Source organism: Leopardus geoffroyi, chromosome B4 (genome assembly GCF_018350155.1).
Source record: "Leopardus geoffroyi isolate Oge1 chromosome B4, O.geoffroyi_Oge1_pat1.0, whole genome shotgun sequence".
NCBI classification, from domain to species: Eukaryota; Metazoa; Chordata; class Mammalia; order Carnivora; family Felidae; genus Leopardus; species Leopardus geoffroyi.
The window spans coordinates 84,698,334-84,770,253 of record NC_059341.1 but is presented as its reverse complement, the minus strand read 5'-3'; the positions used below and the strand labels follow the sequence as shown (position 1 = coordinate 84,770,253).

Here is a 71,920-nt window from a genome sequence, read left to right as displayed (position 1 = left end):
AGAGACAAAAATTTTTAGAAGTTACACTGGGCTCTCATAATGGATAGTTAAGATCGGATCATGCAGATGTTGGAAAGAACTAATCAGAAGCATCTAAATTGAAGGTGCATATTTTTCTTCTGAAAGTAGTGTTTGCGACTGCCAAGATAGTGAATAGAAAAACAGTTTGAAGCCAAAACCTTGAGAATCACCCAAATGTAAAGAAGGTAAGGAAGAAGAACCAACAGAGTAAACACGGAAGAAGTCATCAGAAAACTAAGAGAGGCATCAGGAGAATGAGTTACATAGGAACCAAAAATCCACATTTCAAGCAAGACAGGTCCATCAGTATTTGTCAAATACTATAGAAACAGCAAGCCATGGAGGAGGATCGAAGGCCATTGGATGTAGTGATTAAGGAAATCATCAATGACTTCCAACTAAACAGTGTCTTTATAGTTGACCAATGATTAGAAGGGAGAGGAGCATGAAAGACCATAGAATTCAGAGGCTTTTGATTTGCTTAGGGAGGGAGGGAATGGAGTTACTCAACAGGGGGAAAATCTAGAAAAGAAGAGGACTGAGTTGCAAAAAAAAAAAAAAGGATAAATTCATGAACCAAGACTTTGGAGGATCTAAACAGTAATGAGATCAAGAAAAGAGAGAAGAGTCATTGTCAAGAATCAGCATTATAATTCTAACAAATATTGATAACAGAGATAATATTTTCCTTAATCTCTCAACATATTTTCCTAAGTAGTTACTTGGTTTCTTTTTACCCTTATGGCCCCAAAGTAACTTTTGATATGCTGAAAATAGTCTTAAAACTTTAACTTTGTAACATTTCTCTTTTTTTAATTTTTAAAGTTTATTTATTTAGAGAGAGGGGGTTGGGGGAGAGGCAGAGAGAGAGAGAGAGACCCAAGCAGTCTCTGCACTGTCAGTGACCAGCCAGACGCAGGGCTTGAACTCACGAACCATGAGATCATGACCTGAGTGGAAACCAAGAGTCAGATGCTTAACCAACTGAGCCACCCAATCGCACCTCAACTTTGTACTATTTTTTAATGCTTCCTTAAAATCCTCTTTTTATAAGTAAGTAGGTATTATAGTACATTATTCCTGCTTTTTTTTTTTTTTTTTTTTTTTTTTTTTTTTTGTTATTCCACATCCCTTCAAGAAACCACTTCTCCCCAGCTGTAGCTTGTGTAGTTCAAGTGGAACTGATTCCCAACTCCCCACCCTGCCCCTCCTCCTATACTTGATCCAGATCTGGCCAATGACAACCATCACTGATACTTTCACTAACCCTATAAGGAAAAAGACTCTCTTCATCTGATATTGGAGGTGCTGAAGACCATATAAGCATGGAGTAGACAGGCCACCTTTGCTACTAAATGGAAGCTTATTTAAAATTGAAGCTTAAAAAGCCAACCTGGAAGATAGAAACCAAATCCTGATGACATTATTTGAGCCCAGGGATCCAAACATGCCCAAAGACTATTTTGCCACTGGGCTTTTCAGTTAAATGAGCCAATAAACTCTCTTTTTAAAAAAAAAAAATTTTTTTTAATGTTTTTATTTTTGAGACAGAGAGAGACAGAGCAGGAACAGGGGAGGGGCAGAGAGAGAGGGAAACACAGAATCTGAAACAGGCTCCAGACTCTGCGCTGTCAGCACAGAGCCCGATGCGGGGCTCGAACTCACGGACCGTGAGATCATGACCTGAGCCGAAGTCTGACGCTTAACTGACTGAGCCACCCAGGCGCCCCCAATAAACTCTCTTTTATGCTTAAACTTGGGTTTTATCTGGACTTTTGTCATTTACTACTGAAAACATCCTAATACAGGTATATTTCATTAAGTCAACATTATTTCTGTTTCTTCTATGCCTTATTTTAAATTTGTTACTCTATAATGTACTTTGTAATAATACTCCACAGCTCTCACTAAGTTAATAAATTTAGTACAATCCCAATCTTAATCCCAATAGTATTTCAAGAGCTTTTTGTTGTTGTTGTTTGCCTGTTGTTGTTCTGCCTAGGCAGAATTACTCCAAAGTTCAGTGAGAGAAAAAACACTAAAATACCAAAAAAATAGGGGGATATAATCAGATACTGAAACATAAAGCAATAATAATAAACATAGGGTGGTAATAGAGTATGAGCAAACAGCCGTGTAACAGAATCCAAAGGCTGAGTATAATAGGAGTATTTGCCATGTTTAATATATGGTAAATCAAGTAAAGGTTAATTTGATAAAGTGTTTAATATTTAAGGACAATGAGCTAGATTTGGGGGAGAAAAATAACTAGATCTTTACCTTATTCATCATTCCGGAATAAATTCCAAATAGATTTATGACTTAAATGTGAAAATTGAAGCCAGATTCTCAATATATATTGGTTGACATATTACTGGCACAATCTTTAGCATTATCTGCTAAATTTTTAAATATTAATACCTTTTGACACAACTTTTCAATTCTAGAAATTTATCCGGTAGAAACAAAATGTATATATATACATAAGTATGGATAATAGAGCACTGGAATATCAAAAATATTACCCACATGTGGAATAATTAAGTTATGGAGTATCTATATCATGCAATCTCAGAGGGGCAATATCACAACCAAGGAGATGAAAATTGGTTCTTGGCAGGAGGTGGGGGACAAAAAAAAACCTATTTTTTATGCATAAAGCACAAATATGCCTGACATATATAGATATACAGTATATATGTGGTATTGAAATTTCATGGAGGGAATGATTAAGAAAAAAATGTATAAACAGGCTTCTTGGGAAAATAATGGGGGGGGGGGAAGACTGAAAAAAAACTCATTTATATAATTCATTACTATGCAACTGTAAAAAAGAATGAGGTAGATATATATTGACAAAAGAGGATGCCCAAGATGCATGAGGTTTTAAAAAAACAAAAACTGTAGATAGTCTTGTGGTCAGAAAGGGCTTCTTAAACATGACTCCAAAGCCCAATACTATTAAACTTTAGGTTAAACTACACAAAATTAAAAATTATTGCATGGTAAAAACCCTGCCCACCCACCCCGCTACACACACACACACACACACACACACACACACACACCTACACGCACATTTATAGTTAAAGTTGAAACAACAACCCAAGAGAAAATATTTGCAAAATACATGACACAAGCGTATGTTATTAATATACAAAGATCTCTTACATGTCAGTAAAAAGCTTTAACACCCTAACCACACCTGGTACAGAACATGAACAAGCAAATCACACACACACACAAACACACACACCAAATAAGCATAGAAAAATATTTTTATTCTTGCTAGTTAAGAAATATAAATAATCCCAACAATGAGATAACATGTTTTCATTGGATTAGCCAAGTTTACAAAAGGTGCTATTAGCAGAGATAGGAGATAGGGCTCTGTCAGAGTATAAAGAGGGTCAGCCCTTCTGAATTACAGTTTGGCAACCTGTATCAAAATGTTAAATATGCATACCTTTGAATCAGCAATGATACTTCTAAGAATATATCCAAAGGTGGTAATCAAACCAGAAAAGATACATGTGCAAGAATGTTTATTACAACATTGGTTAAAAATTGAGACCAACTTAAAGTTTTATAAATAAGAGTCTAAATGTACTTTTGAGTGAAAGGACCTTGTTACAAAGCATCATGTTCATTTTTTTATGTTTGTTTATTTTTGAGAGAGAGAGAAAGAGTAGCCAGAACATGGTCTGGAAAGGGAGGCATCAACTCTGGGTGGAGTGTGTCCCCTGGGAAGTCCATGGACTTCTCACCATCTAGAGGGGTACAGCTAGAGGAGGGTCAGAGCAGGGGCCCCTTGCCTGGGTCCGAGGACAATACTGCAGTAGAATTTCCCATAGTCTTGGATTTGCTGATCACATCCCCAAGATATTATTAAACACATTTCTTTGGGAGTGCCTGGGTGGCTCAGTCGTTAAGCTTCCAACTTCAGCTCAGGTCATGATCTCACGGTAATTGAGTTCGAGCCCAACGTCAGTCTCTGTGCTGACAGCTCAGAGCCTGGAGTCTCCTTCAGATTCTGTGTCTCCCTCTCTCTCTGCCCCTCCCCTGCTGGTACCCTGTCTCTCTCTCTCTCAAAAATAAATAAACATTAAACACACACACACACACACACACACACACATTTCTTTGTTCCCTCTATTTCCTGTGAATTGATACTTAAATCTAGGAGCACAATCAGATTCAGGTCCAATGTCTTTGGCAAGAATATTTTATAGGTGAGTGGTGTGTACATACATCAGGAGATCATGACCTGAGCAGAAATCGAGAGTCGACACTTAACCAACTGAGCCACCCAGGTGCCCCTCATCTTTGACACAATGCTCTAAGTTTTTGCTAACTTCCTTGCTTTCTAAATGACAAGTTGCTCCAGACTCATCTTCAACATTTCCTGCAGCAGACCTGGAATCAGCCACTTCTCCAAGGAACACTGGTTCTTTTCAATGGGAAATGGTATTTTAGAGGCCACAATCTGGTAAGGGTGTTTATTGCTACTGGGTGGTTGGTTTATGGTTTCTAGACCTTTCTAGTGGGTGGAGCTAAGAAATGTGGTGTTCTAAAGATATAACACATATGTCCAATTCAAAATCAGAACTACCTTCATCAGTCTCACATCTGTATCTCCTTTTCCCCATGCCTAAAATCCACATAATTACTCATTTGCTTTATCCCACCATATAAAAACAACTCTCAGAATACAGTCTTGGCACTACAACCACAATATGATTAACTGAAAGCAGTTTGGGGTTTTTGTTGTTGTTTTGGGGGTATGGGAGCCTTTTGGTAAGTCTTTTTGGCATTAGGGTATATTTCAATAAGGATGTGTAGTATATTACTGTGTTTTAAAGTCACTTAGAGAGGGTCCACATGTGTGGTTATGCCACCAACTCAATACAGTTAGGTTAATTTGTTTAATCTTGATTTTAGTTTTTAGAGATTGCATTTTTAATGTAGCTTTGTTTTACAACTCATATAAAATATTTACGTGGTTCTAAAGTCAAGTCTATAAAACAAGAACTATCAGAGAAAAATCTAGCTTCTACCCCATCCTTCCTGTCTTATCCTTCCCTCACTATGTAAATAACCATTTATTTTTATTATTTATCCTTCCATGTTTTTAGATACATAAGCAATTAAAATCTCCTTTTAAAAATAAATTATAGCATACTGTGCACTCAATTCACGCATTGACAGTGTACAATTTAATGATTTTTAGTATATTCACAAAGTTATACAACATCGCCACAAGTTTGGAACATTTTCATAACCCCAAGACACCCTTTATGCCTAGTCACCCCTTATCAATCCCCCAATCCTCCCTAGCCTTAGGCAACCACTAATCTGCTCTCTGTCTCTATAGACTTGCCTATTCTGAATATTTCATATAAATGGAATGCTATGATACGTGGTCTTTGTGTCTGGCTTTTTTTATTTACAAAATGTTTTCAAGACTCATTCATGTTGTATATGTAGCAGTACTTCATTGCTTTCTATTGCCAAATATATTCCATTATATGGGTGTAACACATATTATTTATCCATTCATCAGTTGGTAGACATTTGGGTTGTTTCCTTTTTTTGGCTATTGTGAATAATGCTGCTATGAACATTTGTGTACCAGTTATTGTGTAGGGTAGACTTACATTTTCATTTCTCTTGAGTGGTAGCTGGGTCATATAGTATCTCCATGTTTAACTTTTTTAAAAAAATTTTTTCATGTTTATTTGTTTTTGAGAGAGAGATACACACAGTGTGGGTGGGGGAGGGGGAGAGAGAGAGGGAGACACAGAATCCGAAGCAGGCTCCAGGCTCTGAACTGTCAGCACAGAGCCCCACACAGGGCTCAAACCCATGAACCGCGAGATCGTGACCTGAGCTGAAGTCCAACGCTTAACTGACTGAGCCACTCAGGTGCCCCATCCACGTTTAACATTTTGAAGAGCTGTCAAACCGTTTTTCAAAGCAGCTGCACCATTTTACATCCACCCCCAGCAATGTGACTTCCAATTTCTCCACATTCTTGCCACCACTTGTTACTGTCCATTCTTTTTTATGATAGCCATCTTAGTGGGAGTGAGGTGATATCTCATTGTGGGTTTGATTTGCATTTCCCTAATACTAATGATGTAGAGCATCTTTTCATGTGCTTATTTGCCATTTGTATATCTTCTTAGAGAAATAATCTGTTAAAATCCTTCACCCATGTATCAATTGGGTTGTCTTTCAGCTGTTATTTTTTTTAATGTTTATTTATTATTTTTGAGAGAGAGACAGAGTGTGAGCAGGGGACGGGCAGAGAGAGAGGGAGACACAGAGTCCGAAGCAGACTCCAGGCTCTGAGCTGTCAGCGCAGAGCCCGATGCAGGGCTCGAATCCACAAATGAGATCATGACCTGAGCCAAAGTTGGACGTTTAACCAACTGAGCCACCCAGGCGCCCCAGTTCTTTTTTATTCTATATGATTATCCATTTGATGTACAGTTCAGTTCCTTTATTTCTGTTTGTATTCAGTTTTAGGATTTCTCCCCAAACTTGTTGATTTTACTTTATTTTATAAATGTTAGATATTTACATGGTTCCAAAAGTCAAAGCTATATACAAATGCTTATCCAGAGAAGTGTCATTCTCTCCTGTAGGCAAATGTCATTAGTTTCCAGTTTGTTCTTCCAATGTATATTTTAGTAAAAATGAACAGATATATGTATATTATTTCCCCTTATTTCTTACCCAGAAAGTAGCGTATGATATATATTCTCTTTTGCTCTTTACTTTTCTCACTGAGCAGTAAATCCTGAAAATCACTCCATAAAAGCTGCCTAGTACTTTATTATGTGTACATGACTTTATTGTGTATTCAGTCTCCTATGTATACAGATTTAGATAATCTCCAACACTTTTCAGTTACAAATACATTGCCCTGTATAATCCACATGTGTAATTTGGTACTATTTGGAGATCTTTCTTCAGGATAAATTCCTGCAGAATTTGGTAAAAGGGTAAATTCACAGATATTGCCAAATTCTCTTCTGTAGGGATTATATCATTTGGCAATCATTCCAGCAATAGATGAGAATTCCTGTTTTTCCACAACCTAACCAAGAGAGTTCACAGCTTTTTTAAACCACTGATAATACTCATTAAAAAAAAAATAGTCATAACCATCATTCATGCCTATCTATATTTCCTGAAATTGGTGCTTTTCCCAAAATAATTTTAGGTGGAAGTCCATAGAACTATAAGCACCCTTCACGTTTATGGTTTTCATTATGTGGATTTTCTATTTGGACTTTGCTGCCCTCCCCCCTTTTTTGGCAGCTATGCTTTGGAACAATGTGTTTGGGAACTTGAAAAAAGCACGGTGCATCCCTAAAACCTGTAGCTGGTCTGTCACCCAGGAGCAGGCTGCAGCAGAAATATTATGCCCTGGGGATAACCAAATTTATATCCATGCACCTCTGTCATTATCATTGTCTTAAAGACTGGTGTTGTGTTTATCTTCCCCCCAGAGTGTATCTTTGTTTCATTCACATATTTTCATCCCACAAGAAAAAAATTTTCTGCCTTTGTTAACTTTAGCACAAAGAAACAAGGAAAAGCTAAACCTCTGGGTGTGAAACTGAACATCACGAAGAGATGTATGCAAGGAGAAGACAGCAGATACCAGAGGCTCAACGATGTCGTGTGAATAGAGGGCATATGCCTTTAACCCTCACTTTGTTCTCACCATCGTCAGAATCCCAGGCAGGAAAGAGCACATGGGCCAAGATTGTGTAACCAGCCCTATGGCACAGCTTCCCTTTAAAGGAATCAAGCAACTCACCAATGTGTTCCTCTTCCACCTCCTCAAAGCCCACTTGCCTGGCTGGCTGTCAAGGTTGGGCCTCCAAGCCATCAACCCATGGAGGGTGGAAAAAACCACCCTACTAACTCTAACACTTCATCCAACCACATTTCCCCACTTATACTACAAGTCTACTCTTTCCTTTGCTCATTCTCTTACCCTTCACCCCTCCTTCCCGTGGCCACTTCACTGATCATCCACGAGTACTTCAACAAGTCCTTCGTAGTCCTCTCCTTCCCCAGCCTGACAGAGGCTGCATGGCATATTAGAAACAGCACGGGCGTTGGACTATAAAAGGGTAGGTTTGACTCTTGGCTCTGTATTAATGAGCTTTATGACCTTGAACACATTATTATGAGACTTCTAGGCCTTAGATTCCTTGTTTTCTATCCATCTTCTAATCTGTGCTTCCTCACTTTTAAAAATAAATGATTTTAGGGGCGCCTGGGTGGCTCAGTTGGCTAAGCGTCCAACTTCAGCTCAGGTCATGATCTTGTGGTTCATGAGTTTGAGCCCTGTGTCAGGCTTTGTGCTGACAGCTCAGAGCCTGGAGCCTGCTTCAGATTCTGTGTCTCCCTCTCTCTCTGCCCCTCCCCTACTCAGGCTCTGTCTCTCTTTCTCTCAAAAATAAATAAACATGAAAAAAATTTTAATTAAAATTAAAAAAATAAAAGATGAAATAAAGGATTGTAAAAGTCTTTTCCAATACTAAAATTCTGTTTTTAATAGGAAAAAATAAACAGATGTATATTAAAGGCCTATTATGTACAGAAAAGGTCACATATTTCTTTAGGTCAACCAGATTAAATTAAAACCTACTGAAAAAATAATCTTTAGGTATTCTTTTTCTTCCTTCGCACATTATTGCCAATGGTGTCACTGTATATATGATCAAAGGGAGTAGTGAGTGACAATCATTCCTGTACATAACAGCCTTGGAGGCTTTTTTCATATATGTGTATATATGTGTAATTAAATAATATTTATGCCTCAAAAATTCTATTTCAATGCTTCCTTATTCTCTAAAACTGTACTAATATGGTGTGGCCATGTGTGGCCACTAAGAACTTGAAATGTGGCTAGTCTGAATTAAGAATGTGCTCTAAGTATAATCTCCACTCTAGATTTCTGTGACTTAATTTGACAAAAAAAAAAATGTCATTGACATTTTTATATCGATTACATGTTGAAATAATGATATTTTTGATATATTAGATTATATAAAATATATCATTAAAATTAATTTTACCTTTTCCTTTTACCTTTTTTGATACGGTTATTGGAATTTCCTAAATGGCTCACATTATATTCCCATTGAACAAGACTGCTCTAAACAAATGAGATGCCTACATAACATTAATCATCTCTAAGACAAGATTATCACTAACTTGTAGTAAATTTAATTTACTAAGGAATATGGGAGCTTTTTCCTGTGCATAGTCTCTGGGGAGTAAAATCAATACCCGCTCCTAGTGACTTGTGCATTTTAATTTTTGGAGTGATCCTGAGATCACTAGATACCAGCCGCTATCTGGTAAAGACTGACTGTCATACTCAACAGTGTGGCCTCATCCCAAGGAGTCAGTAAAAGATCGGGCTGGGGTGATCACAGCTAGATCAGCTTCGCTGTCTAGGAAATTCGTATCATTACAACTGAATTAGTTCAGTGCAACCCAGCCAAGTGCTTTCCTGGCTACCGTGACAGCCTTGGTGGGAGATGACCAAGCTATCACTAGGAAGCCTCCTTTTACCCTGCTCATCTCCTCTGAACATTACCACCTGCAAAGGTTCTGAACCTGGGCCCATAAGATGTGCTTTGGTGCCTTCATGAACTGCTCGAAATTGTATTCAGTTGCATGTGTATTTGAATTCTTTTAGATAGATCTGTAGCCTTCATCAGGTTCTCAAAGGGCGAGTTGTATGTTCAAAAAATGAAGGACCACTGACATAAGAAATTAAGTAGCGCCCTACCTGTTGTATTCGTTTCCCAATGCTGCAGTAACAAATTACCATCAACTTAGTGACTTAAAACGAATCTATGATCTTCTAGCTCTGTAGATCAGAAGTCTGACACGGTCTCACCAGGCTAAAATCAAGACAGGGCTTCATTCCTTTCTGGAGGCTCTAGGGGCAACTCGTTTCCTTGTTCATTCAGGCTGTTGGAAGAATTCAGTTTCTTGCAGTTGTAGCAGTAAGGTCCTCATTTCCTTGCTGGCCGTCATCTGAGTGCTGTTCCTCACTCTAGAGGCTGCCCACATTCCTTGGCTCATGGCCTCCTTCTTCTGTCTTCAAAGCCAAGTTTGAGGCCTTCTCAAGCTTCAAGTCTCCCCTGTCTCTTCTTCAGCCACATCTCTCTGACTCATTTTCCTGCCTTTCTCTTCCACTTTTAAAGGCTCATGCGATTATGATGTGATCACATTAGGCCCATCTGGATAATCCAGGACAATCTCCCTATTTTAAAGTTCATAATCTTAATTCCCTCTGCAAAGTCTTTTTTACTATATACTTTAACATATTCACAGATGCCAGGGATCAGGGGGCCACTATTCTACCCACCACACCTTTCCACCTGCATTTCTGCTACTTGCTCCATTCTGAGCACAGCCCCTACGCAAGGTGTCCCTCAGCAAAAAGTGTGTGAGGCTGTATTTGTCCTCAACAGCTTCCTCGGTCTTCCTTCAGTTACTCATTAGTAAAGTGCCACCCAGTACCCCCACTTAAAGACTCAACATACTTGGGCCCCAACAGCACCCCACTTCTCCTGCTCCTCAGGCCAGACTCTACCTCCATCTCTCTACCTTTACTCCTTTTTAGAAAAAATTAAGTTCCACAGTTACCATCTGGAAGGGATCTAATAAAATAAGTCACTCTAAATTGTTAAAGACTGATAAGTAATAACCCTTCTCTAATAACATTAGAGTAAAACATTTATATATAAATATATATATTTGAAAATTTTATTAAAACTTATGGAAAATTTGTTACTAAATTTCTGGGAATTGCAAGTCAGCTATACCCAAGGCTTATTACATCTACTCACATAGGTCTTCTGTTTTCCTATTGTCATCAATCAACTCCATTCACTAGGTTGTATCATGGGGACTATCATCCACCCCTCTCCCTTCTAAGAGATTCATCCTTTGTGCCAGACCTTCCACACCAGCTAGCTCACAGGTCTTTGAGAGAATATCAGTCTGCCTATCATTAAACTTACAGACAACCACGGAGGGAGGGTGCACTAAACAGGGAAAGGTCCAGCTTTCTTGGCCTAGACCACCTTCAACTGTCTCCTTTGTTAAGGAAATCTGCCCTAGATATTTCCTCATAGCATCCTTGGCCTTTAGAGAAATAACCAAATGTAAAACGGTATTAGGAATAATTGCCCTCATCAATATCAATGATTTTTTCATATTTAGTTTAAGACAAGATTTAGCAGCCAATCTAAAAAGTCATAGAAAAATAAAAATTATTCAGATAGTGAAGCATGGGTTTCTTCCATTACAAGCTCCTTCTTTCTCCCTCTCTCTCCCTCTCCTCTGCCTCTCTTTCTCACGAGCACACAACCATTTCTTCAATGGGTGGTTGCAATAAAGAAAATTCAAAGAGTAAAACTGTTGCTGATAGACTGTTTCATTTTCAAAACTCAGAGTTGCCAGGTATCCCTTTCCTTAAACCATGTCCTTGACTCTGGAGACAAGATGTTGAGGGCTTTTCAAGCACAACACCTACTCATCAGCTACAGTCCACCATGGTGGAAAGGGGGACACCACATTTTAACATGGTGGTTTTGATGTGGGGCATTTTTTCAATAAGACCTGAAAAATAACACATCATTTCTCCCCACACTCTGTCTCTACTCCCTTCATTTTTTTTCATCAGGTAGTGTGTAGAATCCATATCCTTCTTTTGATCCTTCTATCTCAACTCTGATCTCCACCCCATCCCTCAACCCACGCTGTAGTCACCTCCAAAGGTGATTCATGGGGAGACTAACAAAGCTGCAGCCGCAGGACCCATCACTTTCAGGGCTCTGGGAGTTACTGGGAGTTGTAGAGGGATCTTGGTGGGAGGTGAAGCCAGGTGGCAATCGGGAAGGATTTCTGTGTAAAATTCTGGAAAATTGCCTAAAAATATATCAGAAGAAAGTATCTGAATCTCCAAAGCATCAATAGTTCATTGCAATTCGTTTTGTCACCCTAAATAAGTATCTAAATGGGCAACTTTGTACATAATTTTGCATGCTTTTCTCTTAAAGGGCCCCCCCAAATTGTAAACACATCAGCCCCACAAAACCTGGTTCTGTGTCTGTTCACCTCATCACAGGTCCTCATAGCATCCCAGGTCTCAACCCACTCTTCATTCCCAACCCCCACCAATCCTCCCTCAACCGAGGGACCTGCAAGGTTGAGAAGCCAATTTAAATACTATTTCTACCACTTAGTACCTTTGTGGCCCTGAGTGAGGCATTTAAGCTCAATGAACTTCATATTCCTCACCTGTAAAAGGTGGATAATAATAATACCTATCTTGAAGGGTTATTTTTGAGGATCAGAAATAATGAGTGAAAAGTGCCTATCGTCTTGCTCCACAGTGGACACTGAATTTACAGCACCTAAGACTTTCAAATGCTGTAGCTTATGAAGATGAGGAACACAAACTGTACTCAAGTCAGGCAAATCCCATGAAGACTAGTCCTTACACATACTTGGCATGACGTATACATCATCAAGCTCTTAGCACAATGTTGCTTTAGGTTTGACCTCCAGGCGGGTCCAATCCCGGTTCTCATCCTCTGATAGTCCCCAGATATACCTCTTTGTTCTTTTCTGCAGGCACCCAAACTGCATCAGAGGACTGCTCCTCCCAGCGTCTCTCCAATCCTTTACGTCTAGCTTGGAAAAAACATACTCATTTTGCTGCTGCCCCCATGTCTTAGTATGTTGGGCTGCTATAACAAAATACCATAGACTGAGTAGCTCATCAACAATAGAAACTTATTGTTCACCGTTCCGGAAGCTGGGAAGTATAAGAACAAGGCACCAGCATGGTAGGGCAAGGGCCCTCTTCCTGATTCACAGCCAACACTTTCCATGGTGCCCCCACATGGTGGAAGGGGCTAGGGATCTTTCTGGAGCCCCTTTCATAAGGTACTAATCTCGTTCATGAGGGCTCCATTCTCATGGCTTAAGCACCTCCCAAAGACTCAACTTACTATTACATCAAGCATTAAGATTTTGACATATGAGCTTCGAGGTACACAGATATTCAGACCATAATACCCCCACTTAAGCCACTTCCTAAGGGTTTTTGTATACTCAACTATTCCTCAATATTCATGCAGCATCTGTATATATACAGGACATTTTATGGCGCTCTGGGGAGAAAACAAGGAAAATAAGACCTTTCTACCTTAACAGGCCTAGAAGAAATAAAACTGATTCAAAATCACTGCAAAAGAACAGAGAATATATTAGCGGCTATAGAAGTTCAGAAAAGTAAAGCAATTTTTCTGGCCTTGAAGAATTAGGGAAAGTTGAATGAAGGACAGTTCAGTCTTGACCCTAAAGGATGGAAAGAATTCTGGTGGCAATATGGAGGGACTGGAAATGTGTTTCAATGTATCTGAGTCTGGCTTAGTGGAAATGTAGGCAAGTTCTGACAAATAAAGCTGAAAGAGGAGTTGGGATCAGATTTCAGGGCCCTGAATGCCAGGCTAGCAAATTATTATGTAGGCAGTGGGGAGCCCGAGGAGGAGGGGATGAAGAAAGGGACAACAAACGATTGTGATGAGAAAAAGCCATCAGAGCGGTGCATTAACCAAGGCAGTGAGATCACAGTCGTGAGCCAGGTTGGAAGCGAGAGCCTGGCAGCGGGGGCCCATTTCCACTACAACCGCAGCCAGCCTCTGTTTACGGAACGAGACTCTAGGGATTTAGCTCTTGCAAGAAAAAACTTCACTAAACACTAAGAAGAGCATTGAATAAATAAACACTCAGCAAGAAAACACAAGAGTCGTTAAAAAAAAAAAAAAAATCCAGGCAGCCTAGGTTTCTGATGCTGTTAGAGGAGACTCTAGCCCATACTTTGCTGTCCCCTTCCCTATCCTCTATGCCATGTCCCCCTGTTAGTTTCCCTTCCACTTCTTGCCTAGCTTCTCTTCTCCCCCTTCCCAGCACCCCACTGCTCACCAGAGTCCTTCGTTCTCTCAATCACACACTCTTCCAAGGACTCTCTGGGTTACTTTCATTCAGTCTTGTGATCCTAAACCCAAACTCATGTATCCATATGCCTGCTTGACATCCACCTGGAAGTCCCACAGACTCCACTATGTCCTTTACCCTTCCCTCACAATCTGCTTCACCCAGACTCCAAGCCAAAACCCTGGGTTGCCATCCTAGATTCTTCCCTTTCTCTCACTTCCTCTACCAATTCTATATCCTAAATAACAAACGCTCGTAAGAGACTACTATGAACAATTATATGCTAACAAATTGGACAACCTATAAGAAATGGATGGATTACTAAAAAAAAAAAAAAAAAAAAAACAAATTTCCAAGACTAAATCATAAAGAAACAGAAAACCTAAACAGACCAATTGCTAGTAGGAAGATTGAGTCAGTAATCAAAAACCTTGCAACAAACAGGGGCACCTGGTGGCTCAGTCAGTTAAGCTCTGACTTCGGCTCAGGTCACCATCTCGCAGTCCATGAGTTCGAGCCCCGTGTCAGGCTCTGTGCTGACAGCTCAGAGCCTGGAGCCTGTTTCAGATTCTGTGTCTCCCTGTCTCTCTGACCCTCCCCCATCCATGCTCTGTCTCTCTCTGTCTCAAAAATAAATAAACGTTAAGGGGGAGAAAAAAAAACCTTACAACAAACAAAAATCAAAGGCCAGGGTCACCTGGGTGGCCCTGGGTCGGTTAAGTGTCTAACTCTTGGTTTGGCTCAGGTCATGATCTCACGGTTCATGAGATCAAGCCCTGCACTGACAGCAGTTTGGGATTCTCTCCCACCCCACCCCCTGCCCCTCCCCTGCTTGTGCTCTCGCTCTCTCTCAAAATAAATAAACAAAAAAAAAAGTTAAAAAAAAAAAGTCCAAGACTGGATAAGTTCACTGGTGAATTCTACCAAAGAATTCACACCAATCCTTCTCAAACTCTTCCAAAAAATAGAAGACAAGGGAACACTTCTAAACTCATTTTATGAGGCCAGCATTACCTTGATACCAAAAACAATAAAGGCACTACAAGAAAAGAAAATTATAGGTCAATACTCCTTATGAATATAGATGCGAATATCCTCAACAAAATATTAGCAAACCAAATTCACACATTAAAAGGATCACATAATCATGATCAAGTGGGAGGCAAGAATGGTTCAACATCTGTTAATCAATTGATGTGATATACCACAGTAACAAAATGAAGGATAAAAACCATACGATCATCTCAATAGATCCAGAAAAGGCATTTGACAAAATTCAAATAAAAGTTTTATTCATGATAAAAACTCATAACCAAGTGGGTATAGAGGCAATGAACTTCAACATAATAAAGACTATCTATGACAAGCCCACAGCTAACATTATGCTCAATGGTGAAAAGCTGAAACCTTTTCCTCTAAGATCAGGAACAAGACAAAGATGTCCCTCTTGCCACTTTTATTCAGCATAGTACTGGAAGTCCTAGCCAGAGCAATTAAGCAAGAAAAAGAAATAAAAGGCCTCCAAATCAGAAAGGAAGAAGTAAAACTGTATTTGAAGTTGGCATGATATTCTATATAGAAAACCCTAAAGACTCGACCAAAAAAAAACAAAAAACAAAAAACAAAACAAAACTCTTAGAACTAATAAATTCAATAAAGTGGCAGAATGCAAAATCAATATACAAAAATCAGTTGTGTTTCTATACACTAATAACAAACCATAAGAAAAGAAAGTTAAGAAAAAATCCCATTTGCAATTGAATCAAAAAGAACAAAATACTTATACATAAATGTAATCAAAAAGAAAAAGATCTGTATGTTGAAAGATATAAGACACCAATGAAAGAAATTGAAGAAGACACAAATAAATGGAAAGGTATTCTGTGTTATGGAATGGAAGAATATCATTAAAATGTCCATACTACCCAAAGCAATCTACAGATTCAATGCAATCCCTATCAAAATTCCAACGGCATTTTTCACAAATAGAAAAAAAATCCTAAAATTTGTATGGACCCACAAAAGACCCTGAATAGCCAAAGCAATCCTGAAAAGGAAGAACAAAGCTGAAGCACCATGCTTCCTGGTTTCAAGACATAGTATAAAGTACATAGTGATCCAAACAGTATAGTATTGGCATAAGATCAGACACATAGATCAATGCAACAGAATAGAGAATCCAGAAATAAACTCATGCATGCATGGTCAAGTAATTTATGATAAAAGAACCAAGACTATACAATGGGGAAAGGACAGTCTCTTTAATAAATGGTGTTGAGGGGCACCTGGACAGCTCAGTCCGTTAACCATCCCACTCTTGATTTCTGCTCAGGCCATCATGTCACGCTTTGTGAATTCAAGCCCCGTGACGGGCTCTGTGCTGACAGCGCAGAGCCAGCTTGGGATTCTCTCTCCCTGTCTCTCTGCCTCTCTCTCTCTCTCTCTCTCTCAGATAAATAAACTTTAAAAAATTAATGGTGTTGAGAAAACCAGACAGCCACATGCCAAAGAATGAAACTGGACCCCTATTTTATACCATACACAAAAAATCAATTCATAATGGATTAAAAACTTGTATGTAAAACCCGAAACTACAAAAATCCTAAAAGAAAGCATAGAGGGTAAACTTCTTGACATTAGTTTTGGCAATGATTTCTTTGGATTTGACAACAAAAGCAACGACATAAAAAGCAAAAATAATCCAAATGGGACTACATCAAACTAAAAAACTTCTACAAAGAAAACCATCAATGACATAAAAAAAAAAAAAGCATCCTATGGAATGAGAGAAAATATCTGCAAACCATATATCTCATAAGGGATTGATATCCAAAATATATAAAGAGTTCATATACCTGAGTAACAAAAAGAATTTTTTTTTTTTTTTGTATTAAAGGTCAGAGAAACTGAATAGACATTTTTCCAGGGAAGATATATGCATGGCCAACAGGTACAGGAAAAGATGCTCAACATCACTAATCAGGAAAATGCCAATCAAAACCACAATGAGGTATCACCTCACACTTGTTAGAATGGCTATCACCAAAAAGACAAGCACTAACAAGTGCTGGTGTGGATGTGGAGTAAAGGGAACACGTGTGCACTGCTGGTGAGAACACAAAGTGGTGCAGCCACTATGGAAAACAGGGTAGAGGTTCCTCAAAAAATTAAAAATAGAACTACCATGTGATCCAGCAATTGCACTTCTGGGTATATATCTGAAGGAAACGAAATCATGATCTCAAAGAAATCTCTGCACCCCCATGATCATTGCAACATGATTCACAATAGCCAAGGCATGGAAACAGCCTAAGTGAATGGATGAATGGATAAAGACATTGTCACACACACACACACACACACACACACACACACACACACACACATTGTGGAATATCATGTAGCCATAAAAAGAAGAAAATCCTGTTATTTGCAACCACATGGATGGACCTTGAGGGCATTATATACTAAGACAAAGACAAATATCATGTAATCACACTTATATGTAGAATCTAAAGAAAACCAAACTCCTAAAAACAAAGATTAGATTGGTGGTTGCCAGAGGTGGAAAGATGAGGGGTGGGGGATTAGGTAAAAGTGATCAAAAGGTACAAATTTCCAGTTATAAGATAAGTGAGTTCTGGGGGTATAATGTACAGCATGATTGTAGTTAACAACACTGTATTGTATATTTGAAAGTGGCTAAAAGGGTAGATCTTAAAAGTTATTATCACAAGAAGAAAATTTTGAAACTACGGGAGGTGATGGATGTTAACTAGACTTCTTGTGGTAACGATTTCACAGCATATACATATACCAAATCATCATGTTGTACACTTTCATACAAAGGTTTGTGTCAATTATATTGCAATAAAACTGGAATAAATAAAAATATAAATAATAACTAGTGCTCAAGTCCATTCCTTTCTCGCTGTTCCCATCTCCACGGTCTTAGGCATTCATCATTGTTCACTGAATTACTCTAGTAGCCTAATTAGTTCTCTGCCTCCTTCTCACTGCTGCTCAAGTTATTTTAAAAACATAAATCTGATCCTATAACCCTGCTGCTTCCAGTGGCCCTCCACCTTACCCTCCTTCATCTCTTACAGCGTAACATTCACATTCCTTAGTGTTAATGTCTGCCCACCACATAACCTCTTCACCTTCGTCTCTCACCACTCCCCACCACCATCATTCATTCATTCAGTCAGTCAGTCATTCATTCAAGGATTTATGGAGCAACTACGGTGCCCCTCACACCACATGCTACAAGCATATTTGCAGTAGCTGGACACCCAGTACAATCCCACCTTCCTGCATGGGCTTTCCAACTGCCTGGGCCTCCCTTTTCTATCTCCACCGTCACCCAGCCTACCCGAAAAACTCCCTATTCTGCAAGATCGGCTGCTACTTCCTGTCTTTCAAGCCCTCACTGACCTCCAAGTAGAGGTGACCGTTTTGCATCTCTGTCCTCAGAGCACACATGCTCTTCCACTGTTATTGCACACTGGATGGCATTTGCTTGTTTATTTACTGCCTTTACCATTACACTTGTAACCCTTAAGGACAAGGCTTATACATCTTCAGTCCCTAACAGCACTAGTATAGAGGCTGATGGTAAAAATTAAATAAAAATTTGTTGGCTGATGTATAAAATATTTTCCAGCTTTAAAATTCTGTGATTCAGGCACAGGCTAAAGATCAAAAATTTAATAACTGAGAAGATGTCATATATTCACACCCCATTTCACACAGAATTGTAAATTTGGATTTTCTGCTGGCAACAAGCGGCAACCACAGATCCCATGCCAGTGCTGGTACTACTACTAGTTCACCTCTGAGCCCCATCTGCCTCCTGGGTGTTAAGTAAACTGTTAACTTCCTTCCTTCCTGATCTGTATCTTTATTTCTGTAATCCTAAACAAGGCAGGGGAAGGATTCCTAGGGTGTCACACCACCTCTGGCCACGAGAGGGCAACAGAAGACCCAGTTTGTGTTAAAACCTTTTGGCCACCAGAGGGACCCCAAACACCAGTTTAATGGAAGCAAAGATTTCATTTAGATCAGGTGCACTTTGATTTAGATCAGTTTTCTTTTATTCCCTCTTCTTGAAAAGTAAAATCACACCCACAGGTGACTAGCCAAAACCCTGGAAATTGTCTAGAGCTATTTGTAACTTTGCTTCTAAGGAGGTAATACAGAAAAAAGAGGAGCACCGCTAAGAATTTTTTTTTAACGGTTAGAAAGAGAGGTCCACTTCAAGCCCAAGAAAAGAACCAGTGATCTGGTTCAAGCCCAGTGATTTGGCTGTGGATTGAGGATTTAGGTGGATCCAAAGAATTATCATTAATTTTTTTAGGTGTGTTAATGGGGTTTTGGTTAAGAAAATAAAAAATATAATTGAAAGCAAAAGAAGAAGAAGAAGAAGAAAAGAGAAGAGAAGAGAAAAGAAAAGAAAAGAAAACAAAACAAAACTAACTAAGTTGGGTTAGTTGGGTGGATCCTAACCATGATCATCGGATCATATTCTTGAAAGCCTGGTATTGTCATCATGGTGCAAACAACCAAAACGAGAGTGTCTGTGGATGAAGACAGTCCTTGCAGGAGACAGTTTTGCTGGGCCAAGAAAACACTGAACCCAGGTCCTGCTACCTGGCCCCTGGCAGACCAGCATGCAGAAAGCAAATGCCCCAAACCTGCTCAGGGGAAGTTGCTTTATCTTGAAGGGCAGCAAACTGAGGAGAGGGATTCTTCGTGTTGGTTTTGGACAGACCTCTGGGATTTATGTTCTCCACAAATGCTTTCAGGCCCTCCCGTGAAAGACGGGTGGTAGTTATTTACTGCAGGTAAGAAATTTCCAGTAAAAATCCTGATTCACACCCAGACGGTACGAAAAGACTGCATTAGGGGTACGTGGTGCTTTCACTCAGGAGAGCTGAGCCGGAGAGACTGTCCAGGGAGCTTCACCTTTATTTTAATTTTGTAGCCCCCGGAAGGAACAATTCCATGCCCTGCTTTTCTTCTTCACCGACTGTTGCTGTTTCTCCTGTGCTAAAAGAAAACTGCTTATAGGGAGGCTGATTATAGAAGGTGTTTTTAACCAAAAAATAAATGTTAGAGCCCAATCATCCACAAAATGTATGTGACATTCCCTGACTCCCCGTCTTAAGTCAGCCCCCATATTACTCGGTCACAGTGTCCTTCACAACACTTGGGACAGTTAGTATGTCATTTGGTTTTTTACTAGACCTTAGGCTCCATGAGGGCAGGACCTGGGTCTATCCTGTTCACTCTCAGCTCTTCGCAAAATGGCACAAAGTAGGCATTTAGTAAATAGTTGTTGAATGAATGAATGAGTGAAGAGAAAGTTTAGCATCATTTAAATTGCACCAAATACAAGGTGGGGGGGTGTGGGTAACAGAATCCTGGCTGGTTTCTATGTTGAACATCTTTTAGGAGTGAACAGGACTATTAAGACTATTGCTCTTTTTCAACAGAATCCAATTATAATTACTGTTCATTTACCTGTGTTCTCCTGGAAAGACTACTTAAGCCAATTACTAACGTTAAAACATAGAAATGTGACATTTCAGTGTTGAGATGGCAATCTATTTAAAATATGTCCCAATTTTACTCTCTTGTTAGAAGGTTCTGACAAATGTCCTGATAAAAAACCAAGTCCTCCCCTAATTGAGCCTAATCATGGAAAAACCATTCGTATCTGCAGAGCTGAGCCAGTGCCAAACTGAGTTCCAACTTGGCCACTTACAGCCGTGTGACCTGGAGCAAGGTAGCCTTCTGGAGCTTCCTCTTCCCCACCTAATAATGTTTCCCCCGGGACTGTGCCTGGCATATGCTGGACCCTCAGAACTATTCAATTTCCCTACTTTCCCCAAGTAGGAGGAGCCAAGAGGAGCCACACTACCCAAGACACCTCAGACTTACTCAGCCAGGCATTACTAACATTCAGCTTAAGAAACGAGACTACAGGGGATCCTGGGTGGCTCAGTCGGTTAAGCATCCGACTCTTGACTTCAGCTCAGGTCCTGATCTCACAGGCCCAGGATTGAGCCCGAGTTGGGCTCTGCACTGGGCTAGGACCCTGCTTGGGATTCTCTCTCCCGCTCTCTCTGCCCCTCCCCCACTTGTGCTTACTCGTTCTCTCTCACACAAGAAAGAAAGAAAGAAAGAAAGAAAGAAAGAAAGAAGGAAAGAAAGGAACAAGACTACAGGCCACACCACAATTGCCCTGACTTCCTCTGCAGTCTCCTTTTTTCTTTTATTTTGTTTTTAATGTTTATTTATTTTTGAGACAGAGAGAGACAGAGTGCGAGCGGGAGAGGGGCAGAGAGAGGGGAAGACACAGAATCTGAAGCAGTCTTCAGGCTCTCAGCTGTCAGCACAGAGCCCGACGCAGGACTCGAACCCACGAACCGTGAGATCATGAACCTGAGCTGAAGTCGGTCGCCTAACCAACTGAGCCACCTGGGCGCCCCTCCAGTCTCCATTTTTATTATACTTCAACATCAGATGGACGCCCACAGTGCACAAACACACTCTCTACCCCAGTACTCCCTACCTAACAGAACTGTGCTGACTCCCCTCAACCCCCACAAAGTCTCCAATAACAGCTTTTTACTTCATTGCTCAATATGGCCAAGGGTTCAAGGGCCAAAGAGGATAAATGTGTTATGCAGGCCCAAGGTTTCCCTAATCCTGTCTTCAATGGGCTGCAGTTAAGGGATAAACATATGGCATATAGTCACACACTTGGCAGAACAGAGGCAAATTTCTTTAACATTCAGAAACTCCTAGAAATTGATTTGGAAAGTCAATGAAGAAAAAGCAAACTACCCAATAGGAAAATGAAGAATAAAACCAGAAAAAGAATGCAAAAGGCCAGTAACCCTGTAACAATAGACTTACCCGTAATTAAGACATCAAAACAGTGAGGCACCAAAGAAAAATGAAAAAGAGAGAGAGAGAGAGATTGAGAGAGAGAGAGAGAGAGAGAGAGAGAATGAACCAAAACAAACAAAAAAGATACACCATTTTCACCTATCAGATTAACAAAAAGTTAAACCGGTAATATCCAGTGTCAGCAGAAGCATGCTCATACGCACTATTGACAGAAGTAGAAATTGGGCAATTAACAATATTGAAAATTTAGGGGCACCTGGGTGGCTCAGTCGGTTAAGCATCCGACTGAGGTGTGAGATCAGACCATGATCTCACGGTTCCTGAGCTCAAGCCCCACATCGGGCTCCACGCACTGACAGTGCTGAGCCTGCTTGGGATTCTCTCCCTCTCTCTCTGCCCCTCCCAGCTCACACGCTCTCTCTTTCTCAAAATAAATAAATAAACATTTAAAAAAAACAATATTGAAAATTTAAATGCAAAATTCACTCACATTAAGTCAACTTCTGTTAATCAAAAGGCACCCTTTTAAAAGGTGAAAAGACAATCAGGACAATACCAAGCGTTGGTGAGCATGTGGAGTAACTTAAGGCAGGTTAAGAGTGTAAAAACAGGGGCGCCTCGGTGGCGCAGTCGGTTAAGCGTCCGACTTCAGCCAGGTCACGATCTCGCGCTCTGTGAGTTCGAGCCCCGCGTCGGGCTCTGGGCTGATGGCTCGGAGCCTGGAGCCTGTTTCCGATTCTGTGTCTCCCTCTTTCTCTGCCCCTCCCCCGTTCATGCTCTGTCTCTCTCTGTCCTTAAATAAATAAAAAACGTTGAAAAAAAAATTAAAAAAAAAAAAAAGAGTGTAAAAACACATTGAAGAACAACTTCTTTTAAAATCATCGAAGATACTCTCTCTGCCCCTATTCCTATCCCAAGAATCAGTCATTCCCTCTTAGGCAAATAAATACCCTAGAGAAATCCCCACATGCTTACAACAGAGAGATATACACAAGAATGTTCATAGCAAGGGCACCTGGCTGGCTCAGGCAGAAAAGCATGCAACCCTTGATCTCCGGGTTGTGAGTTCGAGCCCCCTGTTGGGTGTAGAGATTACTTAAAAATAAACTCTTTCAAAAAAAAAATTCATAGTAACATTGTAATAGAAAAAAAAGAAAACTCATACAACCTTAATGTCCATTAGCCCTAAAATGGATACCTAAATTGTGTTAAATTCATATAATTTGAAGTTATTCAGTACTGAAAAGAAATTAACTCAGAAATGGTATCTACACGAAAGAATGTCAGAAATATAATACTGAGAAGAAAATGCAAGTCTCAGAAGAATACATTCAGCAAAGTACCATTTATGTAAAATGCAAAAACATTCTAATCATCACATGAGAATGATAAATATCAAATTCAGGATCCTGGCATCCTTCAGGTGGAATGGGGGCCCGTGTTGTACAAAGGAGTATTTACCTGTGTTGATAATACTGTTTTTTAAGCTGTTTTTATTCCTTATGTCTTTTTCTTTGTGTGTGCTTTAAGTAGTGCAGAATAAAAATTTTAAAAATATAATATCTAGGGAGCCTGGGTGGCTCAGTCTGTTAAGCATCTGACTTCAGCTCAGGTCATGATCTCAAGGTTCATGAGTTTGAGCCCCACATCGGGCTCTCTGCTGTCAGCACAGAGCCTGCTTCAGATCCAACCCCCCCCGCCCCTCCCCCACTGGTTCTCTGCCTCTGTCTCTGTCTCTCCCAAAATAAATAAATAAACTTAAAAAAAATTTTTTAAGTTAACGTCTATATACTTTCACCTAATTCCACTGCTAGGAGTTTACCTTACATGTATATTAGCATATGCACAAGTGTGCAACAATATATACAAAGATGCTTTTGGGGCAGCTTATAAGGGGAAAAAATAGAAGCAATATAATATGGGAATAAGGAAACACCAGAGCTAGACAATGATTAAAAAGAATGAGACAGGCCTATATGTCAAGATACATATTCAAGTGGGAAAAAACGTAGGACTAGACCATTTGTGGAAAAAGATTAGATGCACACACACGTACATATATGTATAACAAAAAATTGGGGGGTCACGAGAAACCATTAACTTCAATCATCTAAGGGGAATAAGAACGGGTAATGAGAAGAGACTTCTACTTTTCATTTTATACCCTTCAGGGTGATTTGCATTTCTGTTCTCACCATTAGTGTGTATTATCTTTATAACGTGAATAAATAAGTAAATCAGTGGAAAAAATAAATAACAGCATAAGATTAGGATGCTGGTTTACCAAGATTGTAAAGGCAAAAATCCAATGAAATTCTTTTAATCATTTTTTTTTTAATGCTTTTCTCTTGGGGACTTGATATCATGCAAAGAAATGAGTCCTAAAGACGGCTGTTTTGCACAGGACAATAACCAGTGCTGTCCTACTCACCTCCCCCTTACACACCTTCTCCACCTTCTTCTCCCTGCCTCCCCGGCTCAAAATCACCAATGCACGTAGAGTAAACCCTGCGGCCCTTTCACAGTTCTACATAACTGACTGCAGAGCATGTTGCCAATATTTGCTTTATTTCGAATCAACATTCTAAAAAGCATAAACTGGCTTTTGTTTTACCTCAAACAGTTTGCTTTCCAAGAAACACATCCAAAAAGAGAAAATAGAACCCAAAGCACATTAGCAGAGCAGGCCAGCATACCCCAGCCGAGGTGGTTCCCAAGCCCTGGTGACATCGGGTGCTCCTGTTGGTGTCAGACCAGAGACGGCACACCTGGCCCTCTGCCTTGGAGCAGCGGCACCGGTCCTGCCTAGCTGTTCACACCCCCCTCCCTAGGCCAAAACATGGGCAGAGCGGGCTGCTGGCCTCACCACCAGCACGCCCAGGGGTCCCCGAAACCTTCTAGGGCTCGGGCCTGGCCTCTGAAGTCAGGACGCTAAAAAGGAAAAGAAAGAAGCTGAGTGTGGAGACAGCGGCTCTGGGTGCTTCTGGGTTCCCCAAGAAGCAAAGTCCTATTTCCTAGGCTGGCCTAGGGGCCAGGAGTGGGAGCAGAGCCAAGCACCTGAGACTCAGAACCTCCCTGCTCCACTGAATGCAGAACTCTGTTTTGTGCATCTATTTGACCACCAGGTAAAATTTACTTCCAAAAAGAAGAGTGCTAAAAATAAAAGTTTGGAAGTCTTTGACATAGACTGATACACAGGTGGTTCTCCAACATAACAAAACTTGCTACAACCATTCTTCTTCTGTAGGTGGGGGGAGGGGCTGATAATACCTGTCCTCCAGAACCTTGCAGGGTCCCTGGAAAGATCAAATGAGGTAATAGCCATCTTCAGCTAAAAGGCCCTTAGGAAACAAATTTATTATTTCCTTCCTTTATTAATGGAGCGTATATCCGGTTCAAATAATTAGTCACGCAAGCAAGGCTGTGTTTCTTCTAGAAGGAAAAGGAGAAGCAGCAGCAGCAGAAGGAGAAGGACAAGGTGGGAAAGGAGGAGGAGCTGAAGGGGAGTTAAAAGAAGAAAAACAACAGCAGCAACAACAGCTCAGATATAATTTTTAAAGGGAGAATTATACTATGTTCAAAGTGCCTGCCACTTCAAGGAAATGAGGGAGGGGGTGAGGAGGGAAGCAAGTGTGGAGAGAAAGGGCACTTGCATTGAATGTGCCCAGTACTGTGCAATGTGTGAGATGCTTCCTGTATTTCGTTTAATCCAAACAAAATATGATGCAAGTGTTGTTATCCCCATTTTACAGATCAGAAAACTAAGGTTCAGAGAGCATAAAAACCAACTTAACCAAGTCCACACAGAGCAGAACGACTACTCAGGCAGGTTAGCCTGCTTCCACAGCGCACGTTCCCTCCACAGCCTTACCACGGGCTCCTCCTTCCAAACGTGGGTGTTCCCTGGCCCTGTTTCTCTTTCTCCCTTTCTGTTAGCTTCCTTTCAGATCTGTAGTATCTCTTTCATCTTTTGGGTTATTTCCTCTGTGCTGATCCTCTGTCCTGATTTCCAGCCCCCTGGACAGTTCCCAGTTAAGATCCCACTGTCCTTACAAACTCTCTGAAAGGAGCTCCTCACCTCCCGCTTACACACCCTCTCCACCTTCTTCTCCCTGCCTCCCCAGCTCAAAATCGCCATCACCTTTGATCACTTCTCTCCTCCCCAAATACACAATCACTCAATTACCTCCATTCCTTCTTCCAAACATCTCCTACCTCTCGCTTTTCATTTCTACTTTTCCCCTTAACATCCTAGCACTGTGAACCTTGTGTCTGCCTCCTTTCTACAGAAGCCTCCAGCCGGTGCCGTCAGTGCTCCCAGTTTATGCTGTGCACTGCTGCCAGAAGCATCGAACCACCTACCTGCCCTGCACTGTCGCCAGATCCCACACTGCCTTCGTCAAATCAAATCTACACAGCCCTGCACTCCAGACTGCCTGCATCTGGCCCCTGGGGCTTTCCGGCCTCATGCCCCGCTCCCCCACTCCCCATTTCCTCGGTTTAGCAAAAGGATTGCTCACTGCACAACAGCCCCCCCCCCAACACCATGCTCCTTTCCTTCCTGCCCCACCTGAGGCCTCCAGGTCCCCCAAAGGCTGCCCCCCTTCTCCCTCCTGCCCTCTCCCGCCCTCCCTGGAAGCCTGCAGGACTCATTATCTGTACTGTGCAAGGGTAGTAATTATGTACCGCCTGGAACTCTTCTATTTAGCCTGGAACAGGCATTGAAATGGTCCAGTGCTATTTAATCTCCCCCAAGTCTGTATCTCATCACCCAAACTGTACAAGCCACTTGAAGGTGAAGACTAATAGGTCTTGGTTTCTCCCTACATGGGTAATACTTAGTAGGTGCCGAATACCTGTGTTTTTTCTTCCCACATATGCTGGCCTCAAACACACAGCCAGGGCTGGTGAGAATAAGCGTCAGCCTTGGAAGCCTGATTTTGGCCACCACAGATCTCCCACAAGCCAATTTCACCTTAACCCCTCGGCTCGGGATCCCTCACAGGCACCCAGGGCATCAGCCACTCTCAGGACCCTCTGGGCTCCAAAGAGGTGCCTGACCGACATCGCCAACCCGGCTCTGCCTGCTCCTTCGGTGATCGAATTTCCAGGTCCTTCCTTGGTTTCCAGCTAAAAGGACACATCCCCGGGTGGTGATGGGGGAGGGGAGCCCTAAACCCTGAGCCCTGGCACCCTCGTGGGTGAAACCACCTCCAGCGGCAGCTCGGAGGCCGGCAGAAGCCCCCCGGGGCACCAGCCCCGGGGAGAGAAAGAAGACACTGCACCTTTAAGTCTGCAGCCGGCGGAGAAAAACAAGCTGTGATTTATATAAGCGGGAAAATCATGTGATTTGCGGGAACGCTCCCTCCTCCACCGGCCCCCTCCCCGCGTCGCCTCCAGCCCATCCCAGAGGGGCCCGGCCGCGGGGCTCGGCGGGAGGGAGCGGGCCCCGGCGCCCGAGGCTTCCCTCCCCGGCGCCCCCTTCCCTTCCCGCGGCGCTGCGCTGCGCTGCGCGGGGGCCCCAGACGCCCGGGCCGGGCGGCGTTCGGCCTGGCGCGGCCGGTCACGTTCGGCAGGGCGGGCGGGAGGCGCCCCGGCCCGGCCCCCCGCCGCCGCCCGAGCGTACCCTCCCCCGGGCCGCCTGGGCCTGCCGCCCGCAGGCCAGAGTGTGCCTGGAGAAACTGAGGCTTCTCCCCCAACTTCTCGCGGAGGGAGAAAAGCCGCGGCCCCCATAGACGCGCTCCTGTGCGCCCCCCCCCCCCCCCCGGAACACCCAGCAGGGGGGAGAGCCATTTAAGAAATAATCTGGTTAGGGAAGGCAGGATGAAAATCAGCCATTTCTGGAACTGAGAGGCGGTTGCGTTTAGCCCAGAGGACCTGGCTTTCGGGGGCGGGGGTGGGGGGGGTGGGAAACCCGATGTGGCCATTTCAGACGGAGCCAAGGAAAATAAATACTAGATTTGGAGCCCCGAAGAACCAGCACAGATCTTTTAAATATTGGAGGGTGGTGTCGCTACAAGGAGCCCACGCCCACGCCGAGTTAACTCTGACAATTTCTGAACGAAAGGAAACGTTTAGATCCTCCTGAGGATGCAGAAACGGTTGGGTGGGCAAGTCTTGAAGAGGTCATCTCAGCCATCCCCCTGTCTCTGGAAGACCGCACCAAGCCCTTCCAGGAAGTGCTTACAGTGGGAGAGGGTTCACTATCACTTCCAAAAACAAGCCCAAGAGAAGCTGGGGGGCTTTTGGAGGGAGACAACTGGGAGGAGAGGTAAGATCTCTCTCAGTGCCAGAACCAGGAGGATGGGCTCTGAAATCGCCCAAGGAAGGCAACCCATAGCCTCTCGGAATAACCAATTCCAGGGATTAATCTTTGTCAGAGATAAGGGGGTTGCTAATGCATCATCTTGCTGTGACCTCGGCCATGGCCAGCAGAGCTTGGAGAATTTCATCCACCCTCTGCATCCCAGAGCCAGGTGGGCCCTGAGAGATCATCCTGGCCTTCCTCCAGTCCCCCCACCCCCACCCCACCATCCTGCCGAAGTGGAGAGTCTTTATGCTGAGACCGTTTCCAGAACAGTGCCTCAATGCCCTGTCACACCAGCCCTAAGAAGATCCTTCCTGAAAGGGAAGGCACAAGTTAGGCCAATATTCTCCGTTAGTCTTTAAATCCCGAAGAAGAAAAATATAAGGTGACTTGAGGGTTCAAGAGAATAGCAGTCGGTGAGTTCATCCTTTCAGTTATTCAGTGCATGCCTTCTGTGCTCCTGGCCCTGAGCTGGGCACCGGGGATATAGTGGGAACAAGACAGACACCACGGCTGCCCTGAGCCCTGCCTCTCTGCTCTCCCACTCTGCCTCCCAGGAAGAGCTTCCTCTCCTCCACCAGCATATGTACGTCCCCTCCCCAGCCCACACCCAGCATGTGTTGCCCCCAATTCCAGCTGCATATGTCTCCCGCGTCTGCCAAGAGCCTCTTCTATCAGAAGGCGCTAACTCTCTGGTGATTGGGTGGTGGGCGTAAGAAGTAACCCAAAGGCCTCTCCAGAAAATGAGATCGAAGTTGGCGGCCTCCTGGGCCCCTCCCAAAATTTATAATTCAGTTCAGGCCCCACCTCACTCAGTGCCACTTGCTTTCTCTCTCTCTTTGCTCTTTTTCTAATATGCTGGCTGCCCCCATCCAGGGCCTCTCTTCCCTAAGCTTCCGTTGCCCGGGGCCTGTGCATCTCAGAGCCTGCCCTGACCAGCCCAGGTGCCATCTTCCTAGGGGGCAGCTCACCACAGAGGGCCTGAGCCCTCCAGCCCTGCACGGACACCTATCCAAGTAAGGCTCCGTGAGCAGGGTGCTCAGAGGGTCACCCTTAACCACAGGCCTCTCGACCTTGCCCTTATGACCCTCCCAGACCACACCAGCCCCTGCCTTAGTCCAGTCTTTTCCTGAGTTTTCCTGTTTCTGGCTTCCCTCAGCCATTCACAAGCACAGCCTGATAACGTGCAAAGGGAAACCTGGCAATAAGCCTGTGGTGAATGAACATTTTAGATGAACAAACAGAAATCATGGCTCCAAACTGAAAACACCCTGGAAGCCGCAAACTCTGTTACTTTCAAAGAAGCCAAATCAGACCTCCGAATTTTCTTTAAAAGGCACCAAGGAGTGCAACGAGTAAATAGGTGGAATCCGCTCATCTCGAACACTCTTTCAGGAAACGGGGCCTCAGAAGAGAAAAGGCATCCCAGCCCCTGCTAAATTCCATTCTGTTTCAAATTAGCCTTCCAGCAAAATGAGGGGGCTATCCTAGCCAGTCCCTAAGATCCTCCTAGCACCGAAGCTCTGAGGCTCTACCGTTGCCCTAAACAACTTTTTCGAACACTCCACGTTCTCCTGAGTAGAAAATGCATGTGTGCTCCAGGCCTGGGTCCACAGCTGAAGCTCAGAATTAAGCTTTCACTGCAGCTTTTTCAGGCCGGTTTCCTCTTTCTTCTTTCCCTGAAAAGGCCTCTGGTCTTTCCCAAGCCGCCAGAGGAGAAGGGAGCACACAGCTCCCCCAGAGCAGAGGGGCCCGCCAGAGGGAAAGCTGGCCCGGCCCCAGCACAGGCTTGCCTCTGACTCTGCAGGGACATTCCTCCCTCCCAACGGGCAAGGAACTTCTGGAACTTCTAAAGAGTGTAGCCTCTGGCCAGCCCAGGCCCTATGGCATCCCGCACCCTAGTTTACGAGCTTTTAGTGGCAACTAACACATTTGGCAAACATTCCTCCAGTGTGAGCCAAGCCGGGCCCTTTTCCCCAGGACCCACTGATGAAGGGTTACTGGGCTGGGTTAAAAATGAGGTCCGGCCAGACAAGCCCTGAGCCTTGGTTCTCTGGGCCAAGACTGGAGAGGACCAGAGGGAGATGTCCTCGGTCGGCCTCGCCGCCACCACACAGGCTGGTCCCAAGATCTCAGGGCGCATCACTAATTCCAGGCAGGGCTCCACCCCAGCCCACACTCAGCCCAGGACCTGGTCAGGAAAACTCCTAGCGTTCCCGGCAACCTGCTTGCCATGCCAGGCTCCTCTGGGGTCTCTGGGTGGGAGCAGACGGGCCCTCTCACCGGGCTCCTGGTATGTCTAGGAGGTCCAGAAGGCACCCACCTCCGTCAGAGCAGGTCGGAGCCCCAGCTCTCTGCCCTCGGACGATTTTCAAGAGAATGGTGTTCTGAAAGCTCAAGCCATGTTGTGGGCTTGGCTTCGGTTCTAGCTCCGTCTCCATCTCTCAAGAAGCAGTACCCTTCCCCCATGAATATGGAAATCCTGGAGGCAGTGAGTGAACTGAGGGACCTCAGAGAGCCTCGGCCTCCCAAGTGACCCAGCTATGCCCCGGCTAGATCTTGCAGCTCCGTCCCCGAGAGAAGACCCACATCCACCCTTCCTTCAGGCTGTCTACCTCGCATGCCTGCACGTAATATTCAGGAAAATGACTTGAGCCCCGTCCCACCAACTGTGGGGACCCCATCATTGTGTCCCCCCAACCTCACAGCCTCTCTCGCCTCTGGCGCCTACCACCATCTCTGTGCCCACGGTTCGCAGCGGGCTTATGCTTCCTCTGGTGCCCTCTGGCTCTGGTTCCCTGCCTTTCCCTCTCCCCTCCATCTACATCTCACCTCCTGCAGCCGCTGTCCCTCCCTCTCAGCTCTGTCCCTTGCTCCTATTCCCCCAGCTGCCCCTGGGCCCACAAAAGGCTAATGGGCACAGAAGCAGACATTCACTTAAAGTTTGGGGTAATGGACCCCTCCATTACCATTAGAATCCAGGAATAGGCAGTACTCTCTTTTTTTTTTTTTTTTCCTTAGAGAGAGAATGTATGTGAGCAGGGGAGGGCAGAGAGAAATGGGAGAGAAAATCTTGAACAGGCTCCATTTAAGCCACCCAGGTGCCCCTAGACATTACTCCCCTAAAACTTCATCAAGCCTTCTCCCGCCTCAAGACAGTTCCCTTTATCCCATGTCCCAACTTTTAGCCCGTCTCCTCCAGCCTTTCTCTTCTCCTCCAGACGCTTCCCAAATTCCAAGTTCCTGTGGTTCTCTTGCAGAACCATTTGTCTTGCCCTCAGCATGGTCAGAAGGCCACGCTGCTCTCACGGGAGCGGCTTCCCCATCAGGGTCCATCATGCCATAAGCCTCAAAACAGAGGCATCTACCTCCAGGGGGAACACCACCCCTTCCCTGGAGTGACAAAGCACAGCACTCTGTCTTCTATGTAACACTTTCTTCCTATCCACCCGCCACCACCGCCCCCTTGCATCTGGTACCCCTGACAGTCAAGAAATCCACCCCAAACCACTCCCGTTCTCTCTCCCTGTTTTGTTTTCTTGTTTTTGTTTTTTTCAGTCCTCGATGGGCACAGAGCGCTGCTAACCAGCGCCTCTGTTACCATTGAAAGTGATGATCGAATTAAAAATAAGCAGGATGGACGCAAAAGGGCAAACACTATATGAGATGTGCCTTGAGTAGTCAAATTCCTAAAGACAGAAAGTAGAATAGCGGTTGCCAGGGGCTGGGGAGAGGGGAGAACGGGCGTTAGCGTTTGGTGGGTATGGATGGAGCTTCGGGGGTTTTTTTTGTTTTTTTTTTTTTTTAAGTTTTATTTATTTATTTTGAGAGAGACAGAGACAGCACGAGTAGGGGAGGGGCAGAGAGAGAGGATCCCAGGCAGGCTCCGCCCCATCAGTGCAGATCCCGATGCTGGGCTTGAACTCACCAAACCGAGAGATTATGATCTGAGCAGAAACCAAGAGGCAGACGCTTAACCTACTGAGCCACCCAGGCACCCCTGGAGCTTCAGTTCGAGAAGATGAAAAAGGTTTTGAAGATGGATGGTGGCAGTGGCTGCATAACAATGTGGATGTACTTAATACACAACCAAACCACACACAAAATGGTAAATTTTATGTTAAGTATGTTTTACCACAATAAAAAAGTAACGTCAACAACATTCACTCTGACATCACCCAAAAGAGATTTGCAGTTAATTCAACAAATGGGGGCTTTTCCCTCCACCTCCCTGGGACCACAGCAGCTCTGGGAACCCCTGTCCCAGCACTCCAAAGCTAAGGGAGCACCCTCGCCTACTCTCAGACTCCGTGGTCAGTCACCTCTGCTGACCCTGACCACCTTACTGTATGCATATGCTCCCTTTTCAACGTGGGGGGGAAATAGAACCACAAAGGGGTCGCCAATGGAACAGGAGCCTTTGGACCTTGGTTCTAAAGCTAGTTCAGTCATTCATGAGCTGTGCACCCTTGGGCAAGGTATTTAACCTATGTCAATATCCTTTTAAAGAAAACGGAGAAGACAATAGGCAGCCCCGGGTGAGGTCATGGACGTGAACACACTTCGAGAAGTGTGTGCAAGCTGGTTTCATCCTCTCTTACTTCACTTTGTCAGACTAAAAACATCTCAAAGAAGGAAGGTGCTACCTAAAAGTGAGGAGGTAGACACAAATAACCCACAAAATACAACCTAAAATAATGCTTTGATCTTCAGTCAACGTCCCCAAATCATCCTCCTCATCCAACATGTAGTAAAGCAAATCCTTCAGAGGCTGTCCTCTGCCACAAAAACCCACTTTTGTTGAGATACTTATTTTCCCCAGGATTAGCTTTGATTCAGAGCCAGCCTCCAGCCTTGCCCACAGGATGCGCACAGCTTTGCCTTGATGAAGCATGAAGCGGGGTTCCAGGCAGGAGCACAGCTGAGGCAGGGGGTATGAGAGAAGCCGGGGAGAAGAGGTGTACCCCATGAGCACACAATCAAAAATGGCACCTTCTAATAGTGTTTGGAACACGCTACTACATTGGCATGACCATCAGAAGGCTGGTGGAACGGTGGCCAAAGAAGGTGGTCCAAAGGTGGCCTCAGCTGGCCAAGTTGGCCATCTGTCAGTCTGACCACCAGCTGGTTTCCCTGCTGCTAGAGCCCCACCAGCCCTGACTCTGCTGGCACAGCATGTAAGAGGTAGAACTTCCTTCTTTCCTCCTTCCTTCCTTCCTTCCTTCCTTCCTTTCTTTCTTTCTTAAAGATTTTATTTTTTTAAGTAATCTCTACATCCAACATGGGGGCTTGAACCCACAACTCTGAGATCAAGAGTCACATGCTCCACCTACTAAGCCAGCCAGGAGCTCCAAGCGCTTCTTTCTAATATCTCCCTCCCTCCCTCCCTTAGGTCTAGGGAGGAAGTTCAGGTCACCCATGGCCCAGGTAAGTCCACATCCGGCCCTTCCCTTTCTACCCCTTTGCCACACCCTACCACATCACAGACCTCTCTGGCCCTTCTCTCAGCCTCCCCTTCCCTTTGGGAGACATGACTGGCCCCTTCCCACCTCCCACGGAACATTCCAAAGGGAGAGGTCCCAGGACTCCCAGTGTTTGGCCCCGGCAATGCCTCGGGACCATCTCGTGTGCTTCTCGGGGACCCAGCTCAGCCCAGATGGAAGTCATCTGGTTAAGGCTTCATACTGATTTCACCAATAATTACGTTATGCTTATCCACACCCATTCCCACATCACCTCCTCCCGAGTCCCCTTCCCACTCACTCAGGCGGTGCCAAGAAGTGAAAATGGAAGCAGGCCTGAAGGAACCCCGGGCAGGCAATCTGGGGACACAACCAGGGCCCAAGGCTCAGACCACATACAACTTCGGGCTGCCGACCTCGTCCAGCCCAGCCTCCCGCACAGCCGCTGCGGAATCTGTGATATAACATCGAGAAGCTAGCTCTTCCCTTCACACCCAGGAAGGGAGATGCGGAGATTTCCAGGGACGCCCACTCCCTCCAGCGTGACCTGTTTGCCTTCCCTCCCCTGGGCCTTATGGGTGCTCTGCCCCGGGGAGCCTGTCCTTGCTGCTGCCCCAGAGCCCTCATCCCACAGCCAGCCAGAGGCACCTGCGGGTCACCCCACCAGAGATCCGAGGACCCCGAGGGGAGGAGAACGGTTGTGAGGTTCTCGGAATGTCACTATGAATTCCAAAATGTTCTTCTTTCCTATTTTCGGGCTTTTCAGTTTTCTTACTACCCAGACAGAGCCGACCAAGGGGACTTTGATCCCACTTTGATCCCAGGGCACCTGGTAGAATAAACTGTTACTGCAAATAAGGCCTCCTCTCGGCCTCCTCTCCACCCTTCCTCTCAAAGGTGGCCTGTCCAAGGGCAAGCCGCCCTACAAGAACCTGACCACACCTTCCTGGGAGCTCAGAGCAGCCGGGTGGGGAGGGGGAGAGGGGAGCTGAGCAGTCACTAGGCCGGGAGCTCTCTGGAAGGGGGGGGGGGGGACTCAAGAACCCCCCCACCTCCCTGCAAAAGCTAGAGTGGTTCCTCGCAAGAAACCGTAAAGTGCCAACAACGTGACATGTCTGAGCCGCCAGCCTCCTCTCAACTCCTCACTGGAGGCTGCGGGTGGCAGGAGGGGGGCGCCGCTCTGCCCCCAAGAGGCGGGCCCTGGCGCACCCTGGCCTTCTCACAGGGGGCTCCGAGGAACCGCAGCTCCGGCTGCCCCAGCCTTTGCGCCCCACAAAAGCACCCTCTGTCACTGCCTCCCCGAGAACAGGCCTCCTCCTCCTGCTCCCCACTCTCTCCCACTCCCCCCACTGCGCACACGCACTTCCTACAGGAGCAGATTCCAAGCTGAGTTAATGTCGGATACTGTCTCCCGACAACATGCTGGAACAAAGGCTGCACATGACTAACCGCGTTGGGGTGCTTGTCAGGCTTAGGCGCGCGTAATTATAGGGAGGGCAGATCCACTCTGCGCAGCCACACCTGGCCGTACAGTAAACAGCACTTCTTCCTGTCGAGCTGGGGGGAGCTGAGAGACAGGGAGGCGACAAACCACAATTTGAATCATTTGGAGAGAGGCTATAAATATAATAATGAGTCATTTGTAAAATATAATTTCATCCAAAAGCCTGGAAAAAAAAAAAATGGGAAAGAAGTTCTTCTGCTATTTCAGGCTAAATTGTTCGAGGGTGTTCTGCCAGAACCTGGGGAGGGGACCCAGCTGCCCACCAAGAGCTAGGCTGGGCTTCGGATCCGGGCCTTCCCGAGCCCTCTCCCCGGCAGACACCCCCTTCCCCAGTTCCCTCATAATATTCTGGGATTGGAATGCTCACCATTCAAAGCTCGCTCTCTCTCTCTCTCTCTGTCTCTCAGAGAGCTGATAAGAATCATGGACTAGCATACTAGCATCCAGGCTGTGCAGCTGAGAACAGTTTGGGGCAGGCTCGCTATTGTTTTTGGCAAACTCTTCCCCAGCCTTGGGCCCTAACAGCCTTTCGTGCACAGGGTGGCTTTTCCAGTGTGGCTCCAAGGTCTCTTCCAGAATACCGGGAAGCCTCAGTTCCAGCCCTAAGCCCCCGCTGCTGTGGGAGGAAAGGAAGAGCCTGTACAAAGCTTGGTCCTGGGTTAGCAGGCTGAAATCACTCATCTGGACCCAGGTCACCACTGCTGTTCGGGGGACTTTTGAGGACAGTGAGGTCCGGAGCTAGACTTTCTTAAGTTCAGTTATAACTGGGCCACAAACTACCTGTGTGACCTTAAGTAATTTACTTATCCTCTCTGGGCTGTTACCTCATCTATTAGATGGGGGTTTTTTTAATTATTTTTTTGAAGATTTATTTGATTTTCAGAGACAGTGTATGAGCAGGGAAGAGGGGCAGAGGAAAAGAGAAGAGAGAGAGAGAGAGAGAGAGAGAGAGAGAGAGAATCTTAAGCAGGCTCCACACTCAGTGCAGAGCCTGACACGGGGCTAAATCCCACAACTGACCGTGAGATCGTAACCTGAGCCAAACTCAAGAGTCAGACGCTCATCTGACTGAGCCACTCAGGCGCCCCAAGATGGGTTTAATAACAGTACCTTCCTCAAAGGATTGTTGAGGAGATGAAATGAATGAATACGTAAAACACTTAGAAGAGGGCCTGGCCTAGTAAGCACTCAGTAACGTTAGCTGATAAGATTCTTGTCGTTTCTCCTTGAGCACTTGGTGCAACAATGACCCACAGGACAGAGGCACTGTGGCGTACACGGTAGATCCAAGTGACCATGGATAAACCAGGGTTAGGTCCCCTGGCTTGTCCATCAGCCATTTTGTCACCTCAGCTTGCTTGTTGACCTGAGCAGACTCCTTAATTTCTGCAGCCCGAACCTCCCCTTAGCCCTCCTTTCTCGAAGTTTTGCCTCAGAACTGAACTGCGGCCAGCACCAAAGGGAGGAGGGTAGCATTCTACCCAACGTTTAGAGCCTGGGGTCAACCAGCACTTTGAAGCCCCTGAGTGCACACTGAGCTCTAATGCCTGCCTCTCTTCTCTTCCCTGTCTCTCCTTCCCTCTTTTCTTTCCTCTTCTTCTCACTAGGTCTCCGCTTCTTGGTCTTCTACCCCCAGGCAGAGCTGGGCAGGTGGGGGGGGGGGTGGTGCGGATGAGGTTAAGGTGCTCAGAGCCTCTGTCTCACCCCACACTGCCAGGTCCTTGCCCCTCGTTGCTGACAGTGGCCTTGACAACCCTCAGGACTTCCTCCTCCCACCCCCCAGGTGGTCCCTACACCCAGAGAAGCCAGAAGAGGCCTCCAGAAATAGTCTCCATGTCAATATTCTGCCTTCTCCTGCTTCAGAAACCGGGGCACCACAGCCAGCCCTAGCCCGCAGATAAGAGAGGATACTTATGCAGCAGGAAACTGCCGGATGACTCCCCCTCACTAAGAGGGCATGCCTTTACCCTTGCTGTCCCCACCCTCTGGAGCATCCCCACCCTGCCTCCTCTCTTGGCCTGGGTAATGTTTTTTTTCCTCCAATAATTCCTTCATACATCTGTCAGTGTTCACATTCCCCTGAATGCCTTATAATTTTCCCTTCTTTGTCAGAATTAGGGATCTCAACAAGAGCCACGCGCTGTGACTAACTGATAGGTCTCCAGTCCCTAGCAGTCCATACTCCCCCATCATGTAAATGCCAGTCTTTCTCATTCATTCTGTCTGTCTTTGCAAGTTTGTTTGTTGGTTGGTTTTTGAGGGAAAAAATCTGATGATTTATCCTATAGAATTTCCCAAGTCTGAATTTTTTTTTTTTTTTTACTAAAACAAAGTGGTCACTTCAATTTTTTTCTGTCCCTTCTATATCCTGTAAATTGGTAGTTAGATCTCAAGGCCAGATTCAGCTTTGACTATTATGACTTCTTTTTGGTTTTTGTTTTGGTTTTTTGTCAAGGTTACTTCACATAGGTGAAGCATGTCTCTATCGATGTTTATGATATCTGGTTGTCTCTCTTTTTGTCGTCTTGTCAGCCATTGTTCATGATTGTCTAGATCCATTACTCAGTAGGGGTTTCAAAATTGTGGTATTCTAATTATATTATTCCTTTTTCATTTATTAGATGAAACACCTCATTTCTAGTGCTGTTCATTGTCTTGCGTAGATCCAGACTTCTTTCTAGCATAATTTTCCTTCTGTTTGAAGGATTTTGTCAACATGTTGCATGGTGCAAGTCTGCTGATGATTAACTCTTTCTCATTTTGCCTGAAAAAGCTTTCATTTCGCTTTGAGTTTTGAAAGATATTTTTGTTGGGTATAGAATTCTAGGGTGACATTTTTTTCTTTCAGTACTTTTTTCAGTACTTTAAAGATGTTGCTCCATTGACACTTGTTGCCTTTTATTGTTTTTAAAAGAAGTGTGCTGTCATTTTTACCTTTGTCCCTTTATATGTAGTGTCTTATCTTTTTTTCCTCTGGAAAAAATATCTTGTAAGATATTCTATTTAGCATTGCTTTTAAGCAGTTTGGCTATGATGTGCCTTTGTATAATTCAGTTTCTTATGTGAGGCATTCATTGACCTTCTTGGGTCTGTGGGGTTATACTTTTCATCAAATTTGGAATATAGGGATGCGTGAGTGACTCAGTCAGTTAAGTGTCTGACTCTTGATTCCAGTTCAGATCATGAGCTCACAGTTCATGGGATGAGCCCCACATTGGGCTCTTCATTGGCAGCGTAGAGGCTGCTTAGGATTCTCTCTCCCTCTCTCTCTCTCTCTCTCTCTGACCCTCCCCCACTCTCATGCACACACACACACACACACACACACACACACTCCCTCTCTCTCAAAATAAATAAACTTTTTAAAAAACTGGAATATATTTGGCCATTATTTTTTTTTAAATATTTTCTGCCCTCCTTCTTTTTCTGGGACTCCAATTACACATATGTTAAGTCCCAGAAGTTTTCTCGCAGATCACTGATGTTCTGTTCTTTTTTTTCCCTCAGTCTTTTGGATAGTCTTTACAACTATATCTTCAGGGTCACTAATGTTTTCTTCTTCGGTGTCTAATTGATGTTAATCCCATCCAAGGTATTTTTGCACTTCATATTATGTTTTTCATCTCTAGAAGCTTGATTTGGATCTTTTTTATATCTTCCATGCTTTTACTTAACATGCTTAATCTTCCTTTTACTTTCTTGAACATTATATGTCTTTGTCTACTAATGTCCTTATTCTAACACCTGTGTCAATCTGACTCTGCTTCCATTGATTGATTTCTTTTCTTTGTTATAGGTCATATTATCCTAATCATTTGCATACCTGGTGATTTTGGACTGAATGACAGTCACCATGAATTTTACCTTGTTAGGTCCTGGACATTTTTGTATTCCTATAAATATTCCTGAGCTTTGTTCTGGGACACAGTTAAGTTACCTGAAAACAGTTTGATACTTTTGAGGTTTGTTTTTAAGTTTTCTTAGTTGGGACCAGAACATTTATTAGTCTAGAGCTAATTCTGGCTAACTACTAGGTAATCCCTTTCTGAGTACTCTGTCTGATGTTTTGTGATGTATGAGGTTTGCCGTTCTGGCTAGTGGAAACATAAACTATTCTTTGCCTTGTGTGAGCTCCAAAGAGTATTTCCTCTGCTCCTTTTTCATGGTTGTTTCCCTAGACTTGGGTGGTTTCCTCACACACATATTCTGATCAGTACTCAAGGGAACCCTCTGCAAATTTCTGGATATCTGTTTCTGTCTCTTTCTCTATTTCTGTCTCCTCTCCTCTCCTCTCCTTCTTCCCCTCTCCACATCTCACTCTTCTATGGTACTCTGCCCTGAAAGCGCTAGCTTCCTTGGCCTCCCTAGACCGCCTGGTCCATCTCCTCAACTCATAGAGACTTTGAACTCCACCTGGGTTCCTCCTCTTTGTGCTGCAGGCTGGGAACTCTCTCAAGGCAATAGGTTGAAGCAACCACAGGGCTCACCTTAGTTGTCTTCCCTCTCTTGAGGATCATTGTCCTGCACTCTCTGATGTCCAAAACCTTTGCTTCATATAGTTTGTACAATTGTTCATTGCTTCAGGTGGTAGGGTAAATTCTATCCCTGTTATTCCATCTTGGCCCAAAACTGAAGTTGGCCTGGTTAACTTCTACTTAAGTTGACATACTTAGCCCAGGACCTTACTACCAGAAGATTTCCCTATACCCCACCATCATCTCCACCACTCCAAGCTGTGTGTCCTTCCTTAGTGAGCTACACATCTTTGTATCCTCCCTGGAGCTGAATTAAATATTTAGGAGGATGAATAAAGAGAACTCTATGGTCACTTGGCAATCACCAGCTAGAACTAAACAACAATATGACCATACTCATAACTTCTGTCTGCTGTTAGACTTGCCATAAACAGTGGGCATTAACCCTGACAGCTGTCCTCTGGGCACTTCTCTCTTTCTGAGCTGAACTGGCAGCGTCCAGAACACTCCCAAGAATGCGGTTTTAAATATCCTGACCTTGACAATCCCAAGGCCTTTGATGGTGTGTGGAATTGAGACACATGAGTCACCCAGGGTGCCAGAAAAGTATAATTGCTTCACTGAGGCTCTCAGAACCCTCCCTGTCCTGAGGTGTGGTGGAGGAAGAAAATAAACACGGAGAAGCCTAGTAAACACTCTCTCCAACGTTTGACACATTCCTCACCCCAAAGATGTATCCAAAACTCTCTGCCTCCATAAGAGGCACTGACAGAGGATCCCAGGCATATTCATCGCCAACTCAGTGTCTGGATATGGCTGCCCCAGTAGGTGCAAAGCAAGATCAAGCAGACTCAAGGAGCAGGGAAGCAGGAACCCAGCAGGAACCCAGTCTCTGGAAGCACAGTCTACGTGCTGCCCAAATCTGCCTTGGCTCTGAAAACCCACACTTTTCAGGTCTAGTAGACAGGGCTCTGCCAAGCTCCCATTCTGTGCCCTACTCAGTGCTAGATACTATGAGGACAAAAGAAGTCCTGCTGCCTGTCCTTGAGGAATTTGACATTTCCCTAAATGCAGTGTCTCCCAGAGTAGGGTTCCCCTATCACCTACATGTGAACCATCAGGGACACTTGTTAATAATGCTTATTCCTGAGCCCAATCCCAGATAAAAGGAGTCATATTTGGTGGTGGGGGGGGGGGGGACAAAGCCCCAAAATTTATACTTCTTTTTTTTCTTTTTTTTTTTTTTTTTTGAGTGGGGAAGAAGGGCACAGGGAGAGAGAGAGTCCCAAGCAGGCTCCATGCTCAGCACGGAGACCGACACGGGGCTCAATCCCATGACCCTGGGATCATGACCTGAGCCTGAGTCGGATGCTCAACTGACCGAGCCACCCAGGCTCAAAGGACCAGCCTGAGTCGGATGCTCAACTGACTGAGCCACCCAGGTGCCCCTAAAATTGATACTTTTAATAAAATTCTTATGTCCATAAAAAGTGTGAGAATTATTGCTTTAATGTTTTATTTCTGTGAAGGTTGATTCACTGTGTTTAAGGACCTAAGAGTTGAAAAGTCTCTAGCCACTGTCATCTGGGCTTAGAGTTTCTTTGGCACTGTAATTCCCTTGGTAGGCTTCTAGTCTATTTGCTTCTGGTGTATTCTATGAGCTAATATATAAAACCAGAGATCTTGCTGAGACTATCCTGGGTCTGGAGTCTGGTATGGGTATTTCTTCTCTAAGCAACAGGCCTTGGTGCTCTTCCTGACACTCAACCTTACACTTAATCTTGAACCTTATCTTAGAACAACCCTATCTTGAACCGTATCTTAGGCACCTTAAGTCTGGTCCTTACCTGTAGGCTATATCCCGCGTACATCTCTGGGATTGAAAGTTCCCTTTGTCTTGGAGGTAGTAAAAAACAGTAGGTGCTTAAGAAAGGGCTAGGGAACAGAATTAATTGTATCCCAGTCTTATCTCATGCAATGTATTCTCCCCTCCCTGTTTCTGCTTATAGTAACATCACTTGGGACAAAGTTTTTGGGATTTTCCAGTCCTGCAAGTTTATAGAATCCCAGCTATAGCCACAGTAGGCACATGATCTGCATCCTAAGATATCATAACTAGCTATATCAGGTTACCAATTCTTAGACTGGTATATCAGATTACCAATTTCTCAACCCAAGATAAAGGGGTTCTTACTGCCCTCATCTTACCTCTTTCGTTGAATCAATTCCATCTTGGGGGTCCTGCCCCTTGAAACCCCTCCCCACTCATGGTACTAATTTCTGTCCTAGTTAAGACTCTTTAGGTTGCAGTAAACACAAATCCAACTCAATGGGCATAAGCAGTCAAGAGAATTTATTGGCTCACCTAGCTCTAAAGTCCTGAGGAAGAGCTGGCTTTGAGCAAGGCTTGATCCAAGACTTCACACAATATCACCAAGGACTCAGTTTCCCCCCTTTGCCATGCAGGCTTTCATGGTGGTTTCATCACCATGTTTCACCTCGTGGCCTTCTGGCAGCTCCCGGTTCTCCCCCTGCAGTCATAAAGTGGCTCCAGCAATTCCAGATTCACATCCTCATACTAGTAACTGCTTTACAAGTCCTAAGACTCATATTCTCCCATTCATTTAAAATGGGTCAAGTGCCCATCCCTGAGCTAGTTACTCTGGCCAGTATGCTGAGTAGCAAAGGGATAGTTGGGGATAAGAGTCCATCCTACCTGAATCCCTTGGTTGGGAATAAGTGAAATCCTCTAAAGCAGGCATAGAGAACGGCTACTGAGTAGACAACAAACAGGGAGTTTAGAAGCCACATGTCGAGGGAAACAGACACCTAAGTGTTCTGATCAAAATGAAGGATTGTAACAGAAATGGGGATAACATTAGCCAGCAGAATAAAAGAACGTGCACCTAAGTCTGCCTGGATACATGTAGAAAGGTTTCTTAAAGGAGGAGTAGAAGCTTTCCAGATAGATAGGGAGGCAAAGGATGAAGGAGGGTATGTGACACAGAGAAAAAAGCATGCACAAGGATATGGAGGCTGAGAAAGTCAGGCACATTCAGGGCACACCACGTCCTGCTGGAGAATAAAGGGGGAGGGAGTGTCTCGGATAGAAAGAAATACCAGTGGACGGAGCTAGGCAAGAGGACAGGTAGGCAAGTGCTAAGCCCCGTGACCACACTATGGGTTTACAAAGTTACCAGATAGGTCACAGGGAGCGTCTAAAGAGATTTTTTTTTAATGTTTTATACTTTTTTTAAAACACATGTTTTTGTTTTTGTTTTTGTTTTCAACGTTTATTTATTTTTGGGACAGAGAGAGACAGAGCATGAACGGGGGAGGGGCAGAGAGAGAGGGAGACACAGAATCGGAAACAGGCTCCAGGCTCTGAGCCATCAGCCCAGAGCCTGACGCGGGGCTCGAACTCACAGACTGCGAGATCGTGACCTGGCTGAAGTCGGACGCTTAACCGACTGCGCCACCCAGGCGCCCCTAAAACACATGTTTTTAATGGGTATTTATTTTTGAGAGAGAGAGAGAGAGAGAGAGCAGGAGAGGGGCAGAGAGAGAGGGAGACACAGAATCCAAAGCAGGCTCCAGTCTCCGAGCTGTCAGCAAAGAACCCGACACGGGGCCTGAACTCACGGATGGTGAGATCAGACGTGAGCCGAAGCTGATCAGACCTTAACAGACTGAGCCACTCAGGCGCCCCTAAAGAGATTTTTTTTTAATGTTTATTTATTTTGAGAGGGGGAAGGGGCAGAGAAAAAGGGAACAGAGGATTGGAAGTGGGCTCTGTACTGACAGCGGACAGCCTGATGCGGGGCTCAAACTCACGACCCGTGAGATCATGACCTGTTTCATGACCGGAGATCATGACCTGAGCCGAAGTCAGATGCTTAACCAACTGAGCCACCCAGGCGCACCTCCCCCCAACCTTTTTTTTTTTTTTTTTTTTTTTTTTTTTTAAGAGATTTGAACAGAAGCATGGCATGAAACTTTTGTTTGAGGACAAAAATTCTGGCCACAGAGTGCACCACATGTTGGAGAGGTGCAAGATCCCAGAGCTGGTCCTACCTATTTCCCCATCTCAGTGAATGGCACCATCACTCTCCATCCATGGCAGTCGCTAGTATTGTTCACTTAACATGTCCAGTCCCCCCACTGCAGATCACATGGTAGGACTGCATTTACCAGCCCCCTTGAAATGAGGGGAGGCCACGTGATTTGTCTGGGCTAAACGCTGAATGCTAATTTTAAGGGATTTGCCACATCCCCTTTTGCTGACTCAAGTGACTGTGGAAACATGCACTGAGACCCGGGCTCTGTCACGCTGCTCTTGCTAACAAGAAACTCCTTTGACGATCTGTGATGGATACACAGCAAGAATGAGAAGTCAACCTTTGTGACATTAAGCTACCAAGACTGGGGACTTGTTTTTTGCTACAACATAACATATCCCATGCTAACCGATGCACCGCCCATTTGCCAAGCCAGAAACCTGGGCCTCGTGAGACTTCTCCTGGGCCCTCGTTTCCCACCCCCATGTCCTTCCGAGTCTTCCTCTAAATATCTCCCCAATGCATCCATTTCTCTCCATCCCCACTGCCCCTGCCCTGGTCTAGCACGTCATCCCCTCTTGCCCTGTCAACTGTCACCTTCTCACAACTGCTCTCTGTTCCTCAAATCTTGCGTGAACCACTTATTTTTTTTCTAGACTTACACCAAAGTGATCTCACTAAAACTCTGATTCAATCCCAACACCCTCCTGCTCTAAATCCTTCAGGCTTCCAACTTCCATTGAATAAAGTCAACACTTGTTAATAAGGCTTGCCAGATTCTGCATGATTTGGCCACTGTTTACCTCCGATCCCTGTCTGTTCTCTTGCTCCTCCACGCTCTGAATGCCGACCTCCCTCCAGTGTCTTACATTTGCTCTGCTCTTCTTGAGTGTTCACACTTGCTTCTCCCTTTGTCTGAACCCTCTAAGCTTGGCTAATTCCCCCTCACTCCTCAGATTCCAGCTTAGTTATCGCGTCTTCCTGAAAGCTTGCCCTGAGCTTCCGGTACCAAGTTAGGTACCCTCCTGTGCACTCCTTCGTGATGACAGCACCTTGAACTTTTTCATAGTACATCACTTATCCGGTATCACTGGTACTTAATAAAAGGTAAGTAGGTCACCACCACGGTCCTCAAGAAATGACCATCTGGAGGCGCCTGGGTGGCTCAGTCGGTTGAGCGTCCAACTTGAGCTCGGGTCATGATCTCGCAGTTCACGAGTTCGAGCCCCGCATTGGGCTCTGTGCTGACAGCTCGGAGCCTGGAGCTTGCTTCGGATTCTGTGTCTCCCTCTCTCTGCTCCTTCCCCGCTCATGCTCTGTCTCTCTCTGTCTCTCAAAAATGAATAAACGTTAAAAAAAAAATTTGTTTCAAAGAAATAACCACCCATTCTAAGGGGGTGACGGCAGAGGCAAACGGAGAGGGTGATAAGGGAAGCATTTAGAATGACTCCCAGGTTCCAGGACTGGGTAAGAGAGAGAGGCCAGAGCCACGGTAAGGAGTTCAGATCCTATCGTGGAGGTGGCAGGAGCTGCAGCAGACAACTCTGGGGGCCCCACACTATGTGTCCGCGGCCCATCTCGGATTGGGCCGCAGCTGCAGCAGACAGCCCCCCGTGCACCGACAGCAGCCCTCCTCGGTGGCCACCGCATGTCTGGCTTTGTGTCCCACGAAGCCCGGTGAGCTCCCTCAGCCAGCATGCAGGGTGGCCCCAAAGTGCAGGAGGTTAATACTCCCAGCACAACCCTTCAGAAATGGGGGTGAAAGTTCATTGAATAGACGTCCTAGCCTCCTGTTCTTCTGAGCGACAATTTGAGATACATTCCACCCAGTTCCTCAGGACTGTGATTAGCCAGCTTGAGCCCCAGTTGCCCCCCAGTGGTGACCCGCTCAGTAACACACTCTTCATGGCTTTTGCTTCTTCCTGCCTCCCTCTCCTTGCTCCCCCATCACACCCGATAAACTCCCCGAACCCACATCCAAACCTTAGCTCCTGCCCTCATCCCACACAGCAGCCACTGAAGATGTTCTGACAGAGGAAACAAGAGGAGAAGCAGGTTGAAGGGAAGCTGCCGGCATGTTGACCGCCATGTTCATTGTGAGGCACCCATGGGACCACAGGGATACGACCTCTGCTAAGCATATGGGACCTTTCTGCCTTTATTCCCCACTGATTTCTCTCTCTCTCTCTCTCTCTCTCTCTCTCTCTCTGACATGTTTCCCAGGCACAGTACTTCCCTGGTTTTCCTCCTATGTTCCTGGCTACTATTTTCAGTTTCCTTTGTAAAATTAACTTGATGGTTTACATAAGTGGTTGTGTTCTTCTTAAGTTTATTTATTTATTTATTTATTTTGAGAAAGAGAGAGAGCGGGAAAGGGGCAGAGAGAGGGAGGGAGGGAGAGAATCCCAAGCAGGCTCTGCACTGTCAGCACAGAGCCCAACGCAGGGCTCGAACTCACGAACCGTGAGACCGTGACCTGAGCCGAAATCAAGAGTCGCACGCTTAACAGACCGAGCCACCCAGGTGCCCCAAGGATGACTTTTTATGTAGTTTCTCTTCAGTGGCAAGATCTCTTCTCCATCTTCCCCAGTTGTTCTCAAGTGTGTGCAGAAGTATACACAAGCATCACCTGGGGATTTTGTCATAAATCAAAACTCACCTTGCTGTACTTGCCCTGGCCCCTGCCATTTTTCTGATCTTATCTCACACCATGCGACCTTGTGCTGACACGGCTTCAGCCATGCTGGCCTTCCTTCTCATCCTCAAGCACACTAATGAGTTTATGACCTTTGCACTTGCACAACTACAGATGACAGATGCCATGACAGGCATACCTCATTTTATTGCACTTTGCTTCATGGCACTTCGAGGATACTGTGGTTTTTTTTTACAAATTCAAGGTTTGTGGCAGCCCTGCATCGAGCAAGTCTGTTGGTGCCATTTTTCCATTCCATGTCTCTATGTCACATTTTGGGGATTCTCGCAATATTTCATACTTCTCCAATATTATTATGTTTGCCATGGTAGTCCGTGATCGGTGACCTTTGATGTTACTACCGTAACTGTTTCGAGGTGCCACAAACCGCACCCATAGAAGATGGCAAACCTAATCAGTAAATGTTGTGTATGTGTTCTGACTGCTCCACTGGCCGTCCGTTCTCCTGTCTCTCTCTCTCTCTCCCTCTTCTCGGGCCTCTCTACTCCCTGTGGCGCAATGATATTGAAATTAGACCAATGAATAGCCTTACAGTGGCCTCTAAGCAGTCAAGTGAAAGGAAGAGTTCCATGTCTCTCACTTTACATCAAAAGCTAGAAATGATCAAAGTTAGCGAGGAAGGCATGTCAAAAGCCAAGACAGGCTGAAAGCTAGGCCTCTTGCACCAAACAATTAGCCAAGGTGTGAATGCAAAAGGAAAAGTCCCTGAAGGAAATTAAGTGCCACTCCAGTGAATATGTGAACGATAAAAGTGTGAAACAGCCCGCTTGCTGATGTGGAGAAAGTTTTGCAACTTGGATAGAAGATCAAACCAACCCCCACGTTCCCTTAAGCCAAAGCCTAATCCAGAGCAAGGGCCTAAGTCTCTTCAGTTCCGTGAAGGCTGAGAGAGGTGAGGAAGCTGCAGAAGAAAAGTCTGAAGCCAGCAGAGGTTCGCTCATAAGGTTTAAGGAAAGGAGCCACCTCCATAACATAAAAGTACAAGGTGAACCAGGAAGTGACGATGTAGAAACTGTGGCCAGTTATCCAGAAGATCTAACTAAGATCGTTAATGAAGGTGGCTACACTAAACATCAGATTTTCAATGTAGATGAAACAGCCTTTATAAGAAGATGTTTTCTAGCACTTTCATAGCTAGAGAGGAGAAGTCAGTGCCAAAGTTTCAAAGGACAGACTATCTCCTTAGGGCTAAGGCAATTAGTGACTTGTAGGTGAAGCCAGTGCTCACTGACCATTCTGAAAATCCTAGGGCCCTAAAGAATTGTGCTGAGTCTCCTCTGCCCGTGCTCTGTGAATGGAACAACAGCACCCGGGTGCCAGCACATCTGTTTTACAACATGCTTTATTGAGTATTTTAAGCCCACTGCTGAGACCTACTTCTCAGAAAAAAAAGATTCCTTTCAAAATATTACAATTTGTTGACAATGGGTCTGGTCACCCAAGAGCTCTGATGGAGATGTCCAACGAGATTAATGTTGTTTTCATGCCTGCTAACACAATATCCATTCAGCAGCCCATGGACCAAGGAGTGATTTTTGATTTTCAAGTCTTATTACTTAAGAAATACATCTTGAAAGGCTACAGCTGCCATAGATAGTGATTCATCTGATGGATCTGGACCAAGCAAATTGAAAATCTTCTGGAAAGGATTAAGCATTCTAGATGCCATTAAGAACATTTGTGATTCATGGGAGGAGGTCAAAATATCAACATTCACAGGAGTCTGGGAGACGCCAACGCTCAAGGATGACTTTGAGGGGCTCAAGCCCTCAGTGGAGGAAGTCACTGCAGATGTGGTGGAAATATCAAGAGCTGGAATGAGAGGTGGAGTCTGAAGATGGGACCGAATGGCTGCAATCTCATGGTAAAGCTTTCCCAGCTGAGGAGTTGCTTCCTATGGATGAGCAAAGAGTTTCTTGACATGGACTCTACTCCTGGTGAAGACACTGTGAAGACTGCCAACAAGACAAGAAGAGACCTAGAATCTTACATAAACTTGGCTGATCAAGCAGCAGCAGGGTTTGAGAGGACTGACTCAAGTTTTACAAGAAGGTCTCCCGGGGGTAAAATGCTATCAAGGAGCATCGCATGCTACAGAGAAATCATTCGTGAAAGGAAGAGTCAGGTGATGCCACAAATCTTATTATTGTCTCATTTTAAGAAATTTCCACAGTCATCCTAACCTTCAGTACCCACCACCCTGATCAGTCAGCAGTTACCAACATCAAAGCAAGGCCCCTCACCAGCAAAAAGGTTATGACTTGCCAAAAGCTCAGCTGATAGTTAGCATTTTTTAGCCATAAAGTATTTTTTAATTAAGGTAAGCACACGGGTCTTTTTTAGACATGTTATTGCACACTTAATTGACTACAGTGTAGTGTAAACACAACTCTCATATGTATTGGGAAACCAAAAAATTCATTTGACGCACTTTATTGTGATATTCCCTTTATTGCAATATTCCTTTCATTAAGGTGGTGTTGAACCAAGACAGCAATATCTCCAAGGTATGCCTGTACATGATCTCAGCTCAGATGCCATTCCCTTAAGCAGTCACTGTAAAATAGTACACACACACACACACACACACACACACACACACATTCAAGCTCTGTCACATCGACATGTTTTATTGTCTGCATAACACTTATCCCTGTCCAAAATCATCTGACTTAGTTATTTGAATTTTGTTCACTAGCTCCACATTGTCTAGCACTCCTAGGTGAGTTTGTTTACTGCTTTATCCCAACTCCTGGCATATTCAAACCACTCAAAAAATATTTGTTGGATAGATGAATAGATACAAGCCTGCAGAACCAGGAGAGAAAGCCGGGGGGTGGGGGTGGGGGTGGATTTGGGAGCTGGCATCACAGCAGTAACAGTTGAAACCATTTCATGAATCAATTTGCCCAGTGAGAGTGGGTAGAAGAAGTGGGGAAGACCAGAATAGAATTCAGGAGATCTCATCTACAGAGTGGAAAAAGGAAAAGAAGCCTGGGAAGGAAATAAAAAAGACATGGCCGGAGAGGCTGCAGAGAGGCATTAGACGGAGACCTATCCTAGAAACCAGGACAGAAGAGAAAGTTGAGGAGCAGAAAGTGGAGGACGACACAGCAAAGAAGGAATTGGATGTGCCCATTGGCTTCTGGTCACCGAGAAGTCACCGGTGAACATCCAGTTCCAGTATAATTAGGGGCAATTGGCTACCCGTGAAAGTCGTTAGATAACTGCCCTTGCCTCCTGCCATTTGGAGGGACAGTTCTGACGTCCTTCAGTGGGTCCCCAGCAGGATTGAGCCCCCGTGGAACAAGCTCAGAAGTACACCCTTTATTGGTTTGTCTTCCTTTCCCATGTCATCCTCTCTACTTTCTCCCCCCTGCTCCCTGGGGTCCCCTCCCACGTAAACTACTAGCATTCGAGTCCTCTCTCGGTCTCTGCTTTCAGGGAGATCCAAATTAGGACAGACTAGTTGCACCTCTCATCTCTCTTTCTGTTTTTCAGGGATGGAACGAGATTTCCCCCTATAACTCATCATCTGGAACCAGCCCGTGTGCCCGTGTGTACACTAATCATAACCACAAGGGAAGGGGATTATTATGACTGCCTTAGACCAGTATTGATCCATTGCCTGGGGCTGGGCATACCATCCACTGAGAACATCAAGCCAGATTCTGGCTTCACCTCCAAACCATGGTGAGTATATGGGGGCCCCTTCACAAGAAAGGGGCATCTCAATCTCTGTGCGTACTCCACCTATACCAACCACAACCATGGACGGTTGGGCATTCAGTTCACGCCTCTGCTCTGCAGGACTCCATGCCAAGTGCTGGGGACCAGAATGCAAAGACCATAAAACAGAACTCCTTACCCGAAGGGCTGTATCATCCAAACATGTTACATACACAGGACGATAATGCCAAAGTACAGAGAATAGCGCAGTTGATTCTAAATCAGAGAGGGAAGAATTATTAGTCAGGGCAGACTGGGTTATGCTGGAGAAACAAATAACCCCTCAGATTTATTTATTCCACACTACGTAGCCCTCACGGTGGACAGGAGGTTCTAATCCATGGCATCATGCTCAAGCCAGAACCCAGCCTGATGGAGCAGCTGATATCTGGATATTGCTGAGCCAGAGGGAAAGAAAGCTCCAGAGGGTTTTGAATTAGCAATTGAATTCTTGGCCCAGGAATGAAATGTATGACTTCCACTTATAACTCATTGGCTAAAACTGGTCACATGGCCCCATCCAACTTCAGAAAGCCAGGAAGTGAGATTCTACCAGAAGATATGCCAGAAGGCAGAGAGGCAGAGATATCTGGTGAACAGTGTAAAAACTTCCAGAAAGCATGAAGACAAATGACATTTGAACTGAGCTTTGAAAAATATTTTAGTCTTCAATAAATGAAGTTAGGGGCAAGGGAGAGGCCCTGCCAAATAGAGAGCCGTATAAGAGAAGTCACAGAGGCCTGACCAGTGTGACCAAAGCCAGGCTTCGTGAGGGCACGAGGACTGGGCCAGAACTGGAACGAGGCAGGAAGGCCGAGTTTACACTGTGAGAGGCTTTGAATATCATAATAATAAGGATTTTACACTTTAATAGACGATTGGCAATAGGGAGCTACCAAAAGGTTGTTAAGCGAGTAGGTAACCTGATGTGATTTGTGTTTTAGGAAGATAACTTGGTGGCAGAATGGGAAAGAGACGGGAAGGGAGAGAGACCAAAGTCTGGGAGGCGATAGGAGGCTGTCATAACAGACAGTCCAGGCAAGGATAACGCGGCAAGAGCCGAGGGCGGGGCTGGGAGGATGCCGAGGAAGAAACAGATGGGAGAAGATACTTCCCATCTAGAAAGGATCACTGCCTTTTTTTTTTTTTTTTAATGAAAATATTCAAACACATACAAGAGTACAGGAAATAGTTTAACAAACCCCCATCTACCGTTACCCAGCTCTAATCGTTCTCTGCACATGGCCAATGTCGCTTCATCAATGCCCCAGACCCTGCTTCCCTCCACTACATGGGATTAAAGCAAATCCCAATCGCCAGAAATCTGTAATTTCTTCTGTATGTGTTCTAAAAGATAAATACTCTTGGGGTTCAGTCAGTCGAGTGTTCGACTTCAGCTCAGGTCATTCACAGTTTGCGAGGCTCGTGAGTTCGAGCCCCACATCGGGCTCTGTGCAGACAGTTCAGAGCCTGGATCCTACTTCAGATTCTATGTTCCCCCCCCCCTCTCTGCCCCTCCCCTACTCATGCTCTCTCTCTCTCTCTCTCTCTCTCTCTCTCTGTCAAAAATAAATAAGCATTAACATTTTTTTAATAAAAAAAGGTAAACAATACTTTTTTAACCATAACCACAATACCATTATCACACCTAAAAAATTAACAATTCCTTAACATTATCAAATATCCAGCCATTCACATAATTTCCTTAATGGTCTCTTATTTTTTCCCAGTTGGTCTGTTTGAATCAGGATCCAAACAGGGTCCACACATTCCATGTGGTTCTCCCTCTTTCTCTCTCTTGTCACTTACTAGTTGAAGATTCTGGATCGTCTTTCCTCTGGAATTTCCCAAATTCTAGATTTTACCAATGGTATCCCCCTGCTATCATCTGACATGTTTGTCTTCCTCCTGCATTTCCTGTGAACTGCCTGGATCTGAAACTTCCCTTCTTTGAACAGAAACAGAGAGAGGACAAGGGAGGGGGAAGGTGGCCATTATTTATACACCATCTTCTATATGCCAGGCACTGTGTGAATTTTTTTTTTTTTTTAAATAGGCTTCACATCCAGCGTGGAGCCCAACATGGGGCTTGAACCCATGACCCTGAGATCAAGACCGGAGCTGAGATCAAGAGTTGGATGCTTGGGGCACCTGGGTGGCTCAGTCAGCTAAGCATCCAACTTCAGTTCAGGTCATGCTCTCGTGGTTCATGAGTTTGAGCCCCACGTCGGGCTCTGTGCTGATCGCTCAGAGCCTGGAGCCTGCTTTGGATTCTGTGTCTCTTTCTCTATCTGCCTCTTCCCTACTCACAATCTCTCTCTCGCAAATAAATAAACATTAATTTTTTTTAACGTTTATTTATTTTTGAGACAGAGAGAGACAGAGCATGAACGGGGGAAGGTCAGAGAGAGGGAGACACAGAATCCGAAATAGGCTCCAGGCTCTGAGCTGTCAGCACAGAGCCCGACGCGGGGCTCGAACTCACGGACCGCGAGATCATGACCTGAGCCGAAGTCAGATGCTTAACCGACCGAGCCACCCAGGCTCCCCTCAAATAAATAAACATTAAAAAAAATTTTTTTTAAAGAGTTATATGCTTAACTACACCACGCAGGCACCCCTGTGTGGATTCTTTATAAAAATTATCTCATCTAATACTCACCACAACTCTTTGATGTGAGTGCTTATTATCACTGTGTTGTCAGATGAGGAAACCAGGATCAGGGAGGTTAAGCAACTTACCCATGTTCACCAAGCCAGAAAATGGTAGAGCTGGGGTTGGAACATGGTTCTGTCTGACCCCAAAGGACCTTCCCTTTCCACTGCTCCACGGAGGAGAAGGGACTTAACCCATGAGGGGCAATGCCAAGAAGGAAGCCTCGCTATTCTGACTCCAGTGACAACTTCACTATTAATAATAAACATTGCGGGGCACCTGGGAGGCTCAGTCGGTTGAGAGCCCTACTTCGGCTCAGGTCATGATCTCATGGTTCGTGGGTTTGAGCCCCACATGGGGCTCTGTGCTGACAGCTCAGAGCCTGGAGCCTGCTTCCGATTCTGTGTCTCCCTCTCTCTCTGCCCCTCCCCTGCTCATACGCTCTCTCTCTCTCTCTCTCTCTCTCTAAAATAAATAAACATTAAAAAAAATTTTTTTTAAATAATAGACGTTGCAACTTCATATGTGGCAGGTACCTTACATACATCACAAGGACAATAAATGATGCACCATTATCCCCATTTTACAGATGAGGAAACCAAAGTCCCAAAAGGGTAAGCGGTTTGCCCTGGGGACTACAGCTGGTGCACAGAGCCAGGATGTACCCCCAGGTTCGTGTGATGGCGAAGCCCATGCCTTGCACCACTGCCCTCCGTGGCCTCTCCTAGTGAATGGCTCCAACCTTCCTGGTGGCCATGGGGGGATGGAACTGGGTACAGAAATGGGAGTTAGCAGGCTGGCTTCTCTGGCTGAAGTCTGGAAAATGAGCTCTTGCTGTTGGCCCAGAGTGGATCTACCTCTTTCTACCACATTCCCCAACCGAAGACTGCATACACTCAGCTCAGAGCAGTGAGATGGTGGGGGAGGGCCAGCCCACGCCCAGCCCCATCAATCTTGGTGGCATGGACTCCCTCCTAGAGCTTTCTCAAGAGGCCGCACTCCCTGCTGCCACGGGGCAAGAATCCAGGAGGACCCCACTCAAAGGGGAGACAGAGGCAACGCTCCCCACATTAGGAAGCCCTTCTTCCTCAGAGCCGCGTGGACAATCGCAGAGAAAAACCAGGACATTTCCCCCCTACCAGGATATTTTGTATGCTTTGCACTTGCTGCTGTGTTTCCTTCATCTAAAAGCTCTAAAATTTCAAATAAAAAGGTACAATGAAAGCAGCAGCAGGATAAATAGCCCCAGTGATCTGAGCCGAAACCCTGGAAGCTTTATTCACATCTTTAGAAAAACTCTGAAGGCTCCTAGTAGCAGCTGCAGTACAAAGCCTCACACTTTAATTCTAAGGCTGCCAGAAATAGGTCTGTCAGGCCTGAAATATCACTGCATTTCATTACTCTTAAATGTGCATTACCATCTCTGCCTCATTACCAGCTGGGGGGGGCGGGGGGTGTATTCTCCAGACCGGCTCCAGAGAGAACCTGGGGCCTGTGGGGAAGGGGAGAGTGCTGAGGTGGGGCCAGAACATGGGGATGGGAGGGGAGACGAGAAAGCTCACCAGGACGGGGACTAGAGGGAGGCCCACAGAAGTGGGGGATCCTGTTATTAGCATGTCCCCAACAGGCAGACACTCAGGAGAGTCTGATGTCACCAGCTTGGGCGGTGAAGCCAGGAGGAGACGGGGGAAGAGGCAGGAAGGCTGAGGTGGCGGTGAGGACAGTCCAGGAGCAAAGAATGGGGCCTGAAGAAGCCGTGGCTAAAGGGCACGGAGGCCTTCATTGCCTGGCGTCAGGTAGGAACCAGTCAAAGGCAAATTAGGCCGGCAAGACCTGGGGAGTCTAGAATCACAGGCACAAAGCAGCCAGTGAAAAATCCTGGAGGGAGCCGGTGCTGGAGGGTTGGAAGTTTGGAGCCCGGAGCAATCTGCATGTTTATAATAAAACTGACACTCAGGGCAGCGCTGAATAATTCAGTAGGCGCTGTGATCTCCTTACAGTGCGTGTCCCTGGGGTACAAAGGGAAGGGGCTGGCTCGCCCAGGCCGGCTGCCTTCGCCTGGCTCTCTGAAAGGGCGTGACAGATGGGCCAGTGCTGGCCACCACCCAGTCACGCTTTGCACGGTGATTGGTTTTCAAAGGAGGACAGGGTTTGTGAATGGAGCCAGCTTGTTGCTTGCTGCCTTCAAATGGACGCTACTGGGTCGCGTGGCCAGCTTGGGCCCCCTTGTGAATGGGGCATCGCCAGTGGGTGGTGAACAAGCCAGAGGTGACTCCCCATTCCCTCCCCCTGTCACTGCCGAGGCTGAGGCGAGGGGAAGGGGGAAAAGTGCCCCTGACCCTTCTCTCTGCTGATAGGTTTAACCCTCCGTTAAACCATCCTCCTCTGTGCTAGCCCTGTTACCAGTTAGAATCAAATTTGGCTGCATAAACCAAAAAAAAAAAAATTAAAACAAGATGGAAGTTTATTCTTCTCTCGCCTAAAGAAATCTGAAGATAATCAGCACAGACCTAGTGTGTGGGTTCCAAAACCATCACAGACCCAGGCCTCTTTCATCTCGCTACTCTGCCATCCTTAGTCCTTACGCGCCACTCCTGGCCCAACATGGCTGCTCACACTCCAGCATCATGTCCACATTCCAGCCATCAGGAAAAAAGATGGGAAGAAGGAGCCCGGGGAACATGCCAGCCATCTTTTGCAATTTCCCTGAAGCTGCCACACCAAAGCTCACGCTTAATAGACCATGACTTAGTTAGATGGTTACACCTAGGTGCAAGAGAGGCTGGGAAATGTATCGTTTGCTTTCTATGGCCATGTGTTTGTCGGCAGACTGTTCTCCACGGTTCTATTCCATTTCTTTATGTCTTAGAAGTGAAACACTGACTGTCCTTTGTTCCCGACTATCATTTCCAGGATAGTGAACACCCATAGAAGGTATATAGTGCCTTCCTCCAGAGCAAAGGACAGGCATGCTGCCCATTCTAAAAGATTTCATTTCCCCAAGTTTGCCTTCCTCTCCTGAAATGCAACCCACGTGTGTCCAGGCATCACCTGGCCCTCTTTGCAAGGCCCTGTGGGAATTGAGGCTGACCCCTTTCTACTGCTATTGCTGTGAACAATAACATGTCCTCATCTCTGACCCAGGAGCCTCAGCTCCTGGGTCATATATATGTGGAGATATACATGTACATATATATATATATATATATATATATATATATATATATGTATATACACACACACACACACACACACACACACACACACCTGCCAGCAGCTATGACATGGGCCAATTTGTTAGCTTATAAATAGGATAAAATTGCAGATATTCATAATTTTTGACAGTGCCCAGCTAAGAATCAAGGTTTCTGCAGGGATGGTTACTAAAACTCTGCCACAAGTCCTTTCCTAGCTACTTGAACTGTCCACATAGGTGCTTGGTTTTGTTTCGTTTTTTAATTAAGTATTTATTTAAGTAATCTCTATACCCATTGTGGGGTTTGAACTCACAACCCCGAGACCAAGAGTCGCATGCTGCTCTTTACTGAGCCAGCCAAGCACCCCCACAGTGGTGTTTTCAGATGCCTCTGGCCCTTTCACGACCAGAGGGAGCGGTCTTCAGGTGAACTTCAGCCACTTCCAGAATTCCAGCAGCTCCTGAAATGCACAAAGACAGGGGAGCTGCTGCACCTGCTAACCTCCTCAGCTCTGAGTGTTTGCTCGGGGCCCCGTGGACCACCTGGTCCCATCTAGTCAGTGCCCAGATTAGGGGAGGGTGCTGAGGCCTCCTCTGGCTTCTGAATCCGGAATGACTCAGTTCCCCGAACCAAACCGCTCCCCTTCTCATTCCCACCCCACCTTCTCCAGACCCTCTCCTCCCCACTCCCCACTTCTCCACCAATGTCTCCCAGGTCAGTTCCCCCTAGAAATACAACCCTCACTTGCCTGTTCTGCAACTGCCTTCCTGCCCTAAGACCGTCCTCTGCGTGAGCAGGCTGGGGCCCAGCCACACCACGTGCGCAATACCCATCCTCGCCCCTTCTCAGGATGCTCATGCGTGTGTAGAGAAAACAACTCTAGCTCACTCCACTTGCCCCTCAGTCTCTCTCCTCTTCATCCTCCAAATCAGAACTCCAAAGTCACCCTATTTCCTCTTACCTGGGACTCCACTCCACTATCCAATCACCAGGCCCTGCCTCTGAGTTTCTCTGGTGTCTGTCCATTCTGCTCCAACCCCACCGCCCTGTTTCAAACCCCATTACTTCTCGCCCAGAGCCCAGGCTCCCCCATTGGCTGGACACAGTTTAAACTCCTTTCTGTGGAACCTAAGACCTGACCAGTCTACTTATCCGGCACTGTCTCCCTCCCGCCATCTCCCACACGCCCCTAGTCTCAGCCACACTGGGCCACCCTCCAGTTCCCCTAAATGCTCTGCTCTCAGATGTGCCTGCACTTTCACACCTGGTTTCCCTTCTGCTAGGAGAGCCCTCCTTCTCTCTTCTCCCTGCCCCCTTCCTGGGCATTTACCACTTCCTATCCATCTTTCAAGACCCAACTCAAGCATGACTTCAGGAGCTGTCCCAATGTTCCTCCATAGCCCAAACAAGCGGGCTCTGCCCCTTTGTGCTGCCACACAAGTGTGTACCCACATTATCTCTATTAAAGGCTGTCCCCTGATTATTCGTTCACATTACCTGCCTCTTCCTCCACACGGTAAGACCTTGGAGGGCAAGGATCAGAATTGTTCGTCTTTGTGACCCAAACAGGCTCAATAAATCCTCGCCAATTGAATAAGCAGGCTGTCCCTTACTTCACTCATCTCCACTCAATCCCAAGGCTAGCTCGATGGTGCGCTGTGAGCAAGTAACATCGCCCGAAATAGAAGTTGCTTCCCTGAGGATTTCAGGTTGGAGGATGATTCCAGAATGGAGTAAACAGAGAGTGAGGCAGGGGAGACGTGAATGGGGTTTGTCCCTTATGAAGATGAAGGAATGGGTGCCAGGTGATGAGGGGCACAGAGAAGAGTCAGGTCCCAAAGGAAATGCAGACCTGGGTCAGATCACCCACAACGTCATATCCATCCCATTTCCGGTATAGGCATAGTGGGGGTACCAGGGCAGGGAGGGGAGACCCAGTGTCGGCCTCGGGGTCTGGATTCGTACCAGATGCTACCAGAACCAGTGAGCAGACCCAGGAGCGATCCCTTGATATCACTCTCAGGAGATCCAGGGCTCAAGGTGTTTCCCAGGCCCCCAGGACAGGAAGCTCAGTCTAGTGCCAGGGGCACCGCCTCCTGCGTCGCTGCCAATGACAGAGACTTTACACAGTGAGATCTGGATTACATATCAAAAGGCTTCCAGCCCTAAATGCAAGGAGATATCCCAGATCGGTCTCGGAACGGAAAAAAAGATATGAGTGGAAAAGCAGGAAATCCAAATAAAGGGTGTCGTTTGGTTAATAGCATTGCACCAATGTTATTTCTTCATTTTGACAAATGTACCACAGTGACGTGACCTAAGATATTAACTTTGGGGGAAGCTGGGTGAGGAGTATGTGGAGACTCTCTATACTGTGTTTTCAACTTTTCTGTAAGTCTAAAATTATTCCAAATTAACTAAAAGAAAACACACAGAGCCTTTAAAACCTTTAGCTCAAGATTTAAAAGGCAGGAAGAGAAGGAAAGCGTAAGTTTAAAGGTAAGGTAAAAGAGCAAGAGGAATTCTTAGGAATCTGAAGACCTTGACTATGGTCATTCATCCACTCAACAAATATTTATTGAGCATCTATTATGGGCCAAGCATTGTTTTCAGAGCCAAAGATAACCGCAGTAAACAAATGGCCAAATCCCTGCCCTCCTGGAGTTTATATTTTAGTGGGTAGACAGCTTGATATTATCTAATCCCACTCCACCCGCCTGGCCCCAGCACTCAGCTCCTGAGTGGAGCAAGTGCGGCCAGTTCCCGGGCCCACGAGGGTGCAGGAAGGTCAGGAGACCTGAGGAGGCTCCAGGGAGGGTGCTCCCCGTTGGCCTGACTCCTTCTTGGCTCCTGACTAGACATGGAACTACATGCCTGGGCTTTCCAGTTCCTTTAATAAGGGAAAGAGTAAGAAATCAACTTTATCCCTCCAGAGATACGTTGAAGTTCACTAGGCATGAGAGTGTATTTCAAGTGCCTGTATTAATATGATTGCTGTAAATATTTACATTCCGGCCAAGAACTGGGTTAGGAGCTCTCTTCTGTAGTTACTACAAACCCTCCTCCTTCCGCCGTCAAAGAATCCTCAGAAGGTGGAGCAGAACATCGAAGCAAACTTTGCATGCTCACCCCGCGCGGGCCACCAGACCGGGCGGGCAGCGGGGACCGCCAGCTCCACGATCAAGGCCAGGGTCAGGCCCACTCCCCCACCGGGCGCTCGGGCAATCCGGCCACGGCCGCGGGGAGCTCGGCGCGGCACCCCGGCCTCGCCCCCCGCCCCGCGGCGGCCTCGGCTCCCAGGGCAGGGAGTCGAGGCTGCGCTGCGCCGCGCTGCGCTCGCACACGACCCGCGCGCTTGGGGTGCCGCGGGAGGAACCGAGGCCCGGGCCGCGCCCCTCCTGGCCCCGGCCCAGCCGCCCTCGGAGGGAAAGTTGTTGCTCAACCCTGAGGAATGCGGAGCCACAGCGGCGGCGGGAGGAAGCGGCGGGAGATTACGACGACAGCCGCCGGGGACCACGCCGGGGCGGCGCGCGGCGAACTTCGCCCGAACGTAAACAGCGGCCCAGGCCCGGGAAGCGGCGCCGCCCGAGGCCCCCGCGGACCCGCAGCCTGGAGGTGACAACCACGCGGGGAGGGGGGGGGGGGGACGGCCAAAGCCAGCACACCCCCCCCCCCACCCCGGCCCGGCCCGGCCCGGCCGTTCGGGAATGCGGGGCAGAGGCAGAGCCCAAGGACCAGGCAAGAACCGCCCACCGAAAACTCCAAGGCGGCAGGGATTTTCGTCTTTTCTGTTCACGATTAATCTCCCACGCCAAAGAGTGCCTTGTGAACATAGTAGGCCCTCAGCAAACGTTTCCGAAAAGAGTGGCCTAACCCCACCCCCACCCCTGGCCTCAGTTTCCTCTCAGGTACAAGGAAAGGTTTGATCTCCGAGGCCCCTGGCAACTCTGAAACTCTAGGATGCTGAGATTAAATCCCATGTGTACTGCTGTGGTTTTGCTTTTAGTTTTTCAGGGACATTTTTAGTGCTACCCTTTATGATGTGCCAGGAGTGAATTTGACACCAGATGGCTTTTTTTTTTTTTTTTTTTTTTTTTAAATAAGAAAGAAGACAAAGGGAGGGAGAAAAATATTTTCCAACTGGCAGTGCTGACAGCATTTTGGAAGAGAATCCAGGGAGGCAAAGAGGAGCTGTTTCAGCTTGATTTTTTCCTCCTCCGGCACACTCTGCCCCCCTGGCCTCCACCATAAATGGGGTAGATCATACTGGAGCTTTTTATAGACAGGCAAAGGGAACGTCATCACAGGAAACTCCACCCCGACTTGGGAGTTGCTTTGTCCTCCCTGGCTCTCAGGGAGGACTGGCCCCAGAGCCACGGGGTTATGGATTCCAGCTATAGGGAGGCTCTGACTAAAGGCGGACTCTGGTGCTAATTAGAAGAACAGACAGACACCTGGCAAATCAAAAGTTAGCGCTCCCTGCCTGGGGAACATGAGGGAAAAAATAGCCAAAATGGCAGTGTCTTTCCCGGAATTCCTCTTCTCTTGGATCCCAAAGCCCTCTCTTCGCGTTGCTCAGAATGGCCTCCAGCTCAGTTCTTAATGTTGTGGCAAGAAGGGAAATTCCTAGAATAAGCCAATTTGGCAGCGAGCACAATGGCGTCAACTCGGGATGCTTCAGTCGGACTGCTGGGGTTCAGATCTTGGCTGCATCACTTACTAGTTGTTTGACCAGGACAGGTGACTCTACCTCTCTGTAAAGTGGAATAAAGTCCTCACACTGTAGGGCTGTTGTGTGGATATAATCAGATAATACAAGAAAAATGCTAGTGGTCTGCCTCTTCGACATACCGATATAGTAAGCAGTCAACATTTTCCTTATTTGTTCAGCTACAGGACCCCAAAACTAGGACCTTGTGCCGAGTAAGCCCACTGTGGCAATGTCACCTCTAGGCGAAGGAGTCCTAGTCCAGCTGACTGGCCCTCCCTCCTCCTCCTTCACATCCCCAGGAGACTGGAGGAAGGCATCACAGAATGAGCAGAAGTCATGTGTCGGGCTCTAACTTGATGAATTACTCTTAAAGGGGTCTGGGAGGTTCAGTAAGGCACAGGCAACCCTTAGCCCTAGGGGGAGAAGGGACCCATGGGCCAGGAGAGGGCTATTGGTGCTAGGTTGGGAGGTTGTGACCAATGCAGTGACCGATGCAGTGAGAACGGCTTGTAATGGCCACCCATGGTCTCTAACCCTGTGGGGTGTCCTTGGATTTTTTTGCAGATAATTGTTTCAGATGCAGTACTCTTGAATCCTTGACCAGCAAGCTCCTTGAGGTCGGATCTTATCTTTGTATCCACCCTACACAAACTCTGAGCAGAAGCCACACAAAAAGCCAACACTCTGAAGGTGCTTACTGATTTGGTTGAGCTGGATTTTTTTGGACCGAATGTTTGTGTCAACACAAGATTCATATGTTGAGATCCTAACCCCCAACGTGATGGTATTAAGAAGTTGGGCCTTTGGGAGAAGAGATGAGGCCATGAGGCCATGAGGCCTCATGAATGGAATGGAATGCTCTTATAAAAGAGACCCCAGAGCTCTCTTGTTCCTTCTTCCATGTGAGGACACGGCCAGAAGACAGCCATCTATGAACCAGGAAGCAAGACCTCACGACACACTGAAGCTGCCAGCACCTTGATCTTGGACTTCCCAGCCTGCAGAACTGTGAGAAATATATTTCTCACCTAGTCTGTGGCATTTTGTTATAGCAGCCCACATCAAGACATGTTAAAACAGGGGAACAGGTTGGAACTCCAGACTGGATGGGCAAGAGGAGACAGGAAGTAGCTGGGCACTCAGACACCAGAGGGTCATCTGCTGGCCCCAAGTGTCTTTCCTTCAACCCACAGGCTCTCCCTCCAAATACTCCATTCAAACTTTTCCAGCCTCTAGAAAGTCAATGACACACTCCCCCTGTCCTGCCAGAGGGAGGTCTCCAGCTACTCTGTCACCCCTGGCCTGCCTGAGCCTCCAAGGCCAGCTTTGTTACCACCTCTTTCCCTTTCTGGAATGAGCACTGGACTCCCAGCCAGGACAGAGCCAACTTCTGCCCTGAGACATTTTGGGGGAATCTCTGTGTTGTTATTCACATGGCTGGCTCATTCTCCCTTTGGGTCTCTCAGAGGGGACTTCCTTGACTACCATCTATCAAATTTAACCACTCCCCTAAAATGACCTTCCATGATCTTACCCTGTTTATTTTGTTACTTGCATGCTCAATGTCTCCCCAACCCAGCCAGACTGAAAGTTCCAGGGAGGAGGGATCTTGTCTTCTGTCATCATTATATCTTCACCCCCTTCACAGTGCCTGGTATACAGCAAGTGTCTACTTAATGAGTGGTGAGCTCCTCCCCGAGTTTTCCCCTTCTCGCTAGCATTTTCAGTCAATTATTATCTATGAGGTAATTCTTGTGTCTCCAAAAGATGCATCAGCCTCCTTTATTTTGAAATCTTATTAATGCTACCCTTTCAGCCGTCAGCTTATTTTCCCCTCCATCGCCCCACCAAACACCCACGGAAGATACTTGGCATTTATGTGATAGTTTCAACCTCTTGGTTGAAAGCAATAGAAAACCAACTAAATGTGGCTTAAACAATCAGCAAGTATATCATTTTTTTTTTAATTTTTTAAAATGTGTATTTATTTTTGAGAGAGAGAGAGCAGAGGAGAGGCAGAGAGAGAGGGAGACACAGAACCTGAAGCAGACTCCAGACTCTGAGCTGTCAGCACAGAGCCCGACACGGGGCTCGAACCCACAAACCGTGAGATGGTGACCTGAGCTGAAGTCGGAGGCTTAATGGACTGAGCCACCCAGGCGCCCCAGTATATCATTTTTCAGAGGCAAAGAGGGTTAATTCCACCTTCAATAAAGTCGAGGCTCCACTCAAACTTCCAGGCAGCGTGTGACTGTGTCAGGCTCCCTGGCCTAGTGGGCTTCCCCCGTGTCTCATTGGCTAGAGCAGCATCACATGTCTGGGCCTGAACCAGCTGCTGGCCAAGAGGCAGAAACACCCTGACTGGCTGCTTAGACTTATCAGCATTCCTCTCCTGTGGCCTGGATAGAGGACAGGTACTTTCAGGAATAAAATCAAAGCGTACCAGCACAGGACAAAAGGCAGGGAGTGCCGTTGCATCCATGAGCTGTCTGATAACCTTCCAATCAATTGTTTTCCTGCTTAAGTTAGCCAGCGTTAGTTTCTGCGGCCTGTAACCACAGAATTCTGGGGCAGCTGCAGATCTGGGGTTATGCAGTGAGGAGTGACAGGAGCAGCAAACATGGCTAGGACAGCACATGTCCATGAGATGGAAGATGTGAAACAGCCCTAAAACCCGAGAAAATGGTGGGTTTTGAAAGCTAGGTCGTCAGAGCTCAGAAGTCAGAGGCTGTATGTTTCAGGCGACCTCACTATGACTGACTGTACCCCGAGGCTCTGTGACCTGGGGAAGGTGCTTCAGTACCTTCAGTAGTTCAGTGAAGCACCCTCCCTTTTAAAAACCTTTTTTTTTTTAATGTTTATTTATTTTCAAGACAGGGAGAGAGACAGAGGGTAAAGCGGGGGAGAGCCAGGGAGAGAGAGGGAGACACAGAATCCGAAGCAGGCTCCAGACTCTGAGCTGTCAGCACAGAGCCCAACGCGGGGGGTCGAACTCACGAACCACGAAATCATGACCTGAGCCAAAGTCGGACGCTCAACCGACCGAGCCACCCAGGTGCCCTGACCACCCTCCCTTTTTAAAATTCTATCCTTCCTTGGTGTGCAGGGGGCCATGCATCTAGATGGCCGGCCTCTCCCACCCGTTGCCTTCCCTTCAGAAGACTTGAGCGAGTGCACTGCCCTTTCCTCCACCTCCTCTTTCGCTCTCTGCGCAGACATGGCGGACGGACATGCTGCTCTGTGCTTCTGTTCTTGAGCAGCAATCCCCCCTCTGGACATAAGACTCCTTCATCACTCAGACCTGCCCCACCCTCCAATCTGAGAGTCAGACCTTCCTGCTGGGACCTTAAAACTCCTTCCCTTCCTCCTGTCCATTCCCTCCTCCCACCGTCCCCACCACTGAGCCTGCTTTGAAGAACTTGGTCCAGTTCCTGGCACACAACCAACATCTGACTAGTGGTTGTCCATCTCGTCTTATCCTCTTCTGCCTCACGGTGAATAGTCTGCCTCAAAGCCAGCCCCTTTGCTGCCCCTTTATCTGCTTCTAGAATGTCCCCCACCCTTCTCACTCTCTCCTTCTGAGCTGAGGCTTACTCCCCACTGCTCACTACCTCCATCCTTGTTCCATGCTGTTCTCACCACTGATTCTCACTGTCTCACCTCAGCTAGACCTCCCTGGGGCCCAGTAATCCTTGTCATCCCTGGGAGGTTTCCAGTCAAGTTCCTGAAGCAGCTCTCCTAAGCTCCAGAACCTCCCCTCCTCTCCCTGCTCGCCCTTCTCCTACAAATAACCGACGCCCTCTTTGTCAGCAGGAGCAAGAGTGTTGGGCACAGACATCACTATTATCTACCTCAAGAAGACACTCAGACTTCTGGTCACAAGATGGCGGAGTAAAAAAAAAAATTAAAAAAAAAAAAAAAAAAGGGGCGCCTGGGTGGCGCAGTCGGTTAAGCGTCCGACTTCAGCCAGGTCACGATCTCGCGGTCCGTGAGTTCGAGCCCCGCGTCGGGCTCTGGGCTGATGGCTCAGAGCCTGGAGCCTGTTTCCGATTCTGTGTCTCCCTCTCTCTCTGCCCCTCCCCCGTTCATGCTCTGTCTCTCTCTGTCCCAAAAATAAATAAACGTTGAAAAAAAAAAAAAATTTAAGATGGCGGAGTAAAGCTCTTTCCATCACCTTTTTCCTTCAAAAATCACCCCCTGGGGCACCTGGGTGGCTCAGTTGATTAAGCATCCGACTTCAGCTCAGGTCATGATCTCACGGTTCATGGGTTCGAGCCCTGCGTCAGGCTCTGTGCTGACAGCTCAGAGCCTGGAGCCTGCTTCAGATTCAGTGTTTCCTTCTCTCTGTGCCCCTCCCCTGCTGGCTCTCTCTCTCTCTCCTTCTCTCTCTCTCTCAAAAATAAATAAACATTTAAAAAAAGTTTTAAATCTTAAAAAAAAAATCACCCCCCCAAATGACAAGGAGAAAAAGAAATAGAAATCCAAACTCCATCTTTAACTAAACTAGGAGACATTTAAAATCCTGGACCACATCATATGAAAACAGTAAGTAGATGGGAAAGTGACAAATGACTAAGAAAGGCAGGCCCAAAACATCCAGAGTCATATACCTATAAGAAGCAAGCCAACTCTTCCCCCAGAACCCCAGAGAAGCCCGGGAATTGGAAGTTGCAGGTAAACTAGACGACAAGGGTCCAAAACCTGGGGGCCTGTTCCAAGATCTATTTAAAGAGCAATTCGATAGTCAGGAAAGTCAGCTGTACCCAGCACAACCAAATGACTTATTGTGTCCCCTTCCCCACTCACTCAGGAAACAGGAAGATGGATGCTGGAGATACTGAACTTTCCTGGGGGAGGAGGTGGAGAAGGAGTGGGAACAAACACTGAGCGAAAGTCAGCATTCTGAATTGTGTTCCTCAGCCTGCTCGCCACATGCCGCTCCCCCCTTCCAATGCTACACACAGCTCTAGGACTCCGGGCAGGTGGTGGGCTTCCAGCTGGAGACTAGACTCAAGGACCTGTCCAGAAAAAACCAAGCTTGCGCCATCGATACTGACCTTTGGAGCTCCCCAGTGAAAGAGTCCAGCCAGCCACCTAACTGCCCTACCGTAAGCCCACACGGAGCACTTCCAGATCCATCCAGTGCCTCCTTCTCAAATACGAGAGGACGGCCGAGGCAGACCAGACATCTGTGGAAAGGCTCCAGTGAGATACAAATCAAAACAGCAGAAAATGGGAAATCAGAGGAAACTGAGACAATATAGAGAGAAGAACAAATTAATATTCTCGGAGAGAGGGTACTGCACGTATCGAGAGAACCAAGAACAGGAAACCACGCAAAAAAGAAAAGAAGAGAAAAACCAGGGAACATGAAAGCACTCTTGAGAATTAAAAGAAAAGAAAAGGGTTCGTGACAACATACTTAGTAAATGGATTGGAATATAGCATGGAGGAAATCTCCCAGAAAATAGAAAAAAGAGATGGCCAATAAGAGAGAAATAATAAGAAAATCAGAGGATCAATCCAAGAGGTCCAATATCCAAATGGCAGGAGTTACAGACATTCCAAAGAAATAATAAAGAAATTCCCAGTACTAAAAGGCCTACCCTGTTAAAACAGAGGTTCTTAAACTTTAATATGCACAAAAATACCTGGAGGGATTGTTAAAACCCAGATTATATATATCACATATTATATATAAATATATATTAATATATGATGCTAACGTAAAATATATAAACTATTCAGCCAATTCAACACCGAGAGAAGGAAATCTTGCCATTTGGGACAACAGGGATGCACTCTGAGAGCATTATGCTAAGCGAAATAAGTCAGACAAAGACACATACTGTATGATCTCACTTATATGTGGAATCTAAACAACAAACAAAACACCAAGCTCAGAGACACAGAGAACAGACTGGTGGTTGCCAGAGGCAGGGGGTGGAGGTGAACAAAGTGGGGAAAGGCAGTCAAGAGAGACAAACTTCCAGATGTAAAATAAATAAGTTGCAGGGACACAATGTGCAGCATGGTGACTACAGTTAATAATACTGTATTGTATATTCGAAATCTGCTAAGAGAGTAGATCTTAAGAGTTCACATCATAAGAGGAAAATGTGTAACTATGTAAGGTGGCAAATGTTAACTAGACGTATCGGGGTGATCATTTCGCAGCATATACAAATAGCAGATCATTACGTTGTACGCCTGAAACTAATACAATGTTCTATGTTGGTCATCTCTCAATAAAACAACAACAGCACAGATTGCTGGGACCTAACCAGAGTTTCTATTCACTAGATGGGGGGTGGGGCTCACAAGGTGCATAGCTAACATGTTCCCTCCCACGTGTGGTATTGAGGCTGCTGGTCTGGGGACCACACTTTGAAAACCACTGTTCCATTAAAAAGGCCTATCAAGTGCCATGAAACATGACCCATGTCAATACATCATGATGTTTTCGTTTTTGTTTTTAAGTTTGTTTGTGTGTTTGTTTGTTTGTTTGGAGGGAGACAGAAACAGTGTGAGTGGGGGAGGGGCAGAGAAAGAGAGAGAGAGGAAGAGAGAGAATCCCAAGCAGGCTACTCCTGCCAGCACAGAGCCCAAAGTGGGGCCCGAACCCACGAAACCATGAAATCATGACCTGAGCGGAAACCAAGAGCCGGAGGCTTAACCAACTGAGCCACCCAGGTGCCCCTGTGATGTTTTAATGTATCAGGGATAAAAGAGAAAATCTGAGAAGGCAGGGTGGGGGAGGGAGATGAATTCAAAGTCTCAGGAATCAAAATAACCTGAGTCTTCTCAAATGCAACATTTTACTGATTTATTTTTTAATTTTTTTTCCAACTGCAACATTTAGAAACTGCAAGACAAAGGAGCAAGGCCTTCAAAATTCTGATGGAAAACGATTTTCAACCTAAAATTCTATACCCAGCCAAAAATATTAATCAAAAGTGAGGGTGAGTAAAACCATTTGACGTATGCAAAAGTCTCTAAAATGTTATACCTCCCAGGCACTCTCTCAAGAAGCTACTGGAATATCTGGAAGATGTGTTTCATCCAAACAAGGAAGTAAACAGAGAAAGAGAAAGACATTGAGTCCCTGAAAGAGGAAAAGGGCAAAGGGAAGTCCGAGGGTGACAGATGTGCCACAGACCTGGAGAGCAATGCATCCAGAGAGAAGCGGAAGGATGACGTGCCCCAGGACAAATGTCTCCAAGGAAAAACAAAACAGAACCGGTAAGATTATATGACAGCCTTGGCCATATGCAAAATTGTACTGAGAAGGCGTTTCACAGAACTGTTGAAGGGTGTGGGAAGACAGAGCCAGAGATTCAAAGAAAACCACGCGAAGAAAAAAATGAGGCAATTAACTCCAGGAAAAACAAAAAAGTTGTACAAGAAAGGAAATGTAAACACAGCATACAACAAAAAGTGATATTAGAAGAGGAAATGTAACCAAAATACTTGCCTCAAAAGTAAATAATATCTACAAACTCAGTAATGAAATCACTGAACATGGATTTGACCATAAATTATCATATAAACATAAAAGGGGTGGGGTGGGAGCAGGGGAAGAGGAGACTTTAAGAGAATCAAAATCCTCATCTACCAAAACAAGAAGTCAACAAATTAGATAGATGAATCCAGAATGGCAGTGCGTATATTATTTAGAAATAAGGAAGGAAATACCAGAAGAAACAGCTAAAACAGTTGACAGTGGTTGCCCCTAGGCGTAGGATAAAGATTGGGAAAAAGGCCAGGGGACTTCTGTTTTCGTTACAGCCCTTTAGAACTATTTGATTTTTAAAGCTATGTGTATGTAGTATCTTGATAAAAATAAATATTGATTTCCGAAAGCAACTATAAAAGGAGGGCGTCACATCCTCCCGTACAGTATTCCTGCAGCACCCCGTGTGGACTCCAAGGACCATCTTCGCGGGTGGCATTATTTACCAGCTCAGCCCTCCTCCTCTCCCAGATGCAATCTCTCCATCTCCTCCTGTTCTGTCAGCCATCACCCAAGTGGCTGGCTGTATGCCAACCCTACTTAACTGGCAATTTCCAGAATGTGCCTCTGGGACTTTGCATGCGCTGTGCCTTCTACCTGGAAGGCTATTCTTTCCTTCCCTACTCTCAGCCCAACAGATTAAAAATGGTTGATACTTCAGGCCTCGGTTTAGATAACACTTTCTCTTTAGGGAGCCTCCTCCCCCACCTAATCTGGGTGAAGTGCTCCTCTTCTACACAACCCTGCTCCTACGATGCTCTCAGCTCCAGAGAATGCCCCTCTCTTGCCTGCCTTTCCCACTGGACTGTAAGCTCTATGGGGACAGGAATCCTGTCTTACTCACAGTAGCCCCAGGACGGATTGCTGATTATGCAAGTCAATGATTTTGCAAACGATTGAATACATGACTCACATTTAGTAAGGGCTCAGTAAATAGTCGAATGAGTGAATTAATGATTCAAAAAATGCAGCCCTCTCCCTCCACCCAAAATATGCCTCCCTTCTGCCATGTCCACTCTACCATCTACTCTCCTTCCTACAGGGTCATACGTCTCCAGCAGGTTGGCTGTGGCCAGTGCCTCACCTTCCAATCCACTCACTCCCCTCTCAACCTCAAAAGAAGCCAAGGTGCCTTGGTGTGACCAGGGTCAGCTCCAGTACAGGGCTTTCTATCTGAGTTGGCACGAGAATGGAGTGAACAGTTTAGGGACTATCTGCCCAGCCCATAAGGAAAGCCATCCCCTCTTAGTTTCCCTGTCCCCGGAACCAAAGGACAGCTCTCAGAGATCTGGAACCCAGGCTAACCAGAGGGAACATGGTGCTCTCTTGACTTCGGCCTGCCTAACAAGGATAGAGAGTGCCCTAAACTCGGCGACTGGCTCGACCCAGCCTTCCTGCCTCCCTGTCCACTTTGCAGGCCAAGAGCTGAGACTCTAGCCCTTTGAGCTGGCTTCCCTTGGCGATTGCCTGCTAGTGTCTTCCAGTAGTAAAGGTATGCGGCCAATGCCTGGGGTGCAGGGAGGGCTGGAGGTAAGAAACCTGAGTGCTCAGTGTGGCCCAGACACACAGTACACGCTGGAGGGTAAAAACCCGCCGTGCATCACTCACCGGGCTCTAGAAGCCAAAGCAAATCTGGCCTACGCTAGGTCCAGGGAGAAGGGAACAGAATCTGCAGCACTGGAAAGCGTCTAGGTCGCCGGGTTAGGGGCGTCCTGACGCCCCACCCCCACTGCGCCACGTGACCTCAAAGGGCCGCCCGGGGTTTGGAATGTGGCGACCCTAGCTGTGCCCCCAGAGGGGCCGGCTGAGGGAGGGGCGGTCCCCGGGCCGGAACGAGTGGAGGGGTGGGGGTGGGGCGCAGGAGGGGCCCCTTCTTTCCTTTCCCCACCGCGCCAGGCGGGCCTGGGGGGGGGGGGGGCCCGAGTCGGGGGAGCAGCGAGGGAAGGAGGAGGTTTGGCTTCGTCTAGGGAACCTGTAAATGCGGGCCGAGAAACTCGATCTGCTTCAGTCCCTTCCCTATTTAGGAGGTCTGGAGCCAGGCGATCCGTGGCTGCTGGGGGCGCAGGTCACGTGGCCACCTAGGACTGAGTGATGGGGAAGGATGGGGGGAGGCTGTGCTCAGGAGGAACCTGGATTGAAGGAGGCGGGTGTCCAGGCTTGGCCGGCCCGCCCCCACCCCAAAGAGTACCATTTGTCTTTATTTTACACTCTTGCACACTGACCGTGGGGTGGGGAGGCCTAGGGTCTTCCCTGCGGCAGGTCCGCCCACCAACGAGCCCTTTTCCACTGCCTGGGCCAGGTGTGTCTGTCAGTCTCACCAAGCCTCCAGTTTCCAAAGCCCGGGGCAAATAGGACTCTGAAGTCCTAGGCTCTTGTGCCTGTGCTGGCGGTTAGGCTCCCGGGCTCCACTCCGGGTCCGGGACTCCCACTTCCTGGGTGGTAGAGAAAGCGCCTAGGAGGCTGGCACCCTGCCTCCCCGCCTTCCTGGCTCAGTGCCCCAGGACATAAGTAGTGCCCAAGGAGGAAGATGCCTACTGGCACTGGTTTGCCACCTAGCTTACTGTGGGCCAGGCTCAGTGAGAGTCATTAGGAGTGTAGAGGGACAAAAAAAGACAGTACCTGCCCTCAAGGAACTTATACTGGAGGGGATGGGGGTGGGGGTGGGGGGACAATCCAGGATACCAGAATGGAAATATAGGAGCACAGAGAAGCATCTAGGACAGAACTGGGAGGATTTGGGGAAGCAAGGCATCTAGGCAGAGAGAGCTACCCATGCAAAGGTATGGGGCAAAAGGTGTCACACGTGTTTAGTTCCTCTGGACACAAGCACGAGTGGGTGTGTGGAAGGTGTAGGAGATGGGGTAGGAAAGCCACCAGGAGCCAGATCTTGAAGACCATTTGGAAGTGGCTTGTAGACAGGATGAGATTTGCATCTTCTAGCAGTGCTAGGGTTCAAATTTGGAACCGAGAGAGTTTGATTAGGAGCCTGTTGTCGGCCACGCTTGAGGTACCAGCAGGGAATGTAAGGAAGGCCTGGGGGGCCTGGTGGCTCAGTCGGTTAAGTGTCAAACTTCAGCTCAGGTCATGATCTTATAGTCGGTGGGTTGAAGCCCCGTGTCGGGCTCTGTGCTGACAGCTCAGAACCTGGAGCCTGCTTTGGATTCTGTGTCTCCCTCTCTCTCTGTCAAAAATAAATAAACGTTAAAAAAAAAACTTTTTTGGGGCGCCTGGGTGGCTCAGTCAGTTGAGCATCCGACTTCAGCTCAGGTCATGATCTCGCGGTCCATGGGTTCGAGCCCCACATCGGGCTCTGTGTGGACAGCTCAGAGCCCGGAGCCTGCTTTAGATTCTGTCTCCCTCTCTCTCTGCCCCTCCCCTGCTCATGCTCTGTCTCTGTCTCAAGAATAAATAAAAGCATTAAAAGAATTAAAAAAAAAAAAACTTTTTTAATGTTTATTTATTATTGAGAGACAGAGAGAGGCAGAACATGAGCATGGGAGGGGCAGAGAGAGGGGGAGACGCAGAATCCAAAGCAGGCTCCAGGCTCTGAACTGTCAGTACAGAGCCCAATGCGGGGCTCGAACTCACAAAGTGTG

At 46.2% G+C, this 71,920-nt stretch overlaps 1 protein-coding gene and 1 long non-coding RNA gene across 2 annotated transcripts in view; both read left to right on the top strand.

The window, feature by feature from the left end:
• Positions 1–8,250, top strand: part of LOC123590755 — a 13,180-nt gene extending 4,930 nt beyond the window's left edge. Inside the window, exons 2-3 of the long non-coding RNA XR_006708960.1 lie at positions 4,400–4,510; positions 7,612–8,250. This is a non-coding gene — a long non-coding RNA (uncharacterized LOC123590755). The remainder of the gene's footprint in view (positions 1–4,399; positions 4,511–7,611) is intronic.
• Positions 8,251–33,721: 25,471 nt separating this feature from the next.
• On the top strand, positions 33,722–66,279 carry LOC123591862 (translation initiation factor IF-2-like). Its single transcript, XM_045466499.1, has 5 exons — positions 33,722–33,730; positions 34,384–34,465; positions 34,663–34,732; positions 59,121–59,715; positions 65,622–66,279. The coding sequence occupies exons 1-5, from the start codon at positions 33,722–33,724 to the stop codon at positions 65,715–65,717; spliced, it is 852 nt and encodes a 283-aa protein (XP_045322455.1). The 3' UTR covers positions 65,718–66,279.
• Positions 66,280–71,920: the final 5,641 nt, after the last annotated feature.

Coding starts and splice junctions, on each gene's coding strand:
- LOC123591862 (XM_045466499.1), top strand. Junction 34,466..34,662: donor CCGAGGGGAGGAGAACGGTT/GTGAGGTTCTCG, acceptor TTCCTCTCAAAG/GTGGCCTGTCCAAGGGCAAG. Junction 34,733..59,120: donor TGGGAGCTCAGAGCAGCCGG/GTGGGGAGGGGG, acceptor ATTCCGGCCAAG/AACTGGGTTAGGAGCTCTCT.